The sequence below is a fragment of the Setaria viridis genome, chromosome 2 (genome assembly GCF_005286985.2).
Source record: "Setaria viridis chromosome 2, Setaria_viridis_v4.0, whole genome shotgun sequence".
Classification (NCBI taxonomy): Eukaryota; Viridiplantae; Streptophyta; class Magnoliopsida; order Poales; family Poaceae; genus Setaria; species Setaria viridis.
The window spans coordinates 27,215,120-27,281,341 of NC_048264.2; the positions used below are offsets into that span (position 1 = coordinate 27,215,120).

The 66,222-nt window shown below is 53.5% G+C and overlaps 10 protein-coding genes and 2 non-coding genes across 13 annotated transcripts; 6 read left to right on the forward strand and 6 right to left on the reverse strand.

Annotated features, from left to right (window-relative positions):
• Window positions 1-1,572: 1,572 nt before the first annotated feature.
• LOC117842284 (uncharacterized) lies at window positions 1,573-3,320 on the forward strand. The gene has a single exon (XM_034722675.2). The coding sequence runs from the start codon at window positions 1,991-1,993 to the stop codon at window positions 3,056-3,058; it is 1,068 nt and encodes a 355-aa protein (XP_034578566.1). The 5' UTR covers window positions 1,573-1,990; the 3' UTR covers window positions 3,059-3,320.
• Window positions 3,321-4,279: 959 nt separating this feature from the next.
• On the reverse strand, window positions 4,280-8,477 carry LOC117842285 (protein SCO1 homolog 2, mitochondrial). Its single transcript, XM_034722676.2, has 8 exons — window positions 8,277-8,477; window positions 7,266-7,389; window positions 6,875-6,950; window positions 6,195-6,407; window positions 5,665-5,754; window positions 5,438-5,570; window positions 5,232-5,359; window positions 4,280-4,639 (listed from the first exon to the last, which is right to left on the reverse strand). The coding sequence occupies exons 1-7, from the start codon at window positions 8,357-8,359 to the stop codon at window positions 5,239-5,241; spliced, it is 840 nt and encodes a 279-aa protein (XP_034578567.1). The 5' UTR covers window positions 8,360-8,477; the 3' UTR covers window positions 4,280-4,639; window positions 5,232-5,238.
• A 989-nt stretch (window positions 8,478-9,466) lies between these two features.
• On the forward strand, window positions 9,467-10,289 carry LOC117844207 (zinc finger AN1 domain-containing stress-associated protein 17). Its single transcript, XM_034724962.2, has one exon. It carries the CDS (start codon window positions 9,738-9,740, stop codon window positions 10,287-10,289), a length of 552 nt encoding a protein of 183 aa, XP_034580853.1. The 5' UTR covers window positions 9,467-9,737.
• A 296-nt stretch (window positions 10,290-10,585) lies between these two features.
• Window positions 10,586-12,334, reverse strand: LOC117842744 (succinate dehydrogenase [ubiquinone] iron-sulfur subunit 2, mitochondrial). The gene has a single exon (XM_034723247.2). It carries the CDS (start codon window positions 12,002-12,004, stop codon window positions 10,799-10,801), a length of 1,206 nt encoding a protein of 401 aa, XP_034579138.2. The 5' UTR covers window positions 12,005-12,334; the 3' UTR covers window positions 10,586-10,798.
• A 4,299-nt stretch (window positions 12,335-16,633) lies between these two features.
• Window positions 16,634-18,625, forward strand: LOC117842743 (uncharacterized). Its single transcript, XM_034723246.2, has one exon. It carries the CDS (start codon window positions 17,053-17,055, stop codon window positions 18,394-18,396), a length of 1,344 nt encoding a protein of 447 aa, XP_034579137.1. The 5' UTR covers window positions 16,634-17,052; the 3' UTR covers window positions 18,397-18,625.
• A 13,281-nt stretch (window positions 18,626-31,906) lies between these two features.
• On the forward strand, window positions 31,907-35,483 carry LOC117842108 (uncharacterized). Of its 2 annotated transcripts, none has more exons than XM_034722462.2 (4): window positions 31,907-32,463; window positions 33,316-34,061; window positions 34,262-35,077; window positions 35,152-35,483. In XM_034722462.2, exons 1-3 carry the CDS (start codon window positions 32,167-32,169, stop codon window positions 34,740-34,742), a joined length of 1,524 nt encoding a protein of 507 aa, XP_034578353.1. In that variant the 5' UTR covers window positions 31,907-32,166; the 3' UTR covers window positions 34,743-35,077; window positions 35,152-35,483. The 2 variants fall into 2 exon arrangements, with proteins under 2 accessions (XP_034578353.1, XP_034578352.1); XM_034722461.2 differs by having other exon boundaries at window positions 35,167-35,483.
• Window positions 35,338-35,410, forward strand: TRNAK-CUU (transfer RNA lysine (anticodon CUU)). Its single transcript has one exon. It is a non-coding gene; the product is annotated as a tRNA-Lys (tRNA).
• A 154-nt stretch (window positions 35,484-35,637) lies between the features above and the next one.
• Window positions 35,638-38,684, forward strand: LOC117842109 (uncharacterized). The gene is made up of 4 exons (XR_011897641.1): window positions 35,638-36,702; window positions 36,787-37,070; window positions 37,326-37,643; window positions 37,772-38,684. It is a non-coding gene; the product is annotated as an uncharacterized protein (transcript).
• Window positions 38,685-40,351: 1,667 nt separating this feature from the next.
• On the reverse strand, window positions 40,352-42,821 carry LOC117842185 (uncharacterized). Its single transcript, XM_034722556.2, has 2 exons — window positions 42,057-42,821; window positions 40,352-41,970 (listed from the first exon to the last, which is right to left on the reverse strand). The coding sequence occupies exons 1-2, from the start codon at window positions 42,369-42,371 to the stop codon at window positions 40,819-40,821; spliced, it is 1,467 nt and encodes a 488-aa protein (XP_034578447.1). The 5' UTR covers window positions 42,372-42,821; the 3' UTR covers window positions 40,352-40,818.
• A 143-nt stretch (window positions 42,822-42,964) lies between these two features.
• LOC117842184 (uncharacterized) lies at window positions 42,965-46,000 on the reverse strand. Its single transcript, XM_034722555.2, has 3 exons — window positions 45,573-46,000; window positions 44,067-44,827; window positions 42,965-43,623 (listed from the first exon to the last, which is right to left on the reverse strand). The coding sequence occupies exons 1-3, from the start codon at window positions 45,873-45,875 to the stop codon at window positions 43,131-43,133; spliced, it is 1,557 nt and encodes a 518-aa protein (XP_034578446.1). The 5' UTR covers window positions 45,876-46,000; the 3' UTR covers window positions 42,965-43,130.
• A 7,851-nt stretch (window positions 46,001-53,851) lies between these two features.
• LOC117844213 (uncharacterized) lies at window positions 53,852-61,501 on the reverse strand. Its single transcript, XM_034724969.1, has 3 exons — window positions 61,391-61,501; window positions 54,329-54,730; window positions 53,852-54,142 (listed from the first exon to the last, which is right to left on the reverse strand). Exons 1-3 carry the CDS (start codon window positions 61,499-61,501, stop codon window positions 53,852-53,854), a joined length of 804 nt encoding a protein of 267 aa, XP_034580860.1.
• A 1,513-nt stretch (window positions 61,502-63,014) lies between these two features.
• LOC117845601 (uncharacterized) lies at window positions 63,015-65,466 on the reverse strand. The gene is made up of 3 exons (XM_034726667.2): window positions 64,666-65,466; window positions 63,714-64,468; window positions 63,015-63,520 (listed from the first exon to the last, which is right to left on the reverse strand). The coding sequence occupies exons 1-3, from the start codon at window positions 64,963-64,965 to the stop codon at window positions 63,031-63,033; spliced, it is 1,545 nt and encodes a 514-aa protein (XP_034582558.1). The 5' UTR covers window positions 64,966-65,466; the 3' UTR covers window positions 63,015-63,030.
• Between the last annotated feature and the right edge of the window lie 756 nt (window positions 65,467-66,222).

The following is a 66,222-nucleotide window of genomic DNA, read 5'->3' on the forward strand; positions in this document are numbered from 1 at the left end:
AAGTATTTTTAAATACAAATCCTAATGGTTAGTTATATATTACTAGAGTGATGGTTAGTTAGAAAGACTGTCCTAATGAAACATATATGTCCTGATAATTTGAAACGGAGAGTAGTGCTTACCTATATTAATGAGTATACTTTGCGTTGTTATTATAGCAACAAACCTTAACAATTGTGTAGTGGCAAGAAAAAGGTTTGCTAACTGCCTAACCACTAACAACAAACCAGTGGTTGCATCGTCAGCCAATCTGACTGCTGTTGCGAGTCTGCCACAATATATCAGGCTGGACACAAAAGGGCTACTGAATCATTTTATGCGCCAAACTTACAAAGGCATGGTGATAGCTCAGAGTATCCTAAAGCAAATTCTGTGTGTGGGTGATGATTTCAAGAGACGTGCTTGTTTCGTTTGGTGAAATATACTTTCTCTAGGTACAAGTAAGTGGTGTTTCGGATTCTTTTAATTAAGTCAATCATTTCAACGTTAGTTACACATTATTGTTTATATGTTAAGTTTGAGTATTTTGAAAATGATACAAGTATATTTGTTTAAAAATGTAGCTTCATAATTTTCTATATTTGGCCACCAAAGTTGAAGAAACAATATAAGGAGTTCTCTTCATCGATGTAGGGACAAGCCAAACAACATAAAAGGATGGAACAAGCCCCATCTTTGGCACTAGAAGCAGATGGAGCAGCAGTAGATGGAGGGGTGGAAAGAAACAAGTGTTAGACAGAGGTATTTGTCTATGTGGCATCTCATTTATGGAGAATAAAACTCCTACTGAGAATGATCTTGTGCTAAACTTAGCTATGTATTAGTTGGGAAGGCTATCACGCCATGGTACTCAAAAAATTGTATGCAATAACCATGTTGCACTAAGGTCCTTACTGTAAGGGTATGGTTGTAACATAAAGACATGATGTAAAGTAAAAGTAAACTATAGGCTATGCTAGAAACATTTATTTCACCGCCACCAAGAGTGGTGGATTCGGTGGTCAATTAGATGATGCACGTAACTAAACCATGCTGCAACTTGTAGTGGTACAAGTACAACATGACATCTTACCGGGCAAGGCACCGAAAGCAAGAAACTAAAGAAAGGAGAGAAGTTGTAACCTTAAAGGCTAAACATAAAGATAAAAGGAGGCCGGACCCGTTTGGTTCATTTAAAATTTCCTTGTTTACAAAACTTGAACAATTCAAGCATACACACTTACGTTTCAAAAAGGCGCCAAACAAAAGATCAAGCACGGCAGGTGTCTTGCGCACTCAAAGGTGCAACACCTCTAGCCCTCCTTGGTTCTACATTGGGCGTGCATTTATGTTACATACCTTGACTCCACGCTGACATGTCCACTCTTTCTCGAAACATTCCTTTGCTACGAGCGGTTTTAGCTCCTTTAAGTTGGTCGCCACAAATTTTGTGGACCGCAACAGCACACCAATGTATCAAAAATCACCCCGCAAATTCACAGGTACTCCGTGAATTGAAATGATTCTTCAGGCTCGTAATGGAATTCAAATGGTCCGATCTTGGACCCCATGAAACCATGCAGGACAGCAAGAGAGACAAAAACCGCAGGTTTGATGGATGTCTCACTGTCTCCGTATATCCTCTGCTTAGCCTGTCGCTCTCTCGAGGAAATGCAGGCCGTCCTAGAATTGCTGCAGGCAGAGAGAACTGAAGGCACGTCAAACAGAGAAAGCGGCAATCGAAAACGATGCATCGATGCCAAAAGGGCCAGGACTGACTGGAGCATCACTGCACTGAGCTGACAGAGTGGCCGCCTTCAGTAGGAGCAGCCGAGCACGGAGCACCCAGCGAAAGCGACCGCAAAGCTGCCCGTCCGCGCGCTCTCTTTTAAAGCGCCTCCTCCGCACCCTCCCTCGCTTTCCCTGAATCCAGCGCCGCTACTCCTCTACGCTCTCTCACATCGCTCGTCGTGCTTGCCGTCGCCGGCCGCCCGCGGAGCCGGTCGAGGCCATGAAGAAGGCGGTGGCGGTGGGAGGAGGAGGTGGGAAGGGCGGCACGGCCCCGACAGACCTGCTGGTCTGCTTCCCCGCGCGGCAGCACCTGGCGCTGATGCCCAAGCCCATCTGCAGCCCGTCCCGGACCACCATGGACAAGGCGGCCGCCGCGCGCCGGCGCCAGCTCCAGCTGCCCGGCGGCGCGAGCGCTGCTGCCGGTGGCGGGAAGGCGCGCGGGAGTAGCCCGATGTTCCGGGGGTCCAAGGCGAGGCAGAGGGCGGAGGAAGACGAGGAGGAGCCGCAGTCGCCCAAGGTCACGTGCGCCGGGCAGATCAAGGTCGGCCGGCCAAAGAAGGCGAAGCCGGGATCGGCGGCGGCGGCGAAGCACGGTAAGGATGGCGCCGGCGCCGGCACCAGGAGCTGGATCACCGTGGTGGAGGAGATCGAGCGGCTGCACGGGCGGAGGAAGAAGGTGGGGTGGCTCGAGACCCTCGGCATCAGGCGGGACGCGCTGCCCTTCCTCGGCGGCGCGCTCCGGAGCCTGCGGCACAAGGTGCGCTGCTTCGGGTCCCTCCACGGTGCCGCGGTGGACTCCACCACCGACTCCGACGGAGACAGCGGCGACGCGGAGGAACACGGAGGCGAGCACCGCGGCGCTCCCAGCGTGTTTTCCAAGTGGCTCATGGTGCTGGAAGGCGGCCAGGAGCCCCTGGAGCAAGACTGCGCCGGGGACGACGAGGGCGGCGACCAAGAAGACGACGACGAGGGGCAGACGGACGAGAGCGCGAACGCGCCCTCCGCGCCGCCGCCCAACGCCCTGCTGCTCATGCGGTGCCGCTCCGCGCCGGCGAAGGGGCTGTCCATGTCGAGGGGAGAGACCGGTGGGCTGCTGGCCGGCGATGTCGAGCAAGAGAAGCCGAAAGCGGACGCCGCGCCGGGAGACGGTGAAACAGAGGACAGGGAGGAGCTGGTGTTCATGAGCTCGGCGCCCGGCTTCCTGAAGTTGTCACTTGACATCGCCAAGGAGACGTGGGTCGTCGGCGGCGTGGACCCGCTCGCGAAGAGCCGGAGCAGCAGGAGGTGACCGCCGATGCGCCAACACGACGCGCCGCCTCGACGCCGGCGAGGATGCGGAGCTCGTTCGTTGTATAGATAGATCGCATCACCGGACACCGGTGTACGTGTTGGAACATGTACAAACTCGTGCTACGTAAATGTTGGCATAATTCTTAGAATGGTTTGCATAGGAACTTGATATGAAATTCAAGAGAACCCCGTGCATTTCTCGCTGAGATCCTCTGGAATCACGGGAAATTCTTGTTCCAAACAAAGTCTCAATGCTCAAATCTCAACTGTGCCAACTACTCTTGGACGCGTGAAGATTTTTTTTTTTTTAAGAAAACGCTCTGCTCAAATTTACACAAACGACACCACGATACGTAAGCGTGTTCTCCATTTGGCAGCAATCCGACGCTACGTGCTCAGCGACTCAGCGTGGCATCGATGCCGGCCAAACCGCCTGCCATTTCCAGGCAGCACAGAGTGCAGCAGGCTCTGCAACGACAACGAATACTAGATTCTTTTATGCAGCACAACAGAGTAGTAAAGACTCTGCCAAGAAGAATACTAGATTTCTGTATGCTGCAGGCCTGCAGAGCCAGCCTGTCCGCTGGCGAAGAATCACTACTCACCCGCACGGGCTCCAGGGGCAATGCAAACCATACTTTAAACCCCCAACGTGCAACGGGTGGCCACCAGCTTCACAATCAGCAGGCCATCAGACGATAATTAACAAGCAGAACATCTCCACTAGCCACAACCAGATCACGCCCAGCTTGCACCAAACGCACGAGCACGGAGGACTAAAGGTGCTAGAACTCCAACTACTACTACAATGTTAGAAGCCTAATTCTACTCGCTCCAGTGCCTAAACCAAAAAGGAGGCTCTCACCTCTCACGCATGTCAAAACCTAGAGCCCTAGCACGATCGAACACACCGCGGATATGAAATGAGGGCGGCGACTCCCCTCGGGCTTGGGCAGGCATAATGGCGGCAGGTGGCCGCTGTCTTGCCGGGGGCAGACACGATGCACGGATCGAGTACCTGCAAAAGGGAAAGGGCAAAGGGGGGAAAGCGAGGTGGCATTCCGTCCCGTCCCGTGGAAAAAGCTACTAATCCGGGCACGAACCAAGAGCGTGGGGTCGCAGTTGTTCTCCGATGAGATAGCTCTACGCTACACATGCCATAACATGGACAGCGCTGTAAAGCCTCGGATCGTTTACCTGTTCAGCGACCAGAGGGAAGAACAGAGAAGCCGGTTCATGAATCTGGGCTACAGAACCTGCAAGTAGCAGGTCATTTGGCACATTTAGGGCAGCGGAGTAATGCTGCTGTGTATTGTAAGATCATCCACCGGTCACAAAATTGTAACTGCAAGTGATTTGTAATTCTGAAGAGACTTCGCATGAAGAGGACCATTCTGTACACTTGAGCTCAGATCTTAAGACAGCAAGCGGGAGAAATGGGAGTTCGGATAGGTTGTGATTCAAGGCGAAGCTGGATGGAAGGTCCACTCTGACCCCTTTTGTGAGGCTAGCTATACACGGGCGAGGAGGTGCTTTGAAGCAAATATTAGAGGGACTGCTGACACTGCCATGTTGGGGCCTGCAAAATTCGTTGTAGCAAAGTTGTGTTAGCATGTTATAACTGCAAATTACTTTGAACCTGACTAACACAGACAATAATCTGCTACGCATGACATGTTTAAATCACTACAGAACGAGAAATAGCATGGAGATCCACAGGAAGTGTGATCAAGACTAAATCCTTGATAAAAAAGCATGCAACAATAAGAACAGAGTTTTACAGGATGGTGATCTGGTCAAAAATATAAACGAAAGCAACTCTTTAGTTACAGTCTGAAAGATGAAAATAATAGAACAATTTGGATGCTAGGGAGTAAAAAAGATGCTGCCCAATGAAACACATAGAATAACTACAGATTGAAACTTTTAGTCCTTGATCTGATGTTTATAGTAGGCGATGGATTTCGTATTACTAATTCACTATCAGATAAAGGCATATTTTCACCTCAAAAGGCACTAAAAAGTATAGCTTCAAAAAGCTACTACCAGGTATTATCGATTCAGCTAATTGATTACTTGATGGAAAAGGTTCCCAAATGTATAAACAGCCTATCTTTGCTTTTGTTGCACAAGTGCAATCAACAAAACAAATGAATATCAAGTGGTAATACCGCTAGACTAATTTGTTGATGAAGCAGATGCTTTCTTGACCTCCGTTGTTATCGCCTCAGCAAGATCCGATGCCTCGTACTCCACTCCAAAGCATCTTACTGTCTCCAAGCATGGATCTAGCAAGTACCTGTAACTTCAGATGGTCAATTTCTGGAAACAATTATCAGCATGGCAATGTGCACAAATCATCTCTGTGTGCACTTACATGTTATGAGAGCTTTCTACAAGATAGTCCTGACCAACTTCCTCCACCCTTTTAAAGAAAACACGGTATTCCTGTGCAATCTGTCTTACTGCACTGATGGGACCCGTTAGTCCTACTATTCTCGGGTCAAATTCTGCATGTAAAATGAGTCACAAATCACAATTGATCACTTGCAGACATAACTCAGAATTTGAATGTTCAAATCCCAATCCCGCAGAGTAACTTACCACTAAGGTATGCCTTAAGCTGAGAAGGTGAATCACGTTGAGGATCAATTGTGATAAAGAGTGGTGTAATCTTGATACCATATTTCGACTCTAGTAAACAAAAAGGAAAGGACAAATTATGAAGATCGCAAATCAGTAGTGCCCATAGCTGATCCAAGAAAACTTAATTCATTGCAAGCAAAATATAGACTACCGTAATTTTTTAAACCAGCTGGCACAGAGCCACGGAGGTGGTCATAAAAATTAACCATAACAAACAGAAGATAAGACTGGGTAAGCATAGTATTGAAGACATAAGTAGGAGTTGTTTTTCAGCAAAAGACCATAGATAATTGGTTAGCTCATAAAGAAACTCAACAAACTGAGGACATAGCCAACTTGGACAAAGTAACTTTCCAGTTTCAACATAAATACGATAAACTACGCATGCACATAAATTCTTTCAGAGTGCATACTTTATTATACGCATGCATTTATATAGCCTGCTCGTCGCTAAATGTGTAAGAAGAATGTGGTATATAGCAACACACCTAACAGCTTGATAACGTCAGCCATCTTCTGAACTTCTGCTGGCCCCACATCTGGACATGATGTATAGCCAAAGCACATCAGAGTCCAGCTTCCTCGAAGCTTCGATTCAGTCACCACATTGTTTTCAGTATCATATAGCTTAAATGGTCCTCCTATTGCAGGTCTATTGGTAGTACACCTTTTAGGAACACCGGTAAGTCCTCCCCCTTTAGCTGAAATACCATAAAGTAAAAGGCAAAACAGATATAGTGATCACATTTATTACACTATTAAATAATTTATGTAAACTATTTGTCTAAGCAAAGTTACTGTGTGCAAAAAATACATAAGTTAAAATTGATGTCATGCAATTTCTATTATTTCTCCCCAAGAAAAACCGTCCCAGCCAGCAGCAATAGCAATAGTAAAATCCACGATATTTTGTACAATGAAGCTAGCAGTGTCCATAACCTAGTAACTGTTGAGAGCACACTAATTCATCAACAAGAAGTTCCATATGATGTCAGAGTATGCAGAAACGACGCTATCAGTATAGAACAACAAAGAATTTCATCTGAAAGAACTATTGTCATATCAATATATAATCAATCAAGTCTAATAAACACAAAATACCATTGAAATGTGTAACATCAAAATATTACATAAAACTGAAGTGCTGGAAATTCTGAGTACAGAGTACCTAAGGGAACCGCACGCTTCTCATCATTGTAATGAACAAAAGCAGCTAATCCAGCAAAACATAGTAGAGCTGATGGCTGCAAAACCAACGTTTACATGAGAACAATAATAAAACAGAAATCCTGATGAAGCTTTCAGTTAAAAAAGTGTGGATCCAGAGTGCTGCCATTTCATTTAAGTAGAAGAGAACACAACACCGATGGGGTAAACACCATGATACAAAATGTTTTTAAAGATTCATTCAAGCTGAATTGTAGTGCACATGTCCAAAGACATGTATTTCAAAAAATCACATGAAAATGATTTGACATGAAACAAAAGTGTGGATAATTTCATACTTAGATACAGTATGGAAAAATAAGAAGATGATGCAACCCGTAGAAACAACATACAGCAATGTAGTGTATCAATGGTCGGGGACTTGACTCATTCTGTTCAGAGAACTGTCTCATTGGCCTGTTGGAGCTTCCACCACTAGAATAACCTCTCGACTGGTAACCCCGGGCAGGGAGAACACTGCAGAAGCAGATTCCCAGAATTATCAAAAAAAAAAACTCGATAACTCAAGAAAAAGCAAACTATCTACCAGCACACATCCTTGGAATCGTAACCACATACTCCAGATCACACATAATACATTCAAGCATTAACTTGATGCTTTGGAGTATCAACTGCGGCACTAAATCCAAGGTCAGCAATAGTAGCAATACATAAGTGGCAGTAAGGCAACTACAACTACAAGTGAAATGTGTTATTTGAATACATGATATGACTTTATAGTCCCTGATAGAGCCACTGTGGTAATTGTAGGCATGAAAATTATACATGTGTCACATTTACACTAAGAATCATCAGATCCTGAACAGCCCAGTTTGAACCAAATTTAGGGACTATAATACCATCACCATCATGATGAGATCCTGCTATAAAACACTAGCAATGCAGGTGACTCCATCAGTTAATAACATCTGCAGGCAGACCCAGGCTAACATGTCGTTGCAGCACATTCAGCATAATGTTGCAAGTAGCAATCTGACAATGAAGTGCACAGGGTACATACATAAACACACTATGACTATACTCGCACCAGTGGATTTCTTAGCATCTATTTCGAGCTACTCGTTGCCTCGATTTACTCCCATGGAACGCAACCGCGTCACTCCCGGAATCATCCGCGCTCCGCTCCAGGGAACTCTAAAACTGAGACGAATCTCAAACCACCACTCCAGCCCACCCTAAGCTGCAAATCCGATTACCCAGACAAAATCCTCCAACAACCGAGGACGCCATCGCGTGGCGGCGCCACACGCTGCGGCATTAACGCAAACACTTGGCGCGCGCAGGCACAGCCGCACAACACCTCCACGGGCTCGATAACCACGAGGGAATAGAGAGAGGCGTACCGGGGCCGCCACGGCGGAGACAGCTCGGCGGCCACGCGGAGGCGGCGGAGCAGCGAGAGGTTGAGGACGCGCGAGGTCCGCATGGCGTGGCCGCGTGGGGATCCGGAGCGAGGCGGTGGAGAAGAGTAGAGAGGCTGAGAGGGGAAGGAAGAGGAAAAAATTTCGGGCGCTCAAATGGAATGGAAATTCTTTGGGCGGAGAGACCTGGGGGATGCCGTCGACTTCTGGTCCAAGAAAGGTAATTTCATCATCTTGTGGCCCAAGAAAGGGATCTTCTGTTCGATTGTGGGCTGACATTGGGGTTGGTGGCCCAGCAAGGCTAGAAAGGGACCCATTTGATCTCTGGTGTTCTTCGTACAGTTGATGTTTTACCCTTTTTTTTTTTGTCTTCCATGATGATTCGTATAAGTGCTCCGCTAAAAGTTGCACCGGAAAAATACGAAACATATTGTACCACAAATTTATTTTTAATTCGATTTAATAAAGAGTTAAAGTACGATAGATTTCCTCTTGAGCCCTTGTGTTGCCTAATCACAGAAGAGCTGCCATGGTTAACCATAACCTTCTTGTTGTTGACTGTTGTCTTTGTTGCCTGCCATGTTTAGGCCAGAATCTCTTAATAGTCGCCAAATTAATCCAAGTAGCAATAGCAATCATCAGTTCCAATACAGATTTTGGGTTAGATACTAGAAGGTGCAACAAAAACAAAAGCAAGGAAGTTTCAGAACCAAGGATGTTTGAACTGAAAAATCAAACAGGTTTTGTGCTAGATGCACGGTTTTTTATTTTTTTATAAAGCAATCGACTGAGAAATTATTACCTTTTCAATCAGTATTTTAACGACCGACTCCTATGTGATATTTTGAATGGTTGTCAGGTTCCTACTCATTTTTTCAGCCAGTTTTATTTTTAACAGTTTTTCTGTTAAAAAATGTACAAACTGACATGACGCATCATCATTGATTGAAAAAGAAATTCAGAAGTAGCTTAACATGTATATGAGCCGCAGGCGCCCGCCGCCGTCGTTCAATCGCCGGCGCCAAGGTCCACCCAGCCGCATTCTTCGTGCCCCCCTCGATCTCCCTGATTAAGTCCTCCAAACCGTGCAGCCACGCCCTATTTCGAGCAATCTCCGGCGAGTTTTCGACCGGGCACCATTGTCCGTTCTGTAGCGCCGCCGTCGCTGGTGACCCAACAGCGCATCAGTTCCGAGATGTCCGATCGTCCTCAAACGGCTCAGATCGACCGCTGACCCAGGTCAACTCGACTCAAGCTGAGTCATCCGTTCGCTCGCTCCCGCCTTTCCTACTCGGAACAAAGGTCCGAGTCCGATCGCATACAACTAGTAGTCTATAAATCACCGGCCCGACCCCGATCACAGGTACAACGCCATCACCATCACCATCACCAGTCACCGCTTGTTAAGATCCCGAGCGCAAGAGAGAAAAGAGGCGGACGGCGATGGCGCGGCGGGGCACGGAGTTCTTCCCGGACCTCGGCGCGCAGTGCGACGACCCAGAGTGCAACCAGCTCGATTTCCTGCCGTTCGAGTGCGGCGGCTGCGGCGGCTTCTTCTGCGCGGCGCACCGCACGTACCTGGACCACGGCTGCGCCAAGGCCGCCGACCAGGGCCGCACCGTCGTGCTGTGCCCGGATTGCGGCGACTCCATCGAGCGGACGGCGCCGGGGCAGGACGAGCGGGAGATCCTTGACGCGCACGTGCGGTCGCGCCGCTGCGACCCGGCGAGGAAGAACAAGCCGCAGTGCCCGGCACGGCGGTGCAAGGAGGCGCTCACGTTCTGCAACACCACCCAGTGCAAGGGCTGCGGCCTCAAGGTGTGCCTGAAGCATCGCTTCCCCGCGGACCACGACTGCGCCGCGAGCGCCCGGGCAGCGGCGGGAGCGGCAGCCGCGAGGAGGGCCGCCGGCGGGCAGTGCGGCCGCGACGCGCAGAAGAAGGAAGGCGGCCGCCGGCCGCTAGCGGTGTCCATCAGGAGCTTCAAGATCTGTTGAGGCTTTTATACAGCTTTGACGTGTTACAAGCCAGGATTCCACGTTCGGTTCCATCGCACAAGATGCGGAAGAAGCATGGCACAAGAGATGTTTGGGGAAAGGGCATGCCATCGGAGAAGTAATTGTTCGTACATTCTTTCATGTAATTAACATTCTTTCATGTAATTGTTCGCTGGGTTGTCGTTCATGTAATTGTAAGCTTCGTGCGTGATGTTCTGCAAATATCTCCTTGTCTAACTCAATTTTGCGTTCAAAAATTACACAATTTTGCGTATAACTCAATTCTGCGTTCCAAAGAGAGAGCAAACCACAAAGTAACGTTGTTCACATTTGGGCTCTGGGGACAGAACAGAGTACACTCGATGGATCAACGTCTTACTACATTGCAGCAACGAAATCCACAAAGCATTCTTATTCCCAGATCAAAACACACGCGGCACGTCCCCTACTTGCACCAGCGTAGTCGCGTAGACATGCAGGCCGGCATTCTATTGTCTTTCATGATTTCATCAGGCCTTGCGGAGCTGGTGCAAGGTCTTCATGGAGGAGATGGCGGCGGCGGGGTCGAGGCTCTTGGGGCACGTCGCGGTGCAGCTCTTGATCATCCTGCACCTGTAGAGCTTGTCCCAGCCTTCCGCCAGCGACTGCACCCGCTCCTGGCCGTAGTCGTCGCGGCTGTCGGAGACCCAACGGTAGGCGTGCAGCAGCGCGGCGGGGCCCAGGAACGCCTCCGAGTTCCACCAGTAGGACGGGCACGCCGTGCTGCAGCACGCGCATAGGATGCACTCGTACAGCCCGTCCAGCTTCTTCCGCTGCGCCGGCGACTGCGGGTGCTCGCGCCCGCCGGGCGGCGGCCTCTTGGTCTTGAGCCACGGTTCCACCGACTTGTACTGCTGGTAGAAGCCGGTGAGGTCCACGACGAGGTCCTTCACCACGAACATGTGCGGCAGCGGCGTGATCATGGTCGCCCTCGACGCGTCCGTGTCCACGGGCTTGAGGCACGCCACCGTGTTGACGCCGTCGATGCACATCGAGCAGGACCCGCAGATGCCCTCCCGGCACGACCGCCGGAACGTCAGCGTCGGGTCGTGCTCCGCCTTGATCTTCTGCAGCACGTCCAGCACCATGGGCCTGCAGGCGGCCAGGTCCACGAAGTAGGACTGCAGGAACGGCCGCCGCCCCGGCGAGTCCGGGTTCCACCGGTACACCTGGAACTCCTTCACCGTCGTCGCCTCCGGCCTCGCGCCGCGCCGCCGCTCATCCTCCGCCGCGTCCAGACGGGCCTGCCCCTCCGCGGACTCGCGGGCGTTGACGCGCGCGGCCGGGTGGCCGCGCAGCGACGGGAAGTGCGCGTCGCCCTTGGCGGCCTGCCGGGCCGCGTCCATCACGCCGTCCTTCACCGAGCGCAACGCCGGCAGAGTCCTCCGCAGCATCGTCGCCGGTTGCAGGTTTGCAGCCGTCGGTCGGAGCCTCCGAGAGGGACCAGCTAGGGAGCGAGGATGGTATAAGGGTAGCCCGGTGCGGCGGCACGTGCCAGCTGCGTGGACACGTGTGGCGTGGCAAGCCGGGAAGGCGCGACGGGTGGAGCGGTTTGACTCCAGCTCAGCTCGGTGCATCGGCGGTGGTGTAGGGTCGCAGCCCGTAGAAGAGCAGTCGGCTCGGCCCATAGTATTCTGGGCTGGGTGACTGAACGAGTCATTCGTAGGCTGTTTCATGGGCCTGGACCGTCGTAGGCCGTTTCATGGGACACGCAAAATTTCGTGGGCTTCAGACTACTCTGTTGATTCATGGGGAGTCGTCATGAAACACGAAGGAAAATGTGATGAGTCAGGCAATTGAAACACGTGTCTACAGTCTACTGTTGGCATTTCTTGGAAATGCCTAGTTTTGTATGCGTACAAGAAGCTAGTTATAGAAGCTGTAACGTTAGCCTTTATGCGGGGTCCCAATGTTAGGCCAACCTGACAGCGGCCGCAGTACTTGTGGACAAAAGTAGAGAGTGAGGGCTTGATGGTACTATTTGCGTGAGGTCCTACTCCAACCTTGAAAGCAAAAGGATGGATAGATGGATCTATATAATTGGCCTGTTTGGTTCCATGCTGTTAAAATTTTAGCTCCTAAAAATTTTAATCAGACCGTTTGGTTCCACCTCCTAAAACTAACTAAAGGCAATAAATTGTGGCAAAAGGACCATGATACCCTTCCCCATACCCATGCTTCTTCTTTGCCTGTCCGTGGATTTCTCCATGTTCTTTCTTTTTTCCCTATCCAGTAGAATAGTTGCTTTGCACTGGCGCCGTCCTCCTCCTAGCTCGACCCACGCGCCGGCCGCGCTCCTCCCCCGCGTCGGTCGAGCTCCCGCCCAATGGCGGTGCTTGCCTGACCAGACCCGCCGGCCGCGTGCCTTCTTTTTCCTCCCAGCGCAGGGCCCGACGGCGGCATCCGCTCCGCGCCCTTCTCCTTCCCCCTCGCAAACCATGCCCCTCCCGGTGGCGGCGCTCGCTCGCTGCTTCAGGGGCGGATTCGGTGGGGAAGCTTCGGGAGAGGATGCCGGCGAGGAACGATGATGATGGCGGGGCCGCGGCGGGGAGCAGCGACAGGGAGCGGCGCGCGACGTGGCGGGGCCCCGTGGGGATTGTCGTAGGGGTCCGGTGGCGGGGGTGGGGTTGCTGTGGGGGGCTCTGGGCGGCGGTGGGCGGCGGGAGGGATGCCGCCGACATAGGCCGGGCGGGAGGGAGGGTGGGGGAGAGAGAGGGGGGCAATAAATGAGGGGCAGTGGAGATCCAGGCTAGGTTCTAGGAGGTTTTAGGAGGGGGTAGAGCTCTGAAGCCTCCTAAAATTTTTTAGTCACTTTTAGTCAATATATTTGGTTATTTAGACCTGGTTTGGTTCACTTGCTTAAATTTAAGCACCCATCACATCGAATGTTTAGATACTAATTAGGAGTATTAAACGTAGACTATTTACAAAACCGATTACATAAGTGGAGGCTAAACGGCGAGACGAATCTATTAAGCCTAATTAGTCCATGATTTGACAATGTGTTGCTACAGTAAACATTTGCTAATGATGAATTAATTAGGCTTAATAGATTCGTCTCGCTGTTTAGCCTCCACTTATGTAATGAGTTTTGTAAATAGTCTACGTTTAATACTCCTAATTAGTATCTAAACATTGATGTGACACTTCTTAAAAATAAGTAAAGGGAACCAAACCGGCCCTTAGATACTAGGTGGAACCAGACAGGATCTTGTACGTAAGAGTTACCTTTATTGCAAACCAGAGAGCTAATGGTTCGTTCATTCGAGTTTCTGTCGTCACGGATAAAACTATGCCAAGGATGAACCTCCAAGTGGCAGCAGATTCCTCCGATCTGATTCTGATGTGAAAAGGAACCGGAGAAAACTATCAAGGTGCGAGACAGGTACAGATCCCACGGCTGACGGCTGCCCCCGAAGCGCCGAGGAAAGGGCGCCCTCTCCCTCCCCCGGCGAGCGGCGACCATTGACCACCGTTACCATCCATCGCCGTCACAAGTTCTAGAAGAATTCTTTTCACGCGTCCGCAACGGGTCGTGCTGAACCTGCTGACCGACCGACCGACCGGGACGCACGGGAGAGCACGGGCCGCATATTCTATTTCTATCCATCCAGTAATTTGACGAGTCTCGTGCGTGTCGCGGCGGTCATCTCGCTGCACCGACGACGTTAACGCGGGACTAGCTAGCAGGAGTCAAATTTTGGTGCCGCGACACGCCTCGCGATCGGAATGGTTAGCCGCACCCACACCGGCAGTGATTGAACCCTACGGGCTCGGGTTACTGACCTCTGATCCAACCAGTAACAAATAGAGTTGCAGTGCTGTTTTTTACCGCGGAAGGAACGTCCGTCCCCTTGCAGGTAGTGGTAGCTACGTGGGGCTGAAGACATCTTTCACATACTGGTCAGTTGACCGGGTGCAATAAGCACAAAAGGTAGCCATTGCTCGGTTGCTCTTGCTCCAGAGAAGGCAGCTCTATTACTGGATTATATGGCTTATGGTTTCAGAGATAATAGGAGTATACATAGGACTAACCAAACTCCATGAGCAGTTTGCCACCACCCCCATAGGCCATACCGCTGGAATAGTATACTGCAACTCTGCAAGTGCATCCATATTCTTCTTTTTTTGGGCCTAGTGCGACCAAATTTGATTACCAGCTCCGACCACCATTTTCGGCTGTATCACGGCGACGGGCGGCAACTTGTGATGGAAAAAGAGAGTTCCCACGTACACCGGTGGCACGTGTCCTCGTTCCAAACAGGGGCTGCGGGCAGTGTGAACAGTGACTTCTTCACGGTCAAACACCTGCGCTCAACTATTGTTTGGTGGCGTAGCTGCACCTGCATGCAACCCCTGCATCCATCGCAGCTCAGGTCCCTGATCGACGACCATGGGACGTCAGACGGGCTCACGTGGCTGGCCACGCACGTTCGTTTGTTCGGCACGCCCGCGTGGCGACTGGCGAGCGAGAGCGAGTTCACCCTGGGGCGTACGCTTCTGGCCTGGCGCTGGCGGTTGTGCCAGCCTGCCGCAGATGTGCGGTCGATCGATCTGTGAGTAGAGAGATTCAGCGAGGACTACGATCTCGTGTGAGCGTCTCGTGCGCACGGGCATCGCGATCGTGGATGCCGCGTCCTCGGCGATGGAGAACTCGGTCATCGCGCAGCGTGCGCCGCATGCGCGACATGAAACTCGTCGTCGGCGCCTTAACAATTTCCGAGCCGCGCGGGGCGATCGATGCTGGTCTGGACGTCTGGTCAGTTGTTCAGCACACCCGCGGAATCTCTCGATCCCAATGCGGGCACACACATGTTTGGGATTAGAATACGTATCATTGGAGGCACGCGGTAGCTATTGAAACACCTGCAAGTTTTTTTTACAAATAAGCATGCTAATTAGATTAACATTTCTCGCCACAATACGAACGGAGCTGCTATGAAATGATAATTTATTGGATATAAGGATTTTACTTATGGAGACTTGCGACCATATTCACAAATCACAGGACACTTTGATGATCTTTTTAGGATGTCAACTCCGGTGCACCTCCAAGGAGGTTAAGGTGTGATTTGCAACCAGAGCAAATGTAGACCGTGAGAATCAGGTGTGCACTAGAGTTCAGTGGTGGCAAGAACCGGTGATATTCGAAAGCTGTCTTAGGAGATAAATGATAATGTGGCAGGGAAGAGATAGAGATACCAGTAATGAGAGGACATAATGGCAACTAAACGGTTCGGTATGGTCATGGCAGCGACTTCAGCAATGTAGTTTATGGTGTGACTGAGGTGGCGATAATGGTGGTTGATATAGGATGGCATATCCTCCGAGGAGCGTCCACTTGGCCACCTAGCCCCCTCGAATTCTAACTCAAGATAGAATCATTGTTATTTGGCATTAAAAGAAAACATGATCCAACCATACACCACTAAAATAAATAGAAAAATTTGGATGAAAATCATATGCACAGCAAGCAAATCATCCCACTAGACTAGGTCTAAAATCATTGCCAAGAAGTAAAGCGGTATCAATAGCACTCGAGTAAGCCTTTCGCTACCTTAACATCCCCACGTGCACCTCGAAAATCTGCATATATGTGGTCGTCAACTCCTCATCAATGCACCATCTAGCGACCATTATATAGATATCACAAAGCTCCCACGATGGGATATTAGAGGGAGATAGGTCCGCTAAGGTTCGCGAAAGAGACACAAGTTATAGTCATGATTTCGACGAAACATGCATCACATTGGAGAAGAAGAGTGAAGAGAAGAGAGAAGGGGAGGGAAAAATATGGATGGAAGTACCCTCTTATCCACACAACTCAGGACCGTCACGGTGTCGAAAACATCTCCAATAGCTAGTCAAATAATTTGTAAGTTCCATAAAAGTTAAAATTACGTAAGATTGCCATGTAATAATATTACATTAATATCATGTAGGACTGTCGTGGAACTCGTCCAATGATTTGTGGGCCTGATGGCCTATAGACCCACACGGTAGTGGAACAAATCTCTCAGTATGTAGCTACTGCGGAGTAACTACGTACGTTTTGTCTACCGGCACCGATACGCTGCTGCAGCTGGCTTACAGTCACTGTTCACCCTGTTCACATCATTGGCGTACGTTGCAACCATGCTACAGTGGTCAGCCGATCGGTTGGAAGGGGCCCGGGGACAAACCGCGAGTGGCGCAGACGGAACAAACCTGTGGATCGCTGCCAGCGGGCCCGCCGTCAGCTGCCGCGCACGCAGCCTTTCCCCTCTCCTTTTCCTTTTCCCCGGCGACTATGGGTTTGGGCCGGGCACGGGACGACGACGCCGTTCACCAAACCACACAACCCCGCGCACGCGCTCGCGGCCAGCCAGGTCGCACTCCCGCACAGCAACACCAGGCCAGAGCGCTAGCTTCCTCCTCCGGCCCTCCCCCAGCCGTCAGTCAGTCGCCGCCCCTTTTGCGGGAACGCTCTGCGAAGCAGGCGCCCTCTCCTCCCCTCCGTCCCTCCTCTTCTCCTCTCCCTCCCTTTTTATACCACGTCGCCGGTCCGTCCCAAAGCTTCTCCTCTTTCCGCGCCTGCCACTCGTCCCTCCTGGATCAGTGAGTCCCGGAGTGAAGGATCCGGCCCTTTTTAGCTGCTTGTGGTGGCGGTAGTTGGTTTCTGGGGAGTTGCACCACCGGCAAGGGGAGCAGGAGGAGAACCGGAAGGGGAGCTGCTGCTGCCGCGATGGACTCCGGCAACAGCGGGAGCCTCCAGTCGTCTAGCGGCGGCGACGACGAGTTCGACTCGCGGGGCGGGGGCGGAGGAGGAGGGGGCGCCGACTCATCCCCGCTCTCCGCGTTGCTCCGCCCGTCGCCGTCCCCCTCGGCCGCCGCGTTCTCGCTCCACGGCAACTACTTCGGCCTCCAGGAGTTCACGTCCGCGCCGCCTCCGCAGCAGCAGCAGCAGCAGCAGCAGCAGGCGGGTGCATGGTCGGGGTCGTTCGCCGGCGCTTCGGGTCTTCCCTCGTCGTCCTCGCCGCGAGTCGCGCACGCTGACGCGGGCGCGGGCGCGCGCCCGCAGGGCGCTGACGCGGCCGTGGCGGCAGCGCAGGGGCAGGGGGCCGGGATGGGCGCGCCCGCGCCGGCGCAGCCGCCGAGGGGTTCGCGGAAGCGGACGCGCGCGTCGCGGCGGGCACCCACGACGGTGCTCACCACCGACACCTCCAACTTCCGCGCCATGGTGCAGGAGTTCACCGGCATCCCGTCCCCGCCCTTCGGCGCGGGCGTCGGGGTCGGCCTCGGGGGCCCCACCGTGTCGCTCCGCACCCGCTTCGACCACATCTTCCCCCCGCCGTCCTCCCTGCGCTCCGGCGCCGCCGCCGCGGACGCCGCTGCGTCACTGCCGCCGTACCTCCTCCGCCCCTTCCCACACAAGCTCCCGACCGCGCCCTCCGCTTTCCCGCCCTTCACGACGTCGTCGTCGTCGTCGTCCACGCCGTCCTCGTCCAACATCGGCACCGCCAATGCCAATGCGGCGACGGGCGCGGGCACCACCGCGGCGGCGTCCTCCAACCCTGCCGCCCCGACAGCGGCGGCCGGAGCGGGCGACGCCTTCCAGCAGCTGACGTCCTCGGCGCTTCTCAGGCTGCAGCAGGACGCCAGCAGCTACCTCTCCTTTCAGAACCTCCTCGACTCGCAAACCTCGTCGCAGTCCATTTTTGGCGCGGCAGGCGGGTTCGCGCAGCCGTCGCGGCTGCACGATCCGACGCCGTCGCCGTCGGATTTTCTTGCCGGCGTCGGCTCCAGCAGCCACGGCCTCGCCCACGGCGGGCTTCTGGGCTCCGAGGGGCTGCACTTGCACCACTCAAGGAGCGACGTCCACGGCCACGGCGGCGACGAGCTATCGGGCGTGGTCGCGGCCGGCGCGTCGGGCGGCAGCTGCAAGCTGAACTACTCGTCCCACACCGGCGCGGCCACCTCGTCATCAGCTGCGGCCAGCGCTGACAAGCCACCGGACGGCGGCGCCGGTGCGCGCGGCCGGCCCGGGCGAGGCGACGGCCTTGACCCGTGGATTTGTACATCGGAGTAGGGATGCATGCCGCCGACCATGCACCGGAGCGTCCACCCTGTGAGCTGCTATGGCTACGGTGAGACGAACCAAGCCGAATCCGCCATGCATGACAAACAAATGTCTGATTAGCCTTTTTAGCCTTACACCTTTTGTTACTTGTTATTAATCACTTCTTTCCTGAGGCAGTTATTCGTAGCCCCTTTGTACATTAAAAACCTCATCACCATCTTGCCTCGGCTCGATCTCACTAGATTCTTAAATCAATCGCACGCGATTTAGACGTGCGAATGAAATAGTGTCTCATGCTAAGATACCGTACTCCCCAGAGAGAGAGAGCTAGGAGAGAGAGAGGGGGCAAGGCATGATGCAATTCGAATCCGAAAGCAAGCAAGCAAGCTGCTTGGTTCTTGTTCTCTAGTGCTCCCCAGCAGCGTCATGTCCCCGGCACTGTCCACAAGTCGAAGCAGCAGTTGCTGTCCATCTGGCTCGCCGACTCCGTTTCTGGTGCGTAATCCCGGGGCCCTCCGATCCGTCCCCAACATGAGTGCAACAAGTAATCCCCACCGGCGGCGGGCCGGCAGCGATTGGCGGCGAGATTTCCGGCCCCAAGCAGTATTTCCCCCCATGCGAATTTAGTTGCTCCACCGGTCCCAACCGTCGCTCACCAAACCGCATACTCTTCTCGTAGTGTATGCGAGCTGCAACTGCTACATACTCCAGAGGGGACGGAGACAGGGAGAGATCGCTTGCTACAAAAAGTCGAAAGCGATCAGAGGCGGTAGTCGCCTACCGGCTTCGCATCGATTCTTCGATGGGAGCCAAGTAGCTAACGCTAACCACTCCACTCCGGGCCACCGTGAGGGCGATCGATGGAGGGACTGTTGAGGGAGGAGGAAGAAGACGACGGATTTGATTGGTGGGAGGGGACGGGGGCGGGGAGGGTCGGAGGAGGAGACCAACAACCGTAGCGTACCCTCTACCTCCCGCGAGCTGACCGTGTTTAGCCTCGCACGGCATTAAAGAAAGATCGCAGCATGTGACGGGCCGTCACGGTCTTAATCAACCCGGGATCCTCCTCGCCATTGATGAAAGAGAAATGGATGGAGGACGGAGGGGAGAGAGAGGGAAACGGGACGGCATGATCTTTTTTAATCCGTGCCAAGGTTTTTGTACCATGTGATGTGGTTTTCTGGGCCATTGGGGTGGGGTGGGGGGGTTGGGGGGGGGGGGGGGGGGGGGGGGTGCGAGAGGGAGATTGGGGGTGTGGGGTGAGCAGCCAGACCAGTTGTTGCATGTGTCCCCCCTTCCCTACACTTGATTGCACTCGGATGGACAGGTACTTTTTCTCGTTCATATCCATGGGGGGCTGTCAGCTGCGTTGGATTTACATTCAAGAGGAGATTGCGTTTGATCTCTGCACTTGATTGCTTGATTGAGATTTTCTCCCCTTCTTTTGTTTGGTTTTGACACTCGCTGTACAAGGCTTTGTATGCTAACAGTATTGCCTGGTGGGGAACTGGGGATACGTAGCCCTCTCCATCTTCGCTATCTTCTCAGTTTCTTTCTCAAGGGTTCACGTCCATCTGTACGTCACCCGTACGTATTTCTCTCCCAGAAAAATAAATGTTGCTAAAACGATCACCAACATAAGCTAATGTCTCTGAAATCATCCGGTTTCACATTGTCGCGCGTGCATCCCCTACATCAGCGGTAACGTGTTGCCGCAATATTCTAGCGAAAGTTTTTACGGTTACCTGTCATGAAAGTGACACCAATCCTTTGTTTTTTTTTCTTTTGACAAGTAAATAAAGCTAATCTATCATTAGGGCGGGTGCAGCTTTTGAGAAGAAGGTTGGATGAGCGAGTGATTACCTCGAGATGATTAGCCACTGCATTGGTTGGAATCGGTTGCAGGCAGTGATTACCTGACGAAAACCAACCGGGGGCCCGCCCTTATATAACCCTAATGGCCGTAGCCAGATGTAAAGCGAGAAATCTGATTGATGCAACGAAGGACGGCATGATTAGCAAGCTACTAGTCCGCAGATCCGTCTCCTCCTTTCACCGTGTCCTCTGCTCTGGTGTGGTTCGGGGTCGTGTAGGCTAGTGGTAACATGTGAACCCCCTTGCTGGCATCATGGTCGCCCATTTGCAGGGGAATAACTCTGTTCTGCTGCAATGATGCCTATTTCCCCTCTCTCTCTCTCCACAATGGCTGTATCAATGCATTGCTTCTCTTTCTCTCTCTCTTCCCTGTTGCTGGCTTGCTGCGCTCTGCCGAGGTGATGATGAGGGTGATCTCTCGCACAGGACCCTGATCCTGGCCACCTCAAATTTCGAGCCAAACCCAAAAGTTTAGGGGCTTTTCAGAGCCGGAACGGAAGTCTGGCCGGCAAGGCACAGGCCACTCCACTGCTCCTGCTGTCCTGCTCGAGCTGGTGGCTGCTGGCTCGCCGGACCGGACGGACCGCCGGCCGGGGCCGGGCCGTCATAGTTTCCGTGCCCAATTAAATGCCGGCCGCCGTGTCACCAATTTGCCAGGGCAGCGCCAGGGAGAAGGGGTTGCAGTTGCAGTTGCAGTTCTCTTTATTGGCGTCGGCATTGTGAGGACGGGCGGCGATGATTGCTCCTGCAAGAACGCTGAAGCTGCAGCTTCATTCCAATTGTAGCCTGGTCGCACTACTCCTTCCAGCACTTTAATTGCTTGGCAAATCACATTTATGTATACGTCCCTGTGTTAAAGCAGATGGTACTTCCGTCGGCACGCTGTTGATAGCCGCCGTGCCTTCTTCGCCGGCCAGCGCACACGGCCGCCAGAACGGCGTGGGCTGGGCCTGGGCGTGAGGGCGTCCGCCCGAGGCCACCTGTTCACCCCGTCCGGTCGCCCGGCGGCTCTCCCATTTACGCTTGTTCTTGAAGAGCCGCCGCGCGTATGGCATGTCCCCCGCGTCATCCACGGCCGCCGCTGGGCTGGGCGGGCGCGACGCAGCACGGCGCGTGCACCTGCCCAGGCCCGTGCTGAGCAGGCGCGCGCGGCGGGGTACGATGCGTACGGCGTGCCAACCCGGAGAGGGGACAGACGAGGGTGTTGCCGTCGCCGGCCGGCCGGCTGGTCTGGCGCTGCTGCTCCGTACGATCGATGGAGCCACAGCGGCTGCCCCCCAAGACGCCGAGCAGCGAGCACCGCGTGAAGCAACACGGCAACCATCGGTCACGCCGGCTGCTGCGCGCCTGCTCTCTGCTTCCCGGCCGAACGATTGATTCCCTTCCCCCAGCACACCTGGCCTGGCTCGCCGGTCGCCGCCGCATGCATGTTCGAGCGCCGTGCCGGGCTGCCGGCCCCTCGATCAACAGGAAGAGGAGCGCCGTCTGGAGTGAGTAACTGGCAACGGGACAACCATGTCCCGAATCAGCGCCCAGCAGCGAGCAGAGCATTGAACCATGGCGAGGCCGAGGCGAGCCGGCCAGGAGCATGCGGCCGCCGTACTAGGAGCCAGCGGCCTGCGGGCGCGCGCAGAAAATGATGCAACGTGCCCAGTCGCCAGCACATGCGACTCTACAGCCCGACAAGCCGAAGCCTGCCACGCCACGCCGCACGGGCAGGACCTGGTCAAGGCTGGCATGATGGCCCTGCCGCCCGCAGAGCTGCCCGACGGGCGACAGGCCGTAGCAATCCTAGTAGTAGCTGCAGCGGAAATGCTCGCTGATGTCGACCAGGCAGTGGCCTGTGGTGGACTGGTGTTGTGCTCGCCCCGATCGGTGGTCAGGCTTGCCCGTTTGGCCCGGTCTAGGCCGCGCGCTCGTCACGTCCGCCACCCCTCGTCCATCCGATTGACGCGCCCCCGCCCATCACCCGTCGTCCGTCGATCAGATCAGCTGGAGGTCGTGAGGGAGGTTGCCAGGCCGCGCGACGGCGACCGGTGCAGAGAATGCCCTGTCTTTTATCTCCGGCCGACCGGTCTTTGCCTCGTAGACCGCGAGCCGCGAGCCATGATATGGGCGCGACGTCATCCGGAATTATTCCCTCACGGCAATGCCTGTCCGAGCTAAGAGCAGCGGACAGTCCAGGAACCCCACTTGTCTTCCTGCCACGGGATGATTGGATTCCACTCCGCCCCCCGCCTCCATGCTCCATGCCTGCTTGTCTTCGGGATTTTGAACCTTTATTAGCCTCACTCGAAGAGTTTAAACTTTCGCTCTAATCTTTGCGAAAGTTTATTAGACCTCACTCAGAATTTATTTGTACTCTCCTGTAGGAGGTCGTGCGCGTTCTAAAACTTGCTTCTTCTTAATGGAATTCTTACTCAAGCAAGTTCTCGAAAAAAAAAAAGAGTTGGTACGCTAATTTTTGTTTACTCAAATTATGTAGCCCGTATCATGTCCATGGGAATACCCACTTATTTGATATATGTATGCGCTAAGACATTAATATGAATATTTGTATCCATACGCTATTATAATATGGCACTAAATTGGACAAACCTGAGTCCATTTTCCAGGATTTTGCACTATTGGAATGCACATTTATATTTTCAAAATGGAATATTTGACATTGTCGTGAAGAATAAACACCTTGCGGAACTATCTAAAAGTTATCAATATGTCTAATGAAAATGGTGTTAATTTTAATGTTCGTAAATGATGTGCATCACCGAAACACAAGTTATCTCTATGAATAGTGACTAACGATATTAATTTAATATTACCGATAATGTAACCATTGAGCTTAATTAATTTTCATACATGATAATTTAAATGTTATAATTTTTTTATCAAATAAAGTATTGTTTGTATATTTAATTTATTTATTCCTTCATACAATATTGGTATACTCATAGTTTTATTGATTTTCATATATTTAATTATTTGACTCCAAGCTATATTTGTCTCCATGTGTTAATACTTGTACTTTTACTACGTACTTGTGTAATGATTTTATTCTTTTAGGACCACTCATAAAGGAAATTGATATTCTAATTCCAAATCGAGTAGAAATTTGGACGTGAATCTGAGTTCGAATTGTTGGTTTACATTCACATGTGAGAATATCCGTATTAGAATCTGAATCAAAATGTGAAAAATTGGTGCCATGCGAATTCGATCATTTTCTTTCCCTAATATGTTTATCGAATTTGAATGCCACTTGTGAGGTCCGTCAGATATAGCTCCTCGTTGGCCTAAGAACGTGACACACAGGCATAGGCCGGTTCTTGTGTTTTGGGTCACTTTCATTGTTATGTGCCTTATTACCTTGTCATCCAAATGACGCTGTGAGCTCCAATTGCGCCTTCCAAGCGTGGTGCCATGGCCCTCATCCTTTTCTTCGAACCCTCTATATGTGTGTCCCTTATCACAATCTATAGGTCACAAGTATACTATGTATATGATCTGTTATCAAAACGTTTGTCCACGTTTTGTGAGGCTACACATTGAGCCTGCTTGATTAGACACGAGCAAGTCATAGACTCATATAGAGAGTAGACCAAGGTGATGCCATCCATTTGTGTATTCAAAAGCTCCCTCCAGGATACAAGCATGAAAGCATCCTTTGTCATCCATACCGGTTTGTTTATATCCAGTTTTGATTCGTCAATTCTACCTCTTGTTTGCTCGAGTACAAAACCGTCAATTCTCGATAGAACAAGGAGCAATGCCAATTTACCTGAACTAGTTCATCGACCCATACTCCCGCACGGACAATTAATTTTAAAAGACATTGTATTAGAAAGTTATTAGAACCCCAAGCTAATAATCATTTTTTTACCCATGACTCTGATTTATTAAATATTGTAGCACAATATTGTGTACTTATTTTTTTCCAGCTTTGATTGACTTGAATAATAACTACTCTATAATTTTTTTCTTTCACGATACTTTCTTTTTTTTCATTTTGCATCGCACCTCCATACATTGTGTTTAACATGAAAATAATTATTTTTCATGACTTCCTCCCATACGTCTACAAATTTTCTACATGATAACACCATCATGTATACCTTAACTTAGTATTTTTATATTAACAATAATAAAAATAGGTAATTTATAATCATATATTTGTTTGTATTTGCATATTTTTTATAATGAAAATGCAGATAATTATATTAAGATTTAGATGCTTACATTAGGTTATTTTTAATAACAACATATGTGGGTATTTTTGATAAAATTGTTTATGGGTATTTTAAGTTATTTTTACAATAATATGTATATATAATTCGATGAAAATTATGGGGTTACTTTGGATTATTTTTTTATAATAGTAGAGATGGATGATTTAGATATAAGTTTAGATGTTTATTTTAGAATATTTCCATAATGATAGGTTGGATAATATTTTTGAAAACGTGATAGACCAATGGCTATGATTATTAGAATCTACAGGATTGATGCCTGAATGTTTCTAATTTTTGTGAGAATTTGTAGTATTTATCTTTTTTTTACTAGTACATGTTGTGAGAATTGATATAGAGTCTCCAATTAAAAATATGAGGGCACATAGATAACGATAAAAATTTACCTTAAGCTTTATCTAGTTTATTAAATATTCTAAAATAATACTTATATAGGAATATACTTATTATCTTCATTCGATTGTGGTAGACTTTAGTTAGTAATTACTCTATAAAATTTTAATCTTCATTTATTTAGAATCTTTCTTTTTTTCACTTTTCATCGCAAGAACGTGCTTGAATTTATTGAATGGACCCTATGTTTGATCTATATTTTTAACATGAAAATATATATTCGTATCACTTCCTCTATATATTTATAAATAGTGACACATATCTTGTGTATATACCTTAATTATTACGTTCTATATAAACAATGTAAGGAATAGACAATTTATAATCATATATTGGAGTACCTTGGGGATATATTTTAATGAATGTTATTTGAATTCAAATTTAGGGTTACCTCATGTTATGTTTAATATTAGGATATGTGGGTAATTTATATGCAAATTTAAGGGGTTGCTTTAAGTTATTTTTGTAATGTTAGTCGTGGGCAATTTACATGCAAATTTAGGGGTTATTTTAAATTGATTTTTATAATGGTATAAGTGGTTGATTTAGATGAAGATTAGGGGTACTTTAGTTTATTTTATATGATAGCAGCGGTGAGTAATTTAAATACAAATTTAGGGGGTTACTTTAGACCTTTTCATAATGGCAAGATGGGTAATTTTTTAAAAATACAATAGGTTCCATAGTTATGATGATTTGAATCTACGAATATATAGCTAGATGTTTTTTTTTAAGAATTTCTAGGATCTCTGGAGTGTCTATTTAGAATCCTACGCTGTCTCGATTAATCTTTACCTATTATATATTAATTAAAGCAAGTAACGTTTCTGCCTGGATTTTTCGTCCGTCGGGCTATTTTTCAAAAAAAACCCTGACATTTCATGATATCAACCCGCAGTCCCTTGAGGGTGGAACTCCGACTTGCCCGACCCCGAGTGAAGCTCCGCCTCGCCCGACCCTGAGTCCTGGGGTCGGGAGTGTCCGACCCCTGAGCGGAACGTTGGAGTAGTCCGAGGCTATTTTTCAAAAAAACCCTGATATTTCGTGATATCAACCCATAATCCAATTTTGAGTATACGCCCGACCCTTGGTCCCGGGGTCGGATGCGCCCGACCCCTTGAGGGTGGAACTCCGCCTCGCCCGACCCTTAGTCCCGGGGTCGGATGCGCCCAACCCCTTTTTCCCGGGGTCGGATGCGCCCGACCCCTTGAGGGTGGAACTCCGCCTCGCCCGACCTGAGTCCTGGGGTCGGGAGTGTCCGACCCCTGAGCGGAACGTTGGAGTAGTCCGACGCGAAGTCGAATCCGACGCGTAGTCGAACTCGAACTGGTTGACTTTGAACGTCTCCTCCTCCTCCACTTCCAGGAGGAGGCTCCCGCCCGTCGAGAATGGCCACAGCCACGACGGCACGGCCGTCACCTCCAGGAGGTCCTCATGTCCACCGACGACATCCCGCCATCCTCCGACGTCGACGCCATCATCCTCCGATTCTTACGCCACTTCAGGGACCCGCACGACGCCAGCCGTGTCGACCAGGTAATGGCCACCGCATCCTCGAGGCGGCAGCGAAGCGGGCAGCGATTGGAGTGGAGGCCAGACTGCCAGGAGAGCTCGCTTCCGAATTGGATCGGAATCGAAGCTGACTCGGGGCCAGACTGCCAAGAGAGTTCGCTGCCGAACCGGATCGAAATCGAGGCCGACTCGGATAGAAATCAAGGTTGCGTTCTTGCCTGTATAAATAGCTGCGGGGTTGTGGCCAGGAGCCCAGGACCTCCTCGCCATCGAGAAACTGCTCAGCAACACGCGTATAGATCACCTCCATCAATGCCAACACGTGAGCAAGTAATGACCCGTAGCAACGCACGGGCATTTCTGCTAGTAATAATAAGCGACTCTCCTCGAAACCTGACGATCCATCCGCAACACGCGGAGCGGCCGTGCGCCAGCGCGAGCGCGACCTGATCGCGGATCGCGCGAACCTCCCCGCGGCCCCGGCGCCAAGGCGGGCGGCTGCTCGGCAGCTGAGCCGCGCGCGCAACCGCGAGCAATAAGCGTTCCTGTCGGCGTCACGCGGCTACGTACGTGCGTCCACCAGGGCAGTATGCGTGCACGGCCGCCGGCGCCGCCCCTCCTAGCGTAAACAAACCGGGCTCTGTGGTGGAAGAGTTCGTCGCGATTGTGTCACGGTGCCCCGTGGCGTGCGTAAGCCGTGATGGGATTATGGGAAGCGTTTGGGTTTGGTTGGGCGGACGCCGGACGGCATGGGTGGACGAGTACGCCGGAGACGGCATGCGAAGAAGATTCTGACGCCCGGCCGGGGTAATTTTTGAGGGAGGTTAGGCGCGCGGCGCCGACCGGTGACGGACGACTGACGGCGGCGTACGTGGCTGACCGGGACCCGGTTTTGAGCTGAGAATTCCGCGGACCACGGAGAAAACCTGTGAGGGCGCCGAGAAAACACTTGGAAAAACGGGGCAGGAGGTTCGCATGACTTGCTAAGTTTGTGGTCGCGAACGTCCAGCGCAGCGAGATTTATAGCTGAGAAGGACCATTAGTGACGGCAGCCAAGAATTTCTCTTCATCTCTTCTTTCTTCGATATAAAAGCCAGCATTTTTATTTTTATCAGGTTGGTTGGTGCGTGTGCGTGCGCGTGGGCCAGCGACGCGGAGAACAAACCTACGCAGGAGGCGGCCGTCCTGGCGGGAGGTTGGGGAGCAACGGTACGGCCGCACAGGGACGGATCGGTGGAGCAGATCTTTGCTAGATTTGACCAAAAGCTTCAGTACGCGTACGATCCATCACCTAATCTCTACACCTTCTCCTTTTGCTAAACCGAGTGAACCAAGGTGCAGACATGGTGATTTACAAAGCAACTTAACCGCAATGGGTGTGTATCAGGCACGGGCGATTATTCTTTTATAAGATTATGACGAAAGAAATTTAAGGCCTCCCGGCCGCATAGTGACATGCCGTGGGGTCATTATACTTTTGCAAAATATTTTTTCTTTTCTGAAATAAAAAAGAAAACATTACCATGATGCTGAGCACTCATCAGTCACCAGCCGAGCTTCATCAGCGCCATATTTTGGAGCAACCAGCAGAAAGACACGCGCGCACCAGTCACCAGACACGGACGCGACGCGACCCCCTTGGCTTTGCTTTGCACACGGAGAGGCCGGCCAGCAGGGCGAGCACTTGGCCAGCCGGTTCCGATGATGCCCAATCACACGAGCCCCATATTGCGGCCATCATCAGGCTGCGCTCCTTTCGCCCGGCAAAAGACCACCGCGCGACAGTGAAAAGAGGGGGTTCCCTGCCTGATGTGGATCCTGAAAGACGTTTTGTCCAGGAAAGGAACCAAAGCGGAGCCTAACGCACACGAGTTGACATCATAAGGAGGGCAAAAAAGCAACGCAGCTTTTGCTACTTTCTGAAAGGCCCTCGAGCAATAACGGGAGGGATCGGAGATCATCCTGGGAAACGCAAAACATTTTCGCTTGCTTTTCTACGATATGCCAATCTATATAGCTTGTTGAGAAAAAAAAAAGGGGTAGAAAGGAAGCCTGATCGTTGCTTTGTTGATCGATACTGCAAGCTACTTAGGTGGAGCGGCGGTTCTAAAATAAATTGTTAGGAGGAGCTCTTCCATTTATCTTCTGCCTCTAGTCTCTCCTTTCAAGCTTCGATAGATGTAAAATTGTAGAGGAGCTTAGAAAGGGCTCCATAGCTCTAGCAACAGTAGGAGGGGCTCAAGCCCTATCCACCCCGGTGCTAGATCCAATGTATAATCAACCAGTTTATTGGTTAAGCTCAATAAAAAGAACATGACCTTGTTAACTTTTTTTTTAAGGAGAACCTTGTTAACTTTTATCGTGCTATAACTAAGGGGGAAACAAATCCCGCGTTCCATTCTTTTACAAATGGGACCAGTTGGGTCGTTTTCATGTGACGAAAGAGTTGTTGCCTTGATCATCCCTACAAATAGCCCAAGAATCTACATGGAAATCATGATTCTCATGGCCTGGTCAATCTGGACAGTAAGAAACGATTGGTTGTTCAAAGGAATTGACCCAACAGTCCAACAATGCAAGAGGAAATTCATCTCCGAGTTTCCTACCCTCTTGCACAAAGCAAGACCAACAATGGTTCCCAATATGACAGTTTGGATACAATCCTTATAATAACTCTTAGCCTCTCATCTTTGGTTAGAAACCCCTGGCTTCCTGCGAAGTCTTTCTGATTCCTTCTTCGCTCTTTCTTACTTTTGTAACTCAACTCTTTCCTTTATTTATTAATACATATTCAGTAGGGGATTAATTCCCCTCCCGTTCTTCAAAAAAAAAGAATCGATCGCCTAACATGGTAGTGGGTTAATAACCAAGTTAGTTTGTTTTTTTAAAAAGAATATCTTTATTCCGGTCTTTTCAAGAGTTTTATATCTAACTACTCATTAGAGTTCACCAATGGCTTTGACCAATAAAGATGAAAAGAAACCTCAAACACCATTTCACAAAGAATCATACTATTTAACCTTAAGATACGAGCATCATACTCTTGGTCTAGAATCTAAAATTCTAGACGTCGAAAGAGAGCGGGGCAGAAGACCCTGAAACACGGCTTACTAACACGGGTAGCTTGAGTTTACGTTGGAAAGCCCCTTTACTACCACAACAGCTACTATACGTGAAGAAAGGTCGATGAATTGTCAGGATAGTCTCACGTCTTTCAGATTTTATCTGCAAAAATGGCGGACATACGTACGAGCATACGACCACATCTACCAAACGCTCCTCACCCCGTTTACACGTACAGTGTCCGGAGCGCACGGGACGGGCTGGACACCGGTGGCGTCAGGCTAGTGTGAGCGTGACGATCGAGTGAAAACCTAACCCAACGGCGGCGGAGGAATAAAAACCAGCGGGCGGTGGCGACCGGCCTGGCGGTGCGCCGGCAATGTGGACTTGGCGCGCGGGCTCGGCCGCGCGTTTCGTCCGCTTCCCGTTCCCGTCCCCCGCTCGGCCCCCCCCACCCCGGCCGGACAGCCGCGAGAATTGCGGCGGAAAGCGGCACGCCACGCGCCGTGGTCACGGCCCCCGCGGCTTCATTCCCTGTTCCGAGTTGGACGTGAGTGACCACGGTGTGACGGTGACTCCGTCGTAGGCTGGGGAAACTACCGAGAGGAGCGGAGAGGGAGCAGGAAAGTGAAAAGCCGAAGCTTATCCACCGGAGCGCGGCAGTTGGGCAGGCTGAGGGACCGGAAGAGGTTGGCCGGCGCACGGCGCACTGCCGGCGGCCCCGCCCCACCGTCCGTAGTCCGTACCATGCGCGCATTGACCCACCCAGGCACCGGCCGGCGGCCGGCTCTCTCCACTGCCGGCAGGAGATATCTCCATGTCGCCCGCCGAGCACTGCCGCCGGCGACACGAGCGGACGGGGAAAAAGAAACCGCGGAACGAATAAACGGGGCTGTCCTGGATCGAATCCGTTTGCAAAGGTTTTTTTAGGCCAAACCACGTGATCGTGGGACGCTGATCGTGCCAACATGCTGCATGCGTTTGTTTTGACCGTTTATTGTTTTGGCCGTTCCGGGCAGCCGTGATTGCCGCAATACGGCGAAAGGATAAATTAGATGATATCAGGACGCACCCGCACGTGCCCAAGCGAAAAAAGCCATAATTTCTGGCGGCCGTAAAGCATGATTCGGAGAGCACACGTAGATCATCTGGGTAATATTACACGGGCTTTCGTGGGTCTCCGAGGATGATGCCTAGATGGACATTGCCAATATTATGCAAATCGGTAAAAGGACCTTTAGTTCAGTGGTTAGAGTAACTGAGTAGTATTTTGCATGTTTAGGTTCGACTTGCTGTAGGAGCGAATTAAATAAGGTTGGAACTAAAAATAGGTCGTACTTCCCTGCTGACTTTGATAAAAAAATATTACACAAATTGATCGTCACCACAAGCCAATCCAAAAGCACCCTTTCAACCACAGCTTGCAGAAACAGTTTTTGAGGAAGGATAGAGGGCGCAATCACACTGGACTCGTTTTCATATACAAGAAGATCTATTTGTACCTATGCAGAAATCTATCCGTCCATTTAAAATCTCAGAATAGTATAAATTCCTAACAGTGTTATTTGTACCCGCGGAATCTGAATTCTATCTTTCGAGAGGAGCGTTCTGCAGGATACATTCAAATTCTTCCGACCTATCAATTGCTGCTTTTTCGCGGCTCGCAAAAGCCTTTGGAGTCCCCGATCCGAAAACGATTCTCTCGTTTGGGGCCTGCCTAGCTTTTGGGCCCCCTCGAGGTCCAAAAGTGCAGGACAGTCCTAGTGGCCTAGGAAGATTGAAAGCCATGGACCGGACCCCGCCGGACCTGCTCTGTCCTGCGGGCCCTGCAGCCCACCAAACATCGTGGGGCCAGCAGAATGGATGTCCCCTGATGATGATGTGAGTCACACGGTCACTGACATTCTTTATGTTTTTGGAAGGAGGCTTCATTATCTGGGCCTAGCTGGGAGAGCGAGTGATTCTGTCTGTGTGGGCCTGATGTTGGGGGCGGATTTCTACGGCCGGTTCTTGATTTTCTTCTGAGAGGAGATGGGCTTGATAAAATCAGTCCGAAACGTTGTTTACTAGTTGGGCCAAGCCCATATAGGTTTTGCGAAGGGAAGCCCATACCGTGACGTCACAAGTCCGACGTGGCATCTGGAAGGCCGGCGCCGACTGCGAAAAGCCACGTTCCTCCGGGCTGAATATTCTGACGAACATCCTCCTGCTCCGGGACACGTGGAAGCAAAGCAGGCGAAGTCCGGCGAGCTGATTCACCAGCTGTTATGCACTACTACAACTACTACACTGAGAACGGGTGTCTACGTCAGCGTCACTGCGTGACAGCTGATCTGGTGCCTAAAATTCATCGAAATCCTGCAATTTCCAGCAGAATATGCGGTGTGGGAGGTCAACGGTAAATTCTGTTGCTAGCATTGGTCCACGAAATCCTCCGATCGTCTGGACCAGCAATGAAGGGTGGCGATCGCATGCGCTGCCGCTTTCCGAACGCGTCGGGGGCAGACGACGACGATGCCAAACGCCACTGCTCCCAACGTTTCCACTTCGAACATTTCCACGAAAATCTCGCCGCTCTCGCGAAGGAGGAGGACACCACCGGTCTTGCTTGCTCCCCAGTCCCCATCCAGGAGCGTTTCGCTGACCAGGCCGCCGCCGCGGTGCGCGAGCCGGGCGCCGGGCGGCAGCCATGGACGCGGCGGCAGCGGGGAGGCGGACGCTGGCGCTGGTGAACCTGGCTGCCATCATGGAGCGGGCCGACGAGGCGCTGCTGCCGGCGGTGTACCGGGAGGTGGGAGCGGCGCTGCACGCCACGCCCATGGGGCTCGGCGCGCTCACGCTCTACCGTTCCGCCGTGCAGGCCGCCTGCTACCCGCTCGCCGCCTACGCCGCCGTGCGCTACAACCGCGCCCACGTCGTCGCCGTGGGGGCCGTACTCTGGGCCGCCGCCACCTTCCTCGTCGCCGTCTCCGGCACCTTCGCCCAGGTTTTGGTCCACTTTATCCTACACCTTTTTTTTTTTTTGCCGTGGAATATCCGCGAGTTGGTAGGGTACTGGTCCAATTCTGCGCAGTCCTTGATCGGATAGTGCAAAAAATTGGGGGTACGGATGGATCCTATGGGTATATGCTTCGGTTGCTCGGCAAATAATGCAGTTCTTTTGCTAGAGTAGGTTGTGGCTGTGCTTTGCTGCTGCTGCAAAAGACTGATCAGGAATCCTGTGCAGTTTTCGCGTTTTCTTAGACATTTAGCTGCGAAATTTGACATGCTACAACAAATGAAGTTTATATCAATGTAACAGAAGAATACACTTACACGGAATTTTATTGATTGCCTTTTAGAAATATAAATCTGAATTATAATCAAGCTTCAGTTGCAATCTGCAAATAACGGATTTAATGTGGCTCAAACAAATACAGGAGTGAAGTGTACTATAACTGCCATATGCCCATATGCATGCCCCTTTAATCGCATTCCAAATTCGTACACTCGTTCGAGAGTATCTGATGTGCATTAAAGACTCAAATACAGTTGGATCTCTCTGTCATGTGAAATGTAATTGTTTATTGATCAAAATCGAATCCCAAATAATATAATCAGATATTTTTCTACGTTGGTTTGTATGCAGTGAAATTCATCTTAAGATAAACTTTCTGTTACTCAAAAGAGTATTGAGCTATGTAGATATAGATACCTTGCTTTATCCTCTGAGCACTGTGCTTGCTTGGAAAAACTCCCTATACTTGTTTGAATGGTCCATGAATCCTGCCACCCCATTGATTTGTCGAACAAAAAAGATTACAACATTTTTTTTGCATGAAAATGCGTTCTTGAGCAGGTAGCAGTAGCTAGAGGTTTGAATGGTATTGGCCTAGCGCTTGTCACCCCTGCAATCCAGTCTCTAGTGGCAGATTGCTCTGATGACAATACCCGTGGTGCCGCATTTGGATGGCTTCAGCTCACAGGCAACATAGGTTCAATCATTGGAGGTTTGTTTTCCCTGATGCTAGCATCAACCACAATCATGGGTATTGCGGGTTGGCGCGTTGCATTTCACATCGTTGGCCTCATCAGTGTTGTAGTCGGTGCACTGGTGGGTCTATTTGCAGTGGATCCCCATTTCCTCAATTCTGGAAATGGCGAGCGACTCTTGCGCAAGTCTGCTTGGGAAGAGATGAAGGATTTAGTGAGAGAAGCCAAAGCTGTTGTCCAAATCCCCTCATTTCAGATCATTGTGGCTCAGGGCGTCACAGGTTCATTTCCATGGTCTGCACTATCCTTTGCCCCAATGTGGTTGGAGCTAATGGGCTTTACACACAACAAAACTGGACTTCTCATGACAACATTTGCATTGGCAAGCTCACTTGGAGGGCTATTAGGTGGAAAGATGGGGGATCACTTTGCTGTTCGCTTCCCGGATTCTGGCCGAATAGTCCTGTCACAGATAAGCTCGGCTTCTGCTATTCCATTGGCTGCACTATTGCTGTTAGGGCTACCCGATGACTCCTCTTATGGTTTCTTGCATGGACTTGTCATGTTTATTATGGGCCTGAGCATCTCCTGGAATGGTCCTGCTACAAACAAGTTAGTACATTTTCATCTGTCGTTTTATTGATTTCTTATTGAACATATGATCAGCACCAGAGTATGCACAGGGCATCCATTTCAGCATGAGTACTTTACTGAATTTTTACTGTGAATACATCTTATGTTTATAACTTGAAAGAGAAGCTAGTCTATGAAATTCCTGCATGTTGGCAATAATGATTCTGTTTCATTTACAGCCCCATATTCGCAGAGATCGTTCCTGAGAGATCAAGGACTAGCATATACGCATTGGACCGTTCTTTCGAGTCAGTCTTAGCCTCATTCGCTCCACCAGTTGTCGGTTTCTTAGCCGAGCATGTCTATGGTTACAACCCCATCTCCTATGGAGCTGGGGCTAGCAGTGTTGGCAGGGACAAGTCAAACGCTGGTGCCCTAGCCAAAGCTCTCTACACGGCAATCGCCATTCCTATGCTGCTCTGCTGCTTCATCTACTCCCTGTTGTACCGGACGTACCCACGAGACAGGGAGAGAGCAAGAATGGACAGTCTGATTGCATCGGAGCTGCAGCAGATTGAGCTGGAAAGATGTCATGGAGTAGTAGATTGTTATGCTGGAAGTAAGGATGGCGCCACTGTGATCGATATGGAGTACAGCGAGGAAGATTTTGATCCAGATGACGATGAGAAAGCGTTGATGGATCAGCAGGCTGAGCAGTGAGCAGAATGGCAGTGTCAGGTGACCAAGGAGTAATTTGGCGAAGAAAGCTCCACATAATTTACTAGAGCTCTGCGAAATTGACTTTGGGATTGTATAGGAAACACGGAGTATAGTATGAGCCAACTCCTAACAATGATTGGGAGGCAATTATTGTATTTGGGGGTTGCTAGCGTAGAGTTTCAATCGGTTGGTTCAATTCGGTTTTTTGGAAGTACAAAGCATTAAACCTTCCAGCTGTGTTTATGCAGTGAGTATTTTCTTTTCCAGGCTTGCGCAGGAGAATACATGGATAGTTTGAACTTGACGAAGCTGGGTTGAAGAGTTCCGCAGGACGAGTAAGCTTATTTCTGTGTCGCTTGTAAATTTGTGGTGTGAAATATTTTTGAAGCATGACCGAATGAGATTTCAGTGCACTTTCCTTCAGGAAGAAGATTGTGCACTATAACTTGAACTGAAGTGAGTTGCACGCAACAGTTTCTTGTGTGCGCGCGCGCGTGTGGAGATGCAGGCAACAGTTTCTCCCAGGTGGAAGTTATGAGTGGATTAACATTATATTCACAAATTATTACAGAGAAATCCAATCTGTGTGTAACTTGCCCGTCTAGCTCAGTCGGTAGAGCGCAAGGCTCTTAACCTTGTGGTCGTGGGTTCGAGCCCCACGGTGGGCGATGGAGTTTTTATTTTTTGCTGGGCCATTCTTGTTAAGGTGGGCCGCTTTATTTGGCCCATACTGTTAGGGCACTTCGGCTCTTTTTTTTTCTTTCTTTTGCACAGTTTTTCCTTTTCTTTTTCCCCTATCGCCAGCGGAAGAATCCGGGAACCTCTTGAGCTGAAGGCGTTCTAGCTCAGGATGGCCAATGGTCCATTTCAGAAAGAAAAGCGCCATGTTTTGGGCAGCAAGGAAGACACCATGCAGCCATGGGAAGTTGGAACCGATCGAACTGAACGAGTTCCAACTATCCTTGCAAGTCATTGTCCTCTTGTGTCCCTAGCTGCATGGGTCTGTGAAAGGGGAGTGCTTATGGATTTCATCCGCTCCAACTCCACCTTGCTTTCATGCGCCTGCAATGCATTGAGCGCGAGCGAGCGAAATTCAGGGTTCCACTGGACACAGGCGTGCACGATCAACAGCGCTGTTCTTAGAAACGGCGCCAGAAATAACTATTTGCTCAAAGGACATGGTAATCGATTGTAAAATTGTAAAGTGTGCAACGAGGTCCTAATCTATTGCACGATCCCCAAAAGAATTCACAGTCTACATCTGATTCTGACAAAGTAGTATGCTCCTAATAATATGTCACAGGTAATAAACAACAATGCCTGGTTCAGTACCCAATTCACTTGCATGCTGGCCCTACAAAAACCTCATCACCCGTAAGAAACACCCTGCGGACGCCACAAGCACACGCAAGTTGAAATATAAAATTTCCCGCGAAGAGGATCCGTTGGCAGGGAGGAGAACCCGGATCGCCGGCGGGGCAGTACTAGAGCGGCCGGAGATGGCAGGGGCCGCAGGGCTAGCCGGCTACTGCTGGAGACCAGAAATGGCCGACGACCTCAGCGTATGCCCACCCGCTGTGATCGTTTGATAGAGCGGACCATGGAGCAGCAGGACCGGGACCGGCGGCGGACGCTGGCGCTGGTGAACCTGGCTGCCATCATGGAGCGCGCCGACGAGGCGCTCCTGCCGGCGGTGTACCGAGAGGTCGGCGCCGCGCTGCACGCGACGCCCGCGGGGCTCGGCGCCCTCACGCTGTGCCGCTCCCTCGTGCAGGCCGCCTGCTACCCGCTCGCCGCGTACGCCGCCGCGCGCCACAACCGCGCGCACGTCATCGCCGCCGGCACCTTCCTGTGGGCCGCCACCACCTTCCTCGTCGGCGTTTCACAGACCTTCGTACAGGTACTTGCGCTTGCTCTGCTGCTACTGCACTTGGGGGATTTGTAATTTGTGCCGTGGATTGTAGATCTGCTCTGCTAAAGATTGGGATTGTGAAATGATATCACAAAGCTGCCATTCCGGCTAGGCTCCGCTTGAAATCTTGAGAAGCCATTCCGGCTAGACTCCACCGACGACGGCACGCGCGGCTCGGCGTTCGGATGGCTGCAGCTCGCCAGCAGCCTCGGCCACGTCTCCGGTGGTCTCGTCGGCCTGCTGCTGGCGCAGACCACGGTCCTCGGGATCGCCGGCTGGCGCGTCGCCTTCCACCTCGTGGCGGCCATCAGCGTGGCCGTTGGTGCCCTGAACTGGTTCCTCGCCGTGGACCCCCATTTCTCGACGAGCCACGACGCTGGCCACCGGCGCGACGGCAGGCCGGTCGCCAAGAAGCAGCCTGCCACCGGGCGGCAGGTCGTCAGGGAGATGATAAGAGCAAGTTTAATAACGCAGCTAGCAAGCAGGCTGCAAAGTTTCTCTCAGCCTTTTTCTAGTCCACTCGTACAATGGTTAGCTCTTCACCATTAATACATGGTCCACAAGTCATTCTTATAAAGTTTTTCGATTCCTGTGCCCAAGTCGGCTGTAAGCTTATAGCCCGCTTCTCCTCTCTCACCTCTTCTCTCTCCTCCACGTTAGCATTCAGCCAGCTTACAGTCCCTTATTATACTTGCTCTAAGGGAGGCCAAGCTCGTGGTGTGGATCCCGACGTTCCAGATCTTCGTGGCGCAGGGTGTCAGTGGCTCGTTCCCATGGTCGGCCCTCTCCTTCGAGCCCATGTGGCTCGAGCTCATCGGCTTTAGCCATGGCGACACCGCCGTCCTAATGACTATCTTCTGGGTAGGGAGATCCCTCGGCGGCAAGATGCTGCGAGGCCTCCCCGACGACCCGTCCACTGGCGTCGCCTACGGCGCCGTCCCGTTCGTCATGGGCATAGTCATCTCCTGGAACGGTCCTGCCACAAACTTGTAAGCTATTTCTGCATTCAAATTTTCATTCAAATCAACAACCGACTGTCAGATTTTGACTTAATTTTGTCTAGTATTGCGGTATTAACGTATTCTGATCTTTGCAACTCTTGCTCGTCGCTGTGCAGTCCTATTTTTGCAGAAATCGTTCCGGAGAGGTCAAGAACAAGCATCTACGCTCTCGACAAGTCCTTAGAGGCGGCGTTGTCATCGTTTGCGCCTCCAATCGTTGGCATCTTGGCTCAACGCGTGTACGGATACACGCCGGATGACAAGGGGAAGAGCATTAACCAGGACCGGCAGAATGCGCGTTCTCTGGCCAAGGCATTGTATGTGGCTATAGCGGTACCGTTCATAGTTTGTGCCTCTATGTATTCTTTCATGTACTGCAGTTACCCTCGAGATAGGGAGCACGCGTGATTCAACCAGAGACTGTTTGAATCAGAGCTGGAGCAGATGGATTTTGAATTTCCCCTAAAAAAATCCCCTAAAAAAAAGATGGATTTTGAATCAGAGCTGGAGCAGATGGATTTTGACCAGGTGGATGATGGTGAGAGAGGCATGATTGGTGCTGTGTATGATAATGAGGAGTTGCTCGAAGCTGAGAAGGATACTGCGAAATTGTTAGGAAACAGGGGAATGTGAATAGGAAGGTGAGGATTTGACACGGAGCATTTTTTTCTGAGAACAGACATCATTACATCATTGCAGCTAAAGTTCTGCCGTGCATAATTCTGAGCAACAGGCTGTTCGGTTGTGCCACAAACACCTTGATTTACTGCAGCAATTAAAAAGGAGATTTTATACAATCGAGGAAGTAAAGCTTGCCAAACGGCTGGACTGAACCTACTGTTTGGTCATGCAGCTGCAGCCGAAGCCGCTGCAAATAATCTCAAGCAAACAGGTCATTATTTCCGGAAAATCTAAAGTCCTGGAGACAAAAGTTATAACATGCGCAAAATTGAGGGGTTCATTTGACCGGTTACTTTGTACCCCCTCCGTTCCAAATTGTAGGTCGTTTTGACACTTCTAGATTCATAGATTTTACTATCTATATAGATATACACTATGTCTAGATACTAGCAAAAATTATGCATCTAAATATGCTAAAATAACCTACAATTTAGGACGGACGGAGCAGGAGGTACCAAGGCCCTTAGTATATAAAGCTAGCTGAAAAATGGATATTCATAAATATATAAATGAAAAAGCTAACTCAAGATATACATAAATATATAAAGATAATAGCATATGGATTTCTATTGTTTAGCAATCATGAAAAATGTCGATTTAATATGTAACTACATACATAGCCTTTCGATATGGGAAAATTTGATGTCGGAGACAGATGCTGGTTGAAATTCCTTTTTATGCCATTGTCCTAACTAATTCAGAGTTTAGGTTCTTGTTTGAAACCAAAAGGAGTTGAATAACAAGTACAACTAAGGTTTCAACTTAATATACGGAGGAAAGGAAAAATCTTTTTTTTTTTTGCAAACTGCGGTAAGTAAGATTTTTTTGGCAGGGAAATCCTAACCTAGCCATAGGGAACCTCCTGCATGCTACTCAGGTGTTCTAACCACTAGGCTAGAGGATATTTTGTGCAGTAAGATTAAAACTGACAAGCCAAAATATGGATTCATGACAAATGGGATATAACAAAAGCTTTACATTTCTCGAGCTAATGTTCGAACTAAACACATGCCAAGCACACATGGAGGATGAACACAGTTTTGATTGGTTTGCTTGTGGAGGGATCAACAGTTCAGCACTAGCACTCACATTTTCAGCTAATTTTTATGCAACGTTCTCGTAGTAAGTGATACACGGTGACTTCATCAATCTCAAGATTTGTGAACCCAATCTCACAACTCAAGATTTCTAGGACTAATCTCATGGAGACACTTTAGGAGGTGAGTGTGGGTGCGTGCAAACCGGCTTTTATGTTTGAATTGTGTCATAGAACAAACGCACGTACATGTATGATGTAAAAGATAATGATACGAAAAGCTCCATAAATATATAATACTAGTTACTATATTTCATGTTTTGAGAAAATTCTAGGTCGAGCATGAACAGTTGGTATCACTATCCCAAAAACCTCCCGCTAACTCCACAAAGCGCTTCAGGACAACTACTGGATAGATCAAATCTCCCCACTTACAACAGGAGATGAGATCAGAGAATACACAAATCTTTGGAAGGAAATCCAAATACAACAAATCAATCCGGAAACAGAAGATGAAATCAAATGGCGTTGGACAGAGAGTGGAGAATACTCAACAAAGAGTGCATACCTTATACAGCTCCAAGGCCGGACAAAGAAAATCAACATCACTCCGATATGGAAGGCTAAAACAGAATCCAAATGCAGGATTTTTGCTTGGATACTACTACACAGGAAAATTTTAATGGCAGATAATTTGGCAAAGCGGAACTAGCCAAATGACCCGATTTGCAAGCTATGCGATACGGCTCCAGAGACGCCAACGCATCTATGTAAATACTGCATGTACACCACCATAGTATGAAGCTGCCTCGCTACATGGTTCGGTCTGCACCACTTGCCGACAGCGCATGAGACATCCTTGATTTAGAATTGGTGGAAGCAAAGTAGGAGGCACATTGGAAGGCAAAACAGACCCTACTTCGACGGATTGGTCGTTTATTTTTGGTGGAACATATGGAAAGAACGAAACACAAGAACATTCAATCAAGAGAGTAAATCAAGAGAGTAAGTCTTTTGAGGACGTGGCATTCCTAATTAAAGAGAAAGCCGGACAATATCAGTGGGCAACACATCCCAGCAACTAAGACCTACAACACGAAGCTTAGTGTTCCTTTTGTTTTCCTTTTTTCTGTGTTGCCCCGGGGGAAGAGTTGTCTTTTACTTTTTTCCCTTTTATTAGGCCGTTTATAGTTGTATTTTAACTTTTATTTCTCCACTTCTAATAAAAATTTGGCAAAACACTTGCCGTTAAAAAAAATCGGCAAAACTCTTGCCGTTTAAAAAAAAAAAGCCTGCAACTCTGCTTCCCGTTCCCTGACTTCCCTCCGCTGACACCGCTGCTGCGTGCTGCAGACGTTTTGCATCCAGCGCCTGCGCCATCGGCCTCTTCCTTCCCCAACCGTCGGCCGCCTCCTGTTCCTCACCACCCGCAACGACCACAGTGGCTCAGTGCGGCATCAGCTTCCTCTCGCCATCGCCTTCATCCTCGGAGTCAGATTCTTCACCGCCGTGACCCTCTCTATCTCGCACCGCCTCGGCCCGCGCCACCTCTCTGTCCCTGGGGTACGTGCAGTACAGGAACGAGTAGATGGAACAGCACAGCGCCATGGGGACGGCGACGGAGGTGTATATCGCCCTGGCGAGGGACGTTGCGTTGTGCCGCTCCATCTCGACATCGACGGCCGCGCGCTCGTCGACGCCGCCGCCGCCCGTCCCGGAGCGCGCGAGCTTGTAACCGTAGAGGCGCTCGGCGAGCATGCCAACCACCGGTGGCGCGAACGAGGCGAGCACGGCCTCGAACGTCCGGTCCAGCGCGAACACGGTCGTCATCGCTCGCGGCGGGACGATCTCCGCGAGTATGGGGCTGTTGGTGGCGGTGCCGTTCCAGGAGGCCATGATCCCGAGGATGAACAGCGCGGCGCCGTGCTTCGCCGTCGTGGACGGGTCGTTGGGGAGAGCGAGGAGGAGGACGCCGGCGAGAGGGATCGCGGAGCCGGAGCTGATCTGCGAGAGGACGATGCGGCCCGAGTTCCTGAACCGCCGGGCGAGGGCGTCCCCCATCTTACCGCCGAAGAGCGCGCCCACGGACGTTGCGACCTTGAACAGCGTCATCAGCGCCGCCGTCTCGCCGTGGGAGAATCCGACGAGCTCGAGCCACATCGGCGTGAACAGCAGCGCCGACCAGGGGAACGACCCGGTGAGGCCCTGCGCGATGATGACCTGGAACGACGGGACCCGCATCACGGCCTTGGCCTCCCTGGCGAAGTCCTGCAGCTCCTGCCGCACCGGCTTGACGCTTGCCGGGGTCACCGCGCGGCCTCTTGCGGCGGCGAACGCGCGGATGGACACGCCGACCACGCCACCCAAGACGCCGAGCAGGAGGAAGGCGAGACGCCAGCCGGGCAGCCCGAGGAACGAGGTCGGCGCCATGAGGAGGCCGAGGGAAGTGCCGGCCACGGTGCCGGCCTTCCCGGCCACCGCGAGCCACCCGAACGCCACGCCCCTACTGGCGCCGTCGACGGAGTCGGCGACGAAGGCGTAGATCGCAGGGATCTGCAGCGCCAACCCGACGCCGTTCAACGCCGCCGTCACCGCCATCTGTATTGTTGCCACGACATCTGATGAGCTCTGCCGCAGGCGAGGCGAAGCGACACGGGAGCTGGCGCGCGGCCGCCATGGCCTACCTGTGGGAAGGTGGTGGAGAAGCCAATTAGGAAGGTCGCCGCCGCCCAGACGAAGGCGCCGAGCGCGATGACGGTGAGGCGGTCGTGGCGCGCCGCCAGGTAGGCCGCGAGCGGGTAGCAGGCGGTCTGCACGACGGAGCGGGACAGCGCGATGGAGCCGAGCGCCGTGGGCGAGGCCTGCAGCGCTGCGCCGATCTCGCGGTACACCGCCGGGAGCAGCGCCGCGTCGGCGCGCTCCATCGCCAGCGCCGCGAACGCCAGGAGCAGCGTCGCCCTCCGCGAGCGCCGCTGCCTCCTGCCCTGCTGCTCCGCCATGGCGCTGCTACCACCACCACCACTTCCACCACCGTGCTTTGTAGTCAACGGTGATTGGTGAGCGGCGTGAGGCCGAAGAATCTTTCAAGAGCGGCAAAGGCTTTGCAGATGTGTGCAATTAACTTACTAATTTCTAACTAGCAAGTTGGAGCCTTGCAAGTGAGCTGCAGAGTCTAGTTTGAACAACTACCCATGCTGGACATACGAGTTCCTTGTTTTTATTTTCTTCTTTTTTTAATCCGGATCCTCGCTGTTCCAGATGTTTGGAAGTTTGGATAGGCACCCGCCCCCCCGGACGAGAATCCATGAGCCAGAGTTTTCGTTCGGTCCTTCCAAAGCCGAGTCGCATCTTGCCAAATGCAAGGAAGAGGCATGGATCTGGTACCTTGGCAGGGATAAAGTGTCTGCGTGAGATTATCGCAGCTAGCTAGTGAGCTAGTATATGAGTTGCACTGCGGCTCTGTTTTGAGCTCATTTTTTTATCTCTTTCTAAATATTTGATTTACATCGCTTCTTCTCCTATATTAATACAAGCCCGGCAGTTTACCTGCTGGTCTGTTAAAAGAAATATAATTCTAACAACAAAGCTCCTGTAGATCATGAAGTTAGTGGGATGTGTTGTATACTAGCAGTAGCAGCATCACAAAGATGTTCATTTTGGGTGAGTCAAATTGACCATGGTGTTACAATTTCCTAAAAATCGGTAGAAATATCCTCTTCAACATGAATGGGCCAAGAATATCAGATTCTTTTGCTCTGTCACAGCTCATGGTTTCCTAATAGTCTTGCAGTGCCAGCATCAGCCTGGGCAGATTCTTCAGAACCGTAAATGGCATCGACCTGATCAGGTTTCTCACCATCATCTGCCGATTCAAAGAGATCAAACCTGTCATCACCGCATCCGAAATGCGAACCCCCAAGTTCAATCTGATCCAATTCTGACTGAATCATAGACTGCATACGCGCACGATCCCTGTCTCGAGGGTAAGTGCGATACATGAACGTGTATATGGAGCTGCAAATCACCATCGGTATGGAAATGGCCGTGTACAGCGCCTTGGCCAGCGACGCGGCGTTCTCCCGGTCTTGTTCAGGGCTGCTCCCTTTGTCGTCCGGTTTGAAACCATAGAGGTGCTGAGATAACAAGCCGACGACAGGAGGCGCAAATGAAGCTAGAATAGACTCGAAAGTCCTGTCCAGAGCATAAATGCTCGTTCTTTGTTTCTCGGGCACAATCTCTGCGAAAATCGGGCTGTGCAAGAAGCAGAGAGTATTTAACATCAGATCGCTCTATGTTTATTGGACGAAAATGAAGTCAGCAATTGACACAATAGGAGGCAGATTTTTATGGACACTTGTTAGTACAATAGTACTATACACCAAAAGAGTTTAAATAGGGGGTGTTTGGGAGGAGGGGGCTAAATTTTAGCCCCCGTCCTATCGAATGTTTGGACACCAATTAGGAGTATTAAACCTAGACTAATTACAAAACTAATTATACAACCCCTAGGCTAAATCGCGAGACGAATCTATTAAGCCTAATTAGTCTATGATTTGACAATGTGGTGCTACAGTAACCCTCCTCCCAAACATCCGATGTGACAGCGCTAAAGTTTATGGATACTTGTTAGTACAATAGTACTATACACCAAAAGAGTTTAAATAAGAGGATTCATGGTGAAATGTGTGACATACCAGTTTGTAGCAGCTCCATTCCAGGAGATGATGAGTCCCATGATGAACAAAACGAGTCCATGGGCTACACCACTGGATCTGGATGGATCATCCGGCAGTCCCAGCAGAAGAACAGCAGCTAGTGGAATAGCAGAGCCAGCACTTATCTGCGACAGGATGATCCTCCCAGCGTTCGGATACCGCTGAGCAAGGAAATCCCCCATCTTTCCACCAAGAAGGCCGCCAATGGAGGTGGCAACCGCGAAGATTGTTGTGAACATGGCGGTCTCCTCATGGCTGAACCCGATGAGCTCAAGCCACATGGACAAGAAGGACAGGGCTGACCACGGGAACGAGCCGCTGACACCCTGGGCAACGAAGACCTGGAATGTTGGGATCTGAATTATAGACTTGGCCTCGATGAGCAGCTCCCTTGCTTCATCCAATGCAGACTTTTTGCTGATTGGTGTGGCATGTAACCCGGCATTGTTTGCAGGGAAATGGGGATCCACGGCGAAGAGCCACACGAGAATGCCTACGACAACGCTGACAATTGCGACGAGATGGAAGGCAATGCGCCATCCGGCAATCCCCAGGAATGTGGTTTGTGCCAGCATCAAGGCAAAGAATCCCCCAAATATGGAGCCTATGCTGCTGGTCAGCTGCAGCCAGCCAAAAGCTGCTCCACGGTTGTCGTCGTCCGTGGAGTCGGCGACCAGCGACTGGACTGCAGGTATGACAAGAGCTAGACCAATGCCGTTCAAGCCTCTAGACACCGCTACCTGAGAAAGCAGCAGTTTAAGTAGTGTCAGCTTACAGGAAAGAAACATGCAAAATGTTAGAGCCTAAATCCTTCTATATGGTTAGAAAGTAACGATTATTGAGAAATTCCGATCCTGCTGTGTATCTGTTTGGACTTTTTGGAGTACCAAACTTAGCCACAAGTAGCAACTAGCAAGCAATTACACACTAGCATTGCCCCATCTTCGTTTTCGGCATCAGTTGTCAGGAAATACTTCGTTTTCCCCTCATTATACGTCAAGTGGAAGAATTCAAAGAGATGACAGGTAGTGCTTCTAGGTTGTTGCCTAGTCAAGAATCAAGTGCGACCACCACATGTTTATCCAGAAATTCTACTGTATTGTAAAAAATATGCGCGGCTCAACTCAACAATACCGGCGCTAAGTCAAAGTTTCCACAGGAGTTCACTGACTTAAAGCAAGGTTCGCAGTGAACCATAGATTTCACTTTCTGGGTGATTTCTTGGAAAATCTCACCCTTCTTGAGAAAATTTACCACTATCTTTGTTACAAATTTACAGAGTTCCCCCTACCTACCGGTACCAGACTGAGATCGATGAACTAACAACAGCAAAATGTTCTGCTGGAGGACAATGGCACCGAAGACACACCTAATAAAAAGACAGACCTGTTCTTCCTAAACGCAGTGGCATTTGCAATATGTCCTAGCATCAAATCGAGCAATCAGAGAAGGGGCCTATCAACCAACGGTCAGGGCAAGGCTCACCTGGAGGAAGGTGTCGGAGACGGCGACGAGGAACGTGGCGGCCGCCCAGAGGAAGGCCCCCAGCGCGATGACGTGGGCGCGGTTGTGGCGCGACGCCGCGTAGGCCGCCACCGGGTAGCAGGCGGCCTGGACGATGGAGCGGTAGAGCGTGAGGGCGCCGAGCCCCGTGGGCGTGGCGTGCAGCGCGGCGCCCACCTCCCGGTACACCGCCGGCAGCAGCGCCTCGTCGGCGCGCTCCATGATGGACGCCAGGTTCACCAGCACCAGCGTCCGCCGCCCCTGCCGCCACGCCGCCGGCCCCATCCTTCCGAGGCCTCCGCGCTCTCACCTCTGCTCTTCGGGCCGGGTGCTCAGCCTCAGCTCCGGCTTGGGGTCGCGCTCGTGACGGCCGCCATTGGGGGTCCAAGCAAGCGAGCAGACACCGGCGATCTGGGGTCTTCTCTTCGGGGGAATTATATTATTGGTCGTCTTTAGCTGGAGCAGAGTTCTAAGAGGAAGTCGTGTATTGTCAATGACATGTGGGGCATCGTACCTGTGGGACACCTTGTCAGTGATGGAGTCAGGTAGGGTGGCAAGTTGACTTGGGCTTATAGCAGGCAAAAGGCAAAAGCGAGCTAGCCGAGGTAGTTGGGGAGCTTCCCATTGGTTGGTTCACTGGTTCCCCGCGGGTCCCACCTGTCAGTTGAACAAATCGAGCTCAGGAGTTGGATGCTGGGGACGGTGTGGGTGATCATGCTGTCAGCTGTCTCCTGTTTGGCGTGTTGTGCGTTACACTGAAGAGGAGATTAGATTACGGGAAAAAATCTACATGACCCTCTCGCCTCTCGCCTGTTGCAAATAGACTACGTAACCTCTAACCTATAAAACCAGATATTCTACCCCTTATGTTTGCAAAACCGTTCAAATAACCCCCTCAAGTGGTATTGCATAGCGGTTTTGCTATGTTAGCGTGTTGAGTAAGAGGGTCCTGCTTGTAAGTCTGCCCGACCGAGCGGGGACGATGGCTTCTGCATGGCCAGCTCACACACCAACTGGTGAATGGCGGCCAGTGAGCATTGCACAGGGAAGGGGAGGGAGCAGCCTAGGGCTTCTATTTGCAGGCTCTTGTCAGTGCCCATCGAGCCGCGGCAGAGGTGCGGAGTCAATGGAGAGGAGGACGGCGTGGCTGCTTGGCGCGAGGTTGTTGACGCGAGCACCCAGGGCATGGAGCGGGATGGGCGATGGACGAGACTGCTTGGCTTGGGGATGAGCAGGCGAGGCAGGTGGATAGTAGCGCACTGCATAGGGGTCAAGAAGCAAACAACGGTAGGGCAACAAGTCAATAACTAGCCAATACCATGGTTGGTGAAGAAACAAAGGTCAGGTTCAATTTGTAACATGGCGACCAGAGCAAGTGAGCTTTCTCTGCTCCGACCCATGCTCGTCGTAGCTGCTCCGCCCCTGTCGTTGCCAAGATTTGCGGATCAAGACTTAGACTAGTAAATTTTTTTTATGCGCGTAAGGCCTCGGATGGTGGCGTGGGAGACACGGGTTAGACTGGTTCGGGCAAAGGAAGCCCTACGTCCAGTATCAAGGATGCTCGTATATCCCACGCGGGGTTCTATAGTAGGGGTTACAGATCGGCGAGAGAGGGACTGGTCCCAAGTCTCTTTGTGCTTGTGCCCTCAGGGAGTGTACTAGCGTGCTGTGCTTGTGGGAGAAGAAATCGATCCCCCCCTCCGGCCCTTGGTGCCTCCTTTTATATCATAAGGGGGGTGGCCGGAGTTACAGCTGGGATCGGGCGAAGAGGACTGTAAAAGTGTAAACGTAGTACGGTAAAAACACGACGGGAAGGGAGGAACAAGTTCCTAGACGCCCGACGCCTTCGCCGGCCCCTGACGAGCGCCGGCGTGCATGACGGAGGGGGGCGGCCGTGTGCCAACTGTCGTCGCGCCCTACAGATAGCTCCTTCGGCATTCGTAGGCGTCGGGTTATGATGAAGGTGTTTCGTCGTTACCCCTGTGTCCGTTGGGGACGACGGTGGATGCTACCGTCCTGATGATGGCTTCTGGAGAGAGGGCGTCACATCCTTGCTGCCGGGTGCGCGGGACCCGAGGGCGCGCGGGGCCCGAGGACAGGCGAGTCTCTCCTCCGCTCCGGTCGGCGCAGGCCATGAGTACCCTGCGGCGAATGGAAGGGAGCCGCCAGCACTGTAGCTTGTACAGTATGGTCGTGCATGGGTACTTGCAGCGGGTTGCGTGAGGAGCGCGGTCATCCTTCCCCCTGCCAGGCCTGCGGCGCATTTATGACGAGGCCGACGGGGGGGGGGGGGGACCCACGGGATTGTTTATCTTGTCCACCTGGTCCGCATCCGAGGGGGATGTCCGCCCTGGGGGCCCCAGCGAGTCCGACCCCTGTGCTCGGGGTCGGACGAGGCGGAACCTTGTGGCGAGAGGTCGGGCGCCCCCGACCCTGGGGTCGCAGTCGGACGAGGCGGAAGCCTCGTGGAGGGAGGTCGGGCGCTCCCGACCCTAGGACCGTGGTCGGGCGAGGCGGTGCCTTGTTGGCGGGAGGTCGGATGTTCCCGACCCTGAGACCGCGGTCGGGCGAGGCGGAGTTTTGATTATGCTAGGTGGGCCCGGGCCTTCGCGTCTGCTCTTTTAAGCGGTATTTAGGAGATCATTAATATTTCCCCCCAACAGTAGCCCCGAGCCTGTGGTGGAGCAGAAGTGCTCCTCCGGAGGCTTCTTTCGCCGTTTCGTCGCAGATTTTGTTTATGGTGCGCTGGCCTTATCCCAGCTCGGCCGGGGAACCTGCGAATCGTGACCACACGCGTGGCCGTTGGTTGCGATGCTAGCCCCCGAGCCCCCGCGCGTGGCAGGAGACCGGTCGGGAGGCCAGGTCGACTTTTGATCGTTGCCCCTCAAGCGTCCGTTCGCTAGGACGGAGGGGTTGAGCCGTGCCACGTTATCCTCGTTGGACGAACCGTGGTGCTCGTTTCGAGCTGCGAACGGGTAGGTTCGATTGGAGTCCCGGTCCCCGTTCGGGGGGGTCCGGCTCAGGCCAAGCTGGTGGCGTACTCCAATCTCCGCCGGCTAGTTCATATAGTTTCCGGGTCCGTTCGGCCGGACCCGGGGGCTCGTTGCCTTTCCCCGTGGAAAAACCATGAACTTTATGCCGGACAGGACTCGAACGTGAGGTCGGGACGCCCTTGGCTTTCGCTCGCCTGGGTGTTGGCCGCTAGCGGACCCGTCCCTTCTCACCCCTTGCTCGGGGGATGTCCTGAGGCAGCTGTCGAACCCGTGGCAGGCCAGCCTTCGAACCTCTGGACCGTAATGGGCCGTAGGGGCGTTTTCAGCCCCGTATCCCTTTCTTACCTCTCGGTGGGCCTTGGGACGGAATGGAGCGGCCGTTGCATTTGGGCCGAACGTGGGGGACGTCGTGGGCGTGCCATCCGGGAGGCGGAGTTATGGGGAGCGCCATCCCGCGAATCGAGAAGGATAGGATGTTTTCGCGGCCGATCGTGTGCGCGGTTTTCGAAAAGGAAACGGGCGTGGCAAGGGCGTACCTGGCGCCGCATTTATGGCGGCAGGGGCGTCGATTTGGCTTCTCCCGTACCTTTCCTATAAAAACGGGAGCCCGCCGCGCCGGTTCCGCCCGCCTTCTGCATTCGAGCCTTTTCGCCCTCCAGCCTCGCGCTTTAGTTCATCCGCGCCCACTTCGTTTCCTCCGCTCCAAGCCGCGCGCTTTCTTCCTACCTCCGTTGATCTTCCTCCTCCTCCGGTGATGGGTTCCTGGGGGATCTCCCATTTCACCTCCTCGCGCGCCGAGGGCCTGGTGCGAAAAGGCCTCCTCTGCGAGAGGACGGCGGCGGGCGAGTGGGAGCTACCGGGGACGGAGCAAGTGCCGACTCCTCCTTCCGGCTACGTCGTCTCCTTCGCTCACTTCCATGAGCGGGGGTTCGCCTCTCCCCCAAGCCGCTTCTTCCGCGGGCTCCTCCACTACTACGGGCTCGAGCTCCAGCACCTTAATCCCAACGGGATTCAGCACATTGCGGCGTTCGTCACACTGTGCGAGGGGTTCCTGGGCATTGAGCCCAACTTCTCGCTGTGGAAATACTTTTTCACAGTGAGCTTGTACCAGAAGACGGAGAAGCGGGGGAGCCAGCAGCGGTCGCCTCCGGTGCCGATTGGGTGCGCCGGGATCCACCTTCGCCATACTCGCTCCAAGGAGTACATGGCGATGAAGACCTTGGCGTCCCACAAGGGGTGGCACAACCAGTGGTTCTATGTGAAGAACTACCAGAACTCCCCCCTGCCGGCTTTCATCGGCCGCACCATCGACGTGGCGCCGGAGGTGTGGGCGTATGGGCCGGTGGAGAAGGAGAAGAAGCGGTTCTTCGACCTGTTGCAGGCCATCGAGCGGCTGAAGAGGAGCGGGCTCACCGGCGCTGGGGTCATCGGAGCGTACCATGCCCGGCGGGTGGCGCCGCTGATGCTCCGGATCCGGCCGCTTGCCGCCATGACCCCCGACGCGCCGACCGAGGGCACCGTCTTGGCGACGGGTGCGCTCGCCACTTCCGAGATCCGGCAACGGATTCGGGAAGCGCTGGAGGACAAGGACGTCGAGTACCCGATCCTGAGCACCCACCGATGCGCCCGGACGCGGGCTTCCTAGACCTGGTAAGGGGTTGGGGCGTCGTCCTCCTTTCGTTGTGTCTTGCGATTGTTACTTTGACGTGGAGCTGTTTTGCGTTTGTAGGGCCCGCTAACCCGGGTCGTGGACTCGCTCCCGCCGGTGCCGGAAGACGCTGAGCGGCGGACGCGCAACCGTCTCCTCGCCGAGGCGCAGAAGCGCCGTAAGGACAAGGAGACGGCGAAGAAGAGGAAGAAAGCCGCCAAGGAGTTCCAGCGGCAGCGGAGGGGGCCGGTCGTGTCAGACGATGATGACGACGATGACGATGATGATGAAGAGGATGAAGATGAGGAGGATGATGAAGAGGAGGAACTGATTTCCTCCTTCCGATCGGGCGCACTCGCAATTCGGGAGGCACCCCTGAGGACGGCCGCGGGGGGTGAAGCGGAGGAGGCATCCGCCCGGGCCTCAGCTCCACAAGGCCCTGGGGCTACGCCCCAGGGGCCACTACAGAGCGTCCCCCAGGAGTCGACGTGGGACGCCCCCGAGGGGTCGGCGCGGGGCGTCTCCCAGGAGCGGGCGCGGGACGCTCCCCAGGGGTCGGCGAGGGGTGCCCCCCAGGGGTCGACACGGGGCTCCTTCCCGGAGCCGGCGCGGAGCACCCCTCGGGGGTCTTCGGAGCCTTCCCCCGCCGCCGTTTTGGAGCCGGCGCGGGGCGCCTCCCAGGAGTCTGCCGAGGGCGTTCCTCGGAGGTCCGCGGAGACCGCCTCCACCGTCGCGCCCGCGATTGGAGGGCAGCGAAGCGGCGACAAGCGGCCGCTGCCGGATGCCCCGGGGTCGGCGTCAGGCTCCGAGGCGAAGCGCGCGCACCGTCCTTGTGCTTCAAGAACGTAAGTTGGCCTTCCTTGCATCTCGTTCCTCTCCCCTTCTCGCGTTCGTTCCTGCTGACGTTTGTTCGTCGATGTGCAGCGTCGCTCCTCGTGGCCTTGCCCTGCAGCTGGCGCCTAAGAAGGCGTTGCGGTTGTCGTCCTCCTCCGGGGGCGGACCGCGATCCCGCCCGCGGCGAGCGGCGGGGTCCCTGGTGAGGCTGCGGACCCCTCCGCGGAGGTGGCCCCTGTGATGGCGGCTGGCGGAGCGACGGCGGCGTCGGTCATGGGAGGGGGAGCGGACCCCACTCCGCCTTCAGTTCCCCCGATCGCCCCTACAGCGCAGGGCACGATCCCCCCGGGTTCTCAGGCCGAGGAGGTGATCGACCTTGATGCCGACGAGACGGAGGAGACGGCGGCGACGGGAGGTGTGGCGGATGCCCCCGCAGCCGTGGCGGGATCGGCGGCGGAGGGAACGCCTGCCCCTGAAAGCGCGGCGGCGGAGGCAACGGCGACGGAGGCGGGGACCTCCGCCCCGATTACCCCCACGGAAGTGGCTCCGGCGGCGGAGGCGGAGGGGCCCGCTGGGGGGACTCCGGCAAGAACGGAGGAGCCTCCCCAGGTGGTTGCGGTGGGGGGCGAGGTAGCCACGGGGATACCGCTGGCGGCCTCGGTGGCGACGAGCGTGCAGGTACTGGGGCCGTCGGTAAACCCGGCGGCTTCTAGCGCAATGGTGCCGACCTTGACGGCAGCGTCAGGATCGGCTCCTACCTCGGCCTTGGCTCCCCCCGTTCCCAAGGCGTGGAGAGGGTCCGTCCTTCGCTGGTCATCCCGCGAGGACCCGCCAAGGCATCTCTTCACCTGGACGACGCCGCGGAGTGGCACAGGTGGCAGGCGGTGCAGGGCGGCCTTGCCCACGCCCAGGCGGCTCTGTCCTCGGCGTTGGGGGTTCTGGGCAACACCGTTCTCCCTGGCAGCCAGGTATGTTGCCCCCACTGTTGGTGATCAGCATCTCCAATTTGCTTTATCCCTGATGGCACGTTGCTTTGCAGGCCCTCCAAGAGTGCAGTCGGGGGAAATCTGATTTCCTCCGGCTGGAGCGGAGGCTCTGGGAGCGCTTCAACGCGGAGAGGGAGCGCACCCGGGAGCTGTCCCTGCAGGTCACTGACGCCCAGGGGGTCATCCGCGACCTGCAAAGGCGTGAGGGGACGGCGCTGGAAGAGGCACGGCGATCGGAGGCCAAGCTCCAAGCCATCATTGACAAGGCCCGTCTTGACCAGGAGGAGTCCCGGGCAGCCGCTGAGAGGGCCCGCCGCGACGCTGAGGAGCTTGCCCGGCTGAGGGGGGAGTATGAAGCCCTCCAGAAGACCGTCGAGCGTGTCCGTTGTGAGCGGCACCAGGCTTTGCAAGACCGGGACGCCGAGAAGGCCAAGAAAGAGGAGGCCGAGGAGGGACTCCAGGCCGCCGTGTCTCGAGGAGCCGACCGGGAGCGCGAGCTGAAGGCCTGGGCTGACGGTGAGTCTCTTTTCGGTTCCCGCGTTCTCGTGGTGTGGCGGTTTGTTCTTTAACACGGTGGGCCTTTCCGGATGATTCCTGCAGGCGAAATCGCCAAGCTAAAGGGCTTGCTCGACGCGGAGCGCAGTGAGCTCAGTGCCCTGCAGGATGCGGTCCGCGTCGTCTGCGACGACTTCGGCGTGCATCCGGAGGAGGGGTCGAGCTCTCTGCCGGCTCGTGTCCTCGGGGTACGCCGTCGGTGTCGCGAGATCGCCATGGACGCGCTTCACGTTGGCGTGCGGCGAACCTTCGGGGTCTTCGGCTCCCATTATTCCGGCATTAACTTTGCCGGGATGAGCGAGGGGTACGCCGCCGATTACTCCGAAGCCGAGCTGGACGAGATCGATGCAGCGGTGTTCGCACCAGCGGAGGCCCTCGCGAAGCTCCTGGAAGATGAGGCCCTTCCTCCTGCCGACCCCCCGTCAAGTTAACTGTACCGGGCTTGCGCCCAAATTGTAACTATGTCAGTTTCGAACTTGTTTCGTGATGGCCATACGGGCCTGTCTATAACTTTGCCGTGCGAAAGTTTCCGATCCCCTTTGCTGTTCCTTTGGGCTTAAAAGTTTAGAATACGTTGTCGGGTGCGTCAGTAAGCTTTGATGAGCGAAGGTGCCGTAGCCGCTGGGGCGTAGGTTTTTTCGCAGTCCGATCAGTCTTGCCTGAGCACCGTTCGTGCATTCTTCTCTTTTTGCGTCCAAAAGTCTAGAAAGGGAGTGTTCGGTTTGAAAAGAAAAAATGTTTCTTTTAGACGGTGCCAAGTGGCTGGGGTCGGGACCCCTGATAGCCCCCGAGGGGTATGCGGCCCTGGAACGAGGCCAGGGTCGGATACCCCTGAGCTTAACGGGATCAGCAGAATTGAAGACAAGTTTATGCAGAACTTGGAAATAAGAGCTATGGGAAAAAGCGTCTTAGCTGTTCTATGTTCCAGGCGTTGCTGAAGACCTGCCCGTCGGGAGTCGCCAGCTTGTAGGTGCCCGGCCGTAGAACTTGTACGATGATGAACGGGCCTTCCCATGGGGGAGTCAACTTGTGCCGACCCCTGTTGTCTTGGACGAGGCGGAGCACCAAGTCGCCGACGTTGAAGGCTCGGCCTTGTACCTTGCGGCTGTGGTAACGCCGTAGGGCCTGCTGGTACTTAGCCGAATGTAGTAGAGCTACGTCTCGCGCCTCATCGAGTTGATCATGTGCGTCCTCGAGTGATGCCTGGTTTCCCTGTTCGTCGTATGCCTTGACCCTTGGCGACCCTTACTCTAGATCGGTGGGCAAAATGGCCTCTGACCCGTAGATCATGAAAAAAGGGGTGAAGCCCGTCGCCCGGCTGGGGGTCGTCCTCAGGCTCCAAAGGACTGCGGGAAGCTCCGCAACCCATCGTCCGCCGAACTTCTTAAGGCGGTCGAAGATCCGTGGCTTGAGACCCTGGAGTATCATGCCATTGGCTCGCTCAACTTGCCCGTTCGTGCGGGGGTGTGCCACGGCCGCCCAATCCACTCGGATGTGGTGGTCGTTGCAGAACTGGAGGAATCTCTTCCCGGTGAACTGCGGGCCGTTGTCGGTGATGATGGAATTTGGGATCCCGAAACGGTGGACGATGTCGGTGAAGAACTGCACCGCCTGCTCGGACCTGATTTGGGCCACCGGTCTTGCCTCGATCCATTTGGAGAACTTGTCGACGGCGACAAGCAGGTGGGTGAAGCCCCCGGGCGCCTTCTTGAAGGGTCCGACGAGATCCAGCCCCCAGACCGCGAACGGCCACGTGATGGGGATGGTTTGCAACGCCTGCGCGGGCAGGTGAGTCTGGCGGGCAAAGAACTGGCACCCTTCACAGGTGCGGACTACCTGGGTAGCGTCAGCGACCGCGGTCGGCCAGTAAAAACCCTGTCGGAAGGCGTTGCCGATGAGGGTCCTCGGCGCGGCGTGGTGACCACAGGCTCCGGCATGGATATCCTGGATCAGCGCCTTTCCCTGTTCGATCGGGATGCAGCGCTGGAGGATCCCAGTGTGGCTTCTCTTGTAGAGCTCCCGGTCGATGATGACGAAGGATTTGGCGCGGCGCGCGATCCTACGGGCCTCCGTCTTGTCCGCCGGGAGCGCGTCACGGACGAGGTAGTCGAGGTATGGGGCTCTCTAGTCGTTTGGGGGGTCGGCCCCCACCGCGGGGTCCGCCATGATTTCCATGACCACGGGGACGGACGGATCGGCTCCCGGGGCCGAGTCGGGCAAAGCGGCGCCGACCCCCTCGGGACTGGCGCTCGGGTTCGGGACAGGTGGCGCGCTGCCAACCTCCCCTGACTCGGGTCCCGATTCCTGGGCCGGGGGTGCTTCGCCGACCCCTGCCACTTCTGGATAACGGATTAAAGGCCTCAACTGGTCGCTAACGAAGACGTCGTCGGGGACGGGCATTCGGCCGGACGCCGCCTTCGCCAGCTCGTCGGCGGCTTCGTTGAAGCGCCTTGCGACGTGGTTGAGCTCTAGCCCGTCAAACTTGTCTTCGAGCTTACGGACCTCGTTGCAGTAGGCTGTCATTTTGGGGTCGTGGCAGCTCCACTCCTTCATGACTTGTTCGACGACTAACTGGGAATCGCCCCGGATGTCCAGTCGACGGATACCCAGCTCGATGGCGATGCGGAGTCCGTTGAGGAGGGCTTCGTACTCAGCGACATTATTGGATGCAGGAAAATGGAGGCGGATCATGTACCTGATGCGCACGCCCATGGGAGAGACGAAGACGAGACCCGCTCCGGCGCGGGCCCTCATCAGTGACCCATCGAAGTACATTGTCCAATGCTCCTGCTTCTCTGGCGCCGATGGCGTTTGAATCTCCGTCCACTGTGCCACGAAGTCGGCGAGTGCCTGGGACTTATGGCGGTGCGGGGGACATAGGTGATACCCTGGTCCATGAGCTCAAGCGCCCACTTCGCGATCCTCCCTGTAGCGTTTGGGTTCCGGATTACTTCGCCTAACGGGAATGATGAAACGACCGTTACCGGGTGGGAGGTGAAGTAGTGGCGTGGCTTCCTCTTCGTGATAAGGATGGCGTAGACGAGCTTCTGGATCTGTGGGTAACGTGTCTTGGATTCGGACAAGACTTCGCTGATGAAATACACCGGGCGTTGCACCTTGAGAGCGTGTCCCTCCTCTTCTCGTTCCACTACCAGGGCCGCGCTAACCACCTGGGTGGTCGCCGCGACGTAGAGCAAGAGGGACTCACCGTCGGTAGGCGGGACTAGGATCAGGGCCTTCGTCAGGAGGTCCTTGAGTCGGTCAAGTGCCTCCTGGGCCTCGCCGGTCCATTCGAAGCGGTCAGTCGTCTTTAGGAGCCGATAGAGAGGAAGCCCTCGCTCGCTGAGGCGCGAGATGAAGCGGCTTAGAGCCGCCAAGCATCCCATGACGCGCTGAACTCCCTTTATGTTCCGGATTGGCCCCATTTCGCTGATGGCCGCTATCTTCTCCGGGTTTGCTTCGATGCCGCGCACGGAGACGATGAAGCCTAATAGCATGCCCCTTGGGACTCCGAACACACATTTTCCGGGGTTGAGCTTAATATGCTTATCCCTCAGTCTTTCGAAGGCTAGCTCGAGGTCGGGAACGAGCTGGTCGCCCCTCCTGGATTTAACCACGATGTCGTCAACGTAGGCCTCAACGGTCCGCCCGATGAGGTCTCCGAAGCACTTCAGCATACACCGCTGGAAAGTAGCCCCACGTTTTTGAGGCCGAACGGCATTTTAACGTAGCAGTAGGGGCCAAAGGGGGTGATGAAGGAGGTAGCGAGCTGGTCGGCCTCTTTCATCGCGATCTGATGGTAGCCGGAATATGCGTCGAGGAAGCTGAGGGTCTCGCACCCGGCGGTTGAGTCGACTATTTGATCTATGCGTGGCAAAGGAAACGGGTCCTTTGGGCACGCTTTGTTGAGACCGGTATAATCGACACACATCCTCCATTTCCCGTTCTTTTTTGGTACAAGGACAGGATTAGCCAGCCACTCGGGGTGGTGCACTTCCTTGATGAACCCGGCCGTCAGAAGCTTCTAGAGCTCTTCGCCGATGGCCTTGCGCCTTTCCTCGTCGAAACGGCGCAATCCTTGCTTCACTGGCTTGGAGCCGGCCTTGATGTTCAAGGAATGCTCGGCGACTTCTCTCGGAATGCCGGGCATGTCCGAGGGCTTCCACGCGAAGATGTCGCTGTTCGCGCGGAGGAAGTCGACGAGCGCGCTTTCCTATTTGGGGTATAAGGCCGCGCTGATCCGCACGACTCCTCCGTCGGAACAGCCGGGATCGAGGGGGACCTCCTTGATGCCTTCGGCGGGTTCGAAGGAGATGTTCGGCTGCTTGGAGTCGGGCCGGTCCTCGGTGGCCTCCGCAAGCTGGACCGCCAGGTCGCTCGTGACGGTGATGGCCGCGGCGTACTCGCAGCACTCTACGTCGCACTCGTATGCCTTCTGAAAGGTCGTGCCGACGGTGATGACCCCGTTGGGCCCTGGCAGCTTGAGCTTGAGGTAGGTGTAGTTGGGGATAGCCATGAACTTTGCGTAGCATGGCCGTCTCAAGATGGCATGGTAGGTTCCACGGAACCCCACCACCTCAAAGGTGAGGACCTCCTTCCTGTAGTTGGAAGGGGTCCCGAACGTAACGGACAGGTCGATTTGCCCGAGGGGCATTGCCTGCTTCCCTGGCACGACGCCATGGAAGGGTGCCTTGCTGGGACGGAGGCGGGAACGGTTGATCCCCATAGCGTCAAGGGTCTCGGCGTAGAGGATGTTGAGGCCGCTGCCCCCGTCCATGAGCACCTTGGTGAGGCGCGTCGTGCCGACGATGGGGTCGACGACGAGAGGATAGCGCCCCGGATGCCGGACGCGTCCAGGGTGGTCGGACCTGTCGAAGGTGATGGCCGACCCCGACCAGTCTAGGAAGGCCGGAGTCGCTGGCTCGGCCGCGTAGACCTCCCAGCGCTCCAGCTTCTGCTGGCGCTTGGTGTCGTATGCCGCGGAGCCGCCAAAGATCATGAAGCAGCCGTCCACCTTGGGGAAGCCGTCTTCCTTCTCTTCGTCGCCCTTCTTTTCCTCATCGGGCTTCCGCTTCCGGTCGCCTTTCACCGGATTGCCCACGAAGTATCTCTTCATGAGGTTGCAGTCTTTGTAGGCATGCTTCACGGGGAACTCGTGGTTCGGGCACGGTCCCTCAAGTAACTTGTCGAAGAAGCCGGGAGTGCCCTCGGGGGGTGGCTGCCCTCGCTTGCGCTCGACTGCAGCCACGAGGGGGGCCTCGCGCCGCGGTTTGCCCTTCTTCTTCTGCTAGCGGTTGGAGGTGCCTTCATCAGCATCCTCCTCCCGTTTCGCCTTGCCTTTGGAGCGGTCGAAGATCGCTCCAACAGCCTCTTCACCCGAGGCGTAGCTAGTGGCGATATTGAGGAGCTCCTCGGTGGTTCGCGGGCCTCGGCGCCCCAGCTCGTGGACGAGGGGCCGGCAGGAGGTTCCCGCTAGGAAAGCCCCTATAATGTCGGCGTCCGCGACGTTGGAGAGCTCGGTACGCTTCCTGGAGAAGCGCCGGATATAATCCCGGAGGGACTCGTCCGTCCCCTAGCGGCAGCTCCGGAGGTCCCAGGAATTGCCGGGGCGCGTGTACGTGCCTTGGAAGTTCCCTATGAAAACCTCCTTCAGGTCGTTCCAGTTGCGAACTCGTCCCGAAGGGATATGTTCTAGCCAAGCTCGCGTCGAGTCGGCTAGGAAGAGGGGTAGGTTGCGGATGATAAACAGGTCATCATCCGCCCCGCCGGCTTGACACGCAAGCTGGTAATCGCTGAGCCATACCCCAGGATTCGTCTCCCCTGAGTATTTGGCTATACTTGTGGGTTGCCTGAAGCACGGCGGAAAAGGCGCTATCAGGATGCGCGCAGAGAAGGCCCGGGGCCCAGCCGGACCGGGGCTCGGGCTACGGTCTTCCCCGCTGTCGTAGCGCCCGCCACGGTGGACGTGGTAGCCTCGATCCACCCCGTCCTCCCTGTCCGCGCGGGAGCGTCTCCGCGCGTTTAGGGTGTCGCGGGCATCGCGGACGAGGCCGACGCGCTGGTGGACGGATCGAGCCTCGCCTCCCGCGGGTGGAGGAGTCCGTCGAGCGGATGCGGCCTAATTTGCCCTAGGAGGGGGTTGATGGACAGACTCCCCCCGCCTTTCCGGGGGCGCGTCAGGCGTTGCCCTGCTGGCGTTCTGCCTGCGTCGCCGGGACGCGGAACTTTCCGCCAGCTGGACGGCGGCGCATTCGAGCAGGTTGCACATCTCTTGGCGTGCCCGTCGCTCCTCGGGCGTCGCTGGTTCAGGGAGTTGCCGAAGCAACACCGCCGCGGCTGCGACGTTTTGGCTGGCGCGGGCGAAGAGCTGCGGACACTCTTCGTCCGCGCAGATGCGTTGCTGGACGTCGCGCGCCCGTTGTCGTGCTCCACCCTCGTGGTGGTGGTGCTCGACTTCTTGGCGGGCGCCTGCGCGCGCCTCCGGTTGCTGAGAGCACTCTGACGCCCTTGGTAAGGCTCCGGTCGTAGCCGCGGCGCGCGAGGGGGGAGCCCTTTGCCTCCCCTCGGCGTCGTTGCCGTTGGATCCCTTGGAGTGCGCGTCGACCATGAGGCACTCACGCAAGGGGTGGGAGCTCCCGCTGCTGGAGCCGATGTCGGAGATCGTCCTCGTCGCGCCTACGAGCTCGTTGCTCGCGGGCGACGCGGTCATGGACCGCGCTAGGAGGTGTCCGTAAGCCCCCGTGGCGTTGCGTAGCCCGAAGGGTCGTCCCCCTGGTGAGGTCCTTCTGGTATGCGACCAGCCGCTCGCCGCTGTCCCGGCGGCGGGGCCGGGGGCAGCCGGGCGAGCGGGCAGGACGAGGACAGGGATCAGCTCGATCCCTTCCCCGGTGGCGAGGAAGTCCAGGCTCCCGAATCGGATCAGGGAGTCCGAAGCAAAGCTACTATCGTAATTGGCCATCTGAGGCCGGAAATGTACGCGCAAAGGTCCCCTACCTGGCGCGCCAACTGTCGTTGCCAAGATTTGCGGATCAAGACTTAGACTAGTAAATTTCTTTTATGCGTGTAAGGCCTCGGATGGTGGTGTGGGAGACACGGGTTAGACTGGTTCGGGCAAAGGAAGCCCTACGTCCAGTATCGAGGATGCTCGTATATCCCACGCGGGGTTCTGTAGTAGGGGTTACAGATCGGCGAGAGAGGGACTGGTCCCAAGTCTCTTTGTGCTTGTGCCCTCAGGGAGTGTACTAGCGTGCTGTGCTTGTGGGAGAAGAAATCGATCCCCCCCTCCGGCCCTTGGTGCCTCCTTTTATATCATAAGGGGGGTGGCCGGAGTTACAGCTGGGATCGGGCGAAGAGGACTGTAAAAGTGTAAACGTAGTACGGTAAAAACACGACGGGAAGGGAGGAACAAGTTCCTAGACGCCCGACGCCTTCACCGGCCCCTGACGAGCGCCGGCGTGCATGCCGGAGGGGGGGCGGCCGTGTGCCAACTGTCGTCGCGCCCTACAGATAGCTCCTTCGGCATTCGTAGGCGTCGGGTTATGATGAAGGCGTTTCGTCGTTACCCCGGTGTCCGTTGGGGAGGACGGTGGATGTTACCGTCCTGATGATGGCTTCTGGAGAGAGGGCGTCACATCCTTGCTGCCGGGCGCGCGGGACCCGAGGGCGCGCGGGGCCCGAGGACAGGCGAGTCTCTCCTCCGCTCCGGTCGGCGCAGGCCATGAGTACCCTGCGGCGAATGGAAGGGAGCCGCCAGCACTGTAGCTTGTACAGTATGGTCGTGCATGGGTACTTGCAGCGGGTTGCGTGAGGAGCGCGGTCATCCTTCCCCCTGCCAGGCCTGCGGCGCATTTATGACGAGGCCGACGGGGGGGGGACCCACGGGATTGTTTATCTTGTCCACCTGGTCCGCATCCGAGGGGGATGTCCGCCCTGGGGGCCCCAGCGAGTCCGACCCCTGTGCTCGGGGTCGGACGAGGCGGAACCTTGTGGCGAGGGGTCGGGCGCCTCCGACCCCGGGGTCGCAGTCGGACGAGGCGGAAGCCTCGTGGAGGGAGGTCGGGCGCTCCCGACCCTGGGACCGTGGTCGGGCGAGGCGGTGCCTTGTTGGCGGGAGGTCGGATGTTCCTGACCCTGAGACTGCGGTCGGGCGAGGCGGAGTTTTGATTATGCTAGGTGGGCCCGGGCCTTCGTGTCTGCTCTTTTAAGCGGTATTTAGGAGATCGTTAATATTTCCCCCCAACAGCCCCTGCCACCACCCGCTGCGATGCCAGAGGTGCAGACCATGGTGCACTAGGAGTCTGGCGCTGGGTGTGCACTGCCTGCGGGGGTGCATAAGCAGGCGACCATCGCGTCCACGCAGTTCGCGGACGCTTGAGCAGCGACGGCACGACATACACCTTGCCAGGAGATACTGGTGTGGCCACGGATGCAGTGGAGACGCAGAGACCATGGGAGACGCAGCGGACACCAGGAAATGGATGAGGCAAGGTGCGTAGCACCCTAGTCCTTTCCTGCAGCCGCCAATCCTCGGGTCCGCCTACGCACGCTCCAATTCGGACCGCAACACCGCAAATTTCATCAGCTCATGCTTCGATTTGACCCGTGCAATTTTGCCATCTTGTGCTCCGATTTGGCTTGCATCCGCTTCAATTTCACCGGCTCGTGCTCTGTTTGGCCTGCAGATCACTGATTTCATCTGCCTGTGCTACGATTTGGTCCACACCTGCTTCGATTTCACCGATCCTCGCACTCTCACGTGTCGGATGGCTCATACCTCGCCTGTACCGGTCCTTGCTTGCCCTTCGCGGCCGCTGCCCGCACGCCGCCTTCTTCCCCAGGCCAAGGGGTCGTGGTGTTCAACAAAAGGCCGATGACGCTTACAAGTGGGTCCCACATGTTGGCAGGTCCACATCAACATCTTAGTCCAACTCAGCGTGCCAGCGTGGCAAAACTTCATTGCAAAACCACCTCAGGGGGTTATTTGAACATTTTTGCAAATACAAGGGGTAGAACACCTAATTTTATAGATTGTGGGGTTATGTAGTCCAGTAGCAATAGGTTGGGGGTTATGTAGACTTTTTTCTTAGATTAGGACAGGCTAATATAATGGACGGTTGCGTGATGCCTGACTGTGCAGAAACCAGAAACCAGAAAGTCATTTTGTTCCGGAATGATAAAAAATTATTTATTTATTCCATGTGGTTCTATATCTTATCGTTCAGAAACACATGTTACGAGGTAGCGCATTACCCCATCACTCCATTAGCTCGGTGATGACTTTTCCATGTCGATCGCAAGGCTAGGCTTATAATTTTTTTTAAGACGTGCATAGCACATTTTTCATTAAGAAGAAGAGAAGTTTGAACACGTACAATCGAGATACACGACCACGCAAAAAATGGAAAAAACCATTCTGGGTGCAAAATTGCAAACAACAATCTGAAAAATGAAACACCACCACCTAAAGTATCCTAAGGCGCATCAACGAGCGGAGTCCTAGGAAGCTAGCCCGACTCCAAGTCCTCGCTTCCTCCAATACCACCAGCGCAAGGGCCACCGGTTGCTGTGACGTCCGCTCGTGCACTCGTCTGTTCCGCTCCTTCCAAAGCAACCAAGCGACCAGCTAAACCAGTGAACCAAAACCTTTCCGTTGAGTTTTAGCAACGCTCTTCCTTGCTTGGATCCACCATTTGAAGTGAGCTAAGTGTAATTTTCCCCCTCTTATTTTGTTATAGTACCGTGGAAGTGGATAGTCGTTGGTTTTACTAAACCTTTAGGTTAAGTATCATATTGGATTCATTCTTAAATATATGATGTTTATAAAAAAACTAATTAGTTCAATTAAACTATTCCCTCTGTCCTAATTTATAGATCGTTTTATTTTTTAATGCATGGTTATAGCTATGCACCTAGATATATGTTATGTTAGATACATAGTAAATACTATGAAGGTAGAAAAGACAAAACGACCTATAATTTGAAACGGAGGGAGTAGTTGTTAAAACGGAGGTAGTAGTTGTTAGTTCACTTCGTATGGTAAAGATCCAGTGGATCAAGTTGTCGCAAGGTTGACACCTTCTGACTAAACAAAAAGTGAAGTACTCCCTCAATACCAAAAAAACAAGTTATTCTATGTTTATCTTAAATCAAACTTTCTCAACTTTAATCAAATTTATAAAGAAAAGTATCAATGCTTATAGTAGCAAATAGGTATATTATAAAAATATATCTCATGATAAATCTAATGACACTTATTGCATATCATAAATATATATAGTTTTTTCTATGGTCAAACTTTAAAAAACTTTGACTTAGAACAATTCTAAAATGACTTGTTTTTTTTTTGAATTGGGACGGAGGGAGTACTATGCAATACGGACGCTACATGATTTTCATCGACTTACCAAAATTGTCAAAAAAAAATCTCAAGTTTTAGCTCCTCGTTTCCAATCATGATCCAATAATCTCACAATATCCATCTCGGCCTCAAGCAGCTCTTTATGGTTACAGGTAACACCAGTTACAACTCTTTCGCCACCGGGACCTCCATTACCATCTCCATCTTGAGGACAAGAGCTTCCGTGCCCCATCTGCTGCAACTCCGAAACGGCTAGGGACTGCCTGCGCGCACGGTCCCTATCCCGGGGATAGCTGCAGTACAGGAACGAGTATATGGAGGTGCAGACCGTGAACGGTATTGCTATGGACGTGTACAACGCCTTTGCTAGGGACTCGGCGTTCTCCCGATCCCGTTGAACACTCCTCCCCTTGTCGTCCGGCTTGTACCCGAATACGCGTTGCGCTAGGAGGCCGACGATTGCAGGCGCGAAGGATGAAAGCACTGACTCGAAGGTCCCGTCGAGCGCGTAGATGTTCGTTCTTGATTTCTCTGGAACGATCTCCGCCATGATAGGCCTGTAAAACGATGAGCAAGATCAGTTGACAACGTAACATACAAGGTTTCACGTCTTGACGGGAAATTATTCAGTAACTATTTGAATGAACCTGGAAACTCCAATCAAATTCAGAAAGTAACGCTGAAATCTCAGCGAATGTAAAATGCTATCACTAAGGTGTGGAACATTTGGATGCGAGATGAATGGCTTACAGGTTTGTGGCGGGGCCGTTCCAGGAGATGAAGACGCCCATGACGAACAGGACGACGCCGTAGCCGACGCCGGCGGACGGGTCCTCGGGGAGACCCAGGAGCAGCACGGTGGCTAACGGCACGGCCGAGCCGGCGCTGATCTGCGATAGCACGATCCTGCCGGCGTCGGGGTACCTCACGGCGAGGAAGTCGCCCATCTTCCCCCCGAGCAGGCCGCCGAGGGAGCTTGCCACCCAGAAGATGGTCATGAGGACGGCGGTGTCGCCGTGGCTGAAGCCGATGAGCTCGAGCCACATGGACGCGAACGAGAGCGCCGACCACGGGAACGAGCCGCTGACACCCTGCGCCACGAAGATCTGGAACGTCGGGATCCGCACCACGAGCTTGGCATCCTCGACCATCTCCGCGAGCACCTCCCGTGCGGACGCCGGCCGCTTGCCGGCCTGCCTACCACCGCCCTCGCCCGTCGGGAAATGCGGGTCCACGGCGAGGAACCAGGTCAGGGCTCCGACGGCGACGCTGATGGCCGCCACGAGATGGAACGCGACACGCCAGCCGGCGATCCCGAGGACCGTGGTCTGCGCCAACAGCAGGCCCACGAAGCCCCCGGAGATGAAGCCGAGGCTGCTGGCGAGCTGCAGCCACCCGAACGCCGAGCCGCGCGTGTCTTCGTCGGTGGAGTCGGCGACCAGCGACAGGATCGATGGCACCACCAGAGCTAGGCCAATGCCGTTCAGACCCCGCGAGATTGCAACCTGAACATAAGAACATTCGTAGCAGTGTTGCCTTTCAATAATCTCTTCTCCAACAAAATCCACTTTGCAGATCTACAGCTCAACTCACAAGTCCCAATCTGTACCAGTGAGAGCAGATCTACGGAAGCAAATTACAAGGAAAAGCACATCAAGGAAGCAGGCGACAAGGAAATACTCAATCCACAGCAGCTGATCACCTGTAGGAAGGTGTCGGAGACGCCGACGAGGAACGTGGCGGCGGCCCAGAGGAAGGCGCCGACGGCTATGACGTGGGCGCGGTTGTGGCGCGCGGCGGCGTACGCGGCGAGCGGGTAGCAGACAGCCTGCACGATGGAGCGGCACAGCGTGAGGGCGCCGAGCCCCGCGGGCGTGGCGTGCAGCGCGGCGCCGACCTCCCGGTACACCGCCGGCAGGAGCGCCTCGTCGGCGCGCTCCATGATGGACGCGAGGTTCACTAGCAGCAGCGTCCGCCGCCGCTCCCGTGCCGCTGGACCCATCCGTCCGAGGCCTCCGCACTGTCTCCTCTCTTGCTGCTGGATTCTCAGCTCGAGCTCGGGACGGCCGCCATTGGTAGCGGACCAGCAGTCGCCGGCGATCTGGGGGTCTGATCTTGGCGGGAATTTTATATTACCGCTCCTCTTTGGGTGGAGTGAAGTTCTAGGACGAATCACAATTCACGATGACATGTGGGCCCGAACAGTAGCGGCATGGGCGCTAAGCCGCTAACGGTGTGACTCGTGTGAGTAGCTGAGGGCCCTTGAGCAGCTTTATCACTGGCTTTGGTCATTTCTAGTGGGCCCCACTAGTCAGTGACTTAGCTTGACTACATGAATACAGGACGGCAACGGTTCTTTTCAATTTTCAATAAAAAAACAAGAACAACAAGAAGAAAAGGATGGCAACGCTGCCTCCTGCTTGATGTGTTCTTTATCTTCAAAAGATGAGGTGAAATTAGATTAAAAGTAGATAATGTAATTATCCCTAATCCCTCACGTGAATGGCTGACGGCGAATCTAGGGAGCTGCTTATGTGCCAAGTTGTTTAATTACTCTTTGTACGAGGCAACACTCCACGTGATCATGCTTCAAAGTTGACTATCTCCAAAGAGATTGAAGAGCACAAGAGTGTTTTTCAGAATTCAGTGTCAGCCTTTATTTTAAAAATGAACTGTTTAAAGCAAGTTCTTATGTTTTTTGTTTAATCTTAGCAGCCGCAAAATCTCCAAGTGAGCAAGTACATATCACTTTCCAGGGCAAAAGCAAACAGACGCTGACTTCGCTACCACTTGCATTGCATCAGCTTCATATTGAATTCCTGTATGCGTATTTTTTTCCTGCTCCAAGAAACCAATTCAATTGTTGTACCTCCTATAGCACCAAAAAAGAAGAAACTTGTTCCGTCAAACATCTCCTAGCATTACAATTCCCCCTTAAGTTTTTTTCCGTGAGTGCCTAAGCACCTTTCGATTAAGAAGAAAACAGTTTACAGACACAATCTCGATGAAGCCAAGCTGAGCTTGAGCAGCACGAGAGCACAAAGGACCAAAGAAAAAGAAACACACAAACAACCACCGCACGACGCGAAACAACAAAGAGGAAGCACACTTGAACCCACAGACCTAGACACAGCCACTCTCCTGGACCTGCCAAAAGATACAACCTCGTCAAGGGTGCTAAAGGTCACGGTGGCAGAGCATCCGCCGAATACAACAATAGTGGCAAAGCATCCACCCAATCCGCATAATCGCGATGGCA

What these genes read in the sequence shown, in the direction of transcription:
- LOC117844207 (XM_034724962.2), top strand. Translation starts at nt 9,738, where the DNA reads ATGGCGCGGCGGGGCACGGAGTTCTTCCCGGACCTCGGCGCGCAGTGC.
- LOC117845601 (XM_034726667.2), bottom strand. Translation starts at nt 64,965, where the DNA reads ATGGGTCCAGCGGCACGGGAGCGGCGGCGGACGCTGCTGCTAGTGAAC. An exon ending in TCTCCGACACCTTCCTACAG is followed by an intron (nt 64,469 to 64,665) that starts GTGATCAGCTGC and finishes TCTTATGTTCAG; the next exon opens with GTTGCAATCTCGCGGGGTCT. An exon ending in AACGGCCCCGCCACAAACCT is followed by an intron (nt 63,521 to 63,713) that starts GTAAGCCATTCA and finishes ATCGTTTTACAG; the next exon opens with GCCTATCATGGCGGAGATCG.
- LOC117842285 (XM_034722676.2), bottom strand. Translation starts at nt 8,359, where the DNA reads ATGCGGACCTCGCGCGTCCTCAACCTCTCGCTGCTCCGCCGCCTCCGC. An exon ending in TCTCCGCCGTGGCGGCCCCG is followed by an intron (nt 7,390 to 8,276) that starts GTACGCCTCTCT and finishes CTGCTTCTGCAG; the next exon opens with TGTTCTCCCTGCCCGGGGTT. An exon ending in GCTTAAGGCATACCTTAGTG is followed by an intron (nt 5,571 to 5,664) that starts GTAAGTTACTCT and finishes TTTTACATGCAG; the next exon opens with AATTTGACCCGAGAATAGTA.
- LOC117842185 (XM_034722556.2), bottom strand. Translation starts at nt 42,371, where the DNA reads ATGGCGGAGCAGCAGGGCAGGAGGCAGCGGCGCTCGCGGAGGGCGACG. An exon ending in TCTCCACCACCTTCCCACAG is followed by an intron (nt 41,971 to 42,056) that starts GTAGGCCATGGC and finishes GCAACAATACAG; the next exon opens with ATGGCGGTGACGGCGGCGTT.
- LOC117842184 (XM_034722555.2), bottom strand. Translation starts at nt 45,875, where the DNA reads ATGGGGCCGGCGGCGTGGCGGCAGGGGCGGCGGACGCTGGTGCTGGTG. An exon ending in TCTCCGACACCTTCCTCCAG is followed by an intron (nt 44,828 to 45,572) that starts GTGAGCCTTGCC and finishes CTGCTTTCTCAG; the next exon opens with GTAGCGGTGTCTAGAGGCTT. An exon ending in AATGGAGCTGCTACAAACTG is followed by an intron (nt 43,624 to 44,066) that starts GTATGTCACACA and finishes CTTCTTGCACAG; the next exon opens with CCCGATTTTCGCAGAGATTG.
- LOC117842744 (XM_034723247.2), bottom strand. Translation starts at nt 12,004, where the DNA reads ATGAAACAGCCTACGAATGACTCGTTCAGTCACCCAGCCCAGAATACT.
- LOC117842108 (XM_034722462.2), top strand. Translation starts at nt 32,167, where the DNA reads ATGGACGCGGCGGCAGCGGGGAGGCGGACGCTGGCGCTGGTGAACCTG. An exon ending in TCTCCGGCACCTTCGCCCAG is followed by an intron (nt 32,464 to 33,315) that starts GTTTTGGTCCAC and finishes GTTCTTGAGCAG; the next exon opens with GTAGCAGTAGCTAGAGGTTT. An exon ending in AATGGTCCTGCTACAAACAA is followed by an intron (nt 34,062 to 34,261) that starts GTTAGTACATTT and finishes TTTCATTTACAG; the next exon opens with CCCCATATTCGCAGAGATCG.
- LOC117842284 (XM_034722675.2), top strand. Translation starts at nt 1,991, where the DNA reads ATGAAGAAGGCGGTGGCGGTGGGAGGAGGAGGTGGGAAGGGCGGCACG.
- LOC117844213 (XM_034724969.1), bottom strand. Translation starts at nt 61,501, where the DNA reads ATGTGGGACCCACTTGTAAGCGTCATCGGCCTTTTGTTGAACACCACG. An exon ending in CGAAGGGCAAGCAAGGACCG is followed by an intron (nt 54,731 to 61,390) that starts GTACAGGCGAGG and finishes CCAAACGACTAG; the next exon opens with AGAGCCCCATACCTCGACTA. An exon ending in CGGTCTGGGGGCTGGATCTC is followed by an intron (nt 54,143 to 54,328) that starts GTCGGACCCTTC and finishes AACGGCCCGCAG; the next exon opens with TTCACCGGGAAGAGATTCCT.
- LOC117842743 (XM_034723246.2), top strand. Translation starts at nt 17,053, where the DNA reads ATGGACTCCGGCAACAGCGGGAGCCTCCAGTCGTCTAGCGGCGGCGAC.